This window comes from Osmerus mordax, chromosome 3, assembly GCF_038355195.1.
Source record: "Osmerus mordax isolate fOsmMor3 chromosome 3, fOsmMor3.pri, whole genome shotgun sequence".
Classification (NCBI taxonomy): Eukaryota; Metazoa; Chordata; class Actinopteri; order Osmeriformes; family Osmeridae; genus Osmerus; species Osmerus mordax.
Window position 1 is genome coordinate 16,324,350 of NC_090052.1, and position 60,699 is coordinate 16,385,048.

General features: G+C 43.2%; 6 protein-coding genes across 9 annotated transcripts; all 6 read right to left on the minus strand.

Annotated features, from left to right (window-relative positions):
* Positions 1-5,233: 5,233 nt before the first annotated feature.
* raver1 (ribonucleoprotein, PTB-binding 1) lies at positions 5,234-15,452 on the minus strand. Of its 2 annotated transcripts, XM_067233638.1 has the most exons (15): positions 15,129-15,452; positions 13,869-13,935; positions 12,974-13,443; positions 11,721-11,912; positions 11,491-11,611; positions 10,833-10,933; positions 10,649-10,720; positions 10,295-10,373; positions 9,971-10,173; positions 8,851-8,935; positions 8,569-8,711; positions 8,122-8,193; positions 7,894-8,028; positions 7,468-7,530; positions 5,234-7,347 (listed from the first exon to the last, which is right to left on the minus strand). In XM_067233638.1, the coding sequence occupies exons 1-15, from the start codon at positions 15,450-15,452 to the stop codon at positions 7,201-7,203; spliced, it is 2,274 nt and encodes a 757-aa protein (XP_067089739.1). In that variant the 3' UTR covers positions 5,234-7,200. The 2 variants fall into 2 exon arrangements, with proteins under 2 accessions (XP_067089739.1, XP_067089740.1); XM_067233639.1 differs by lacking the exons at positions 5,234-7,347; positions 7,468-7,530; positions 7,894-8,028; positions 8,122-8,193 and adding an exon at positions 8,403-8,440.
* A 2,648-nt stretch (positions 15,453-18,100) lies between these two features.
* On the minus strand, positions 18,101-26,893 carry tyk2 (tyrosine kinase 2). Its single transcript, XM_067232324.1, has 24 exons — positions 26,768-26,893; positions 25,954-26,153; positions 25,456-25,579; positions 25,228-25,357; positions 24,770-24,933; positions 24,260-24,638; positions 23,977-24,162; positions 23,565-23,722; positions 23,372-23,489; positions 23,078-23,261; positions 22,829-22,947; positions 22,490-22,666; positions 22,207-22,294; positions 21,879-22,006; positions 21,585-21,720; positions 21,149-21,300; positions 20,876-21,026; positions 20,679-20,770; positions 20,202-20,394; positions 19,924-20,042; positions 19,236-19,408; positions 19,022-19,139; positions 18,793-18,903; positions 18,101-18,712 (listed from the first exon to the last, which is right to left on the minus strand). Exons 2-24 carry the CDS (start codon positions 26,135-26,137, stop codon positions 18,572-18,574), a joined length of 3,525 nt encoding a protein of 1,174 aa, XP_067088425.1. The 5' UTR covers positions 26,138-26,153; positions 26,768-26,893; the 3' UTR covers positions 18,101-18,571.
* Positions 26,894-27,195: 302 nt separating this feature from the next.
* Positions 27,196-30,207, minus strand: cdc37 (cell division cycle 37 homolog (S. cerevisiae)). Its single transcript, XM_067231776.1, has 8 exons — positions 29,863-30,207; positions 29,234-29,515; positions 29,006-29,111; positions 28,805-28,920; positions 28,545-28,667; positions 28,245-28,427; positions 28,063-28,134; positions 27,196-27,877 (listed from the first exon to the last, which is right to left on the minus strand). The coding sequence occupies exons 1-8, from the start codon at positions 29,968-29,970 to the stop codon at positions 27,737-27,739; spliced, it is 1,131 nt and encodes a 376-aa protein (XP_067087877.1). The 5' UTR covers positions 29,971-30,207; the 3' UTR covers positions 27,196-27,736.
* A 157-nt stretch (positions 30,208-30,364) lies between these two features.
* LOC136938895 (vascular cell adhesion protein 1-like) lies at positions 30,365-33,476 on the minus strand. The gene is made up of 6 exons (XM_067231814.1): positions 32,423-33,476; positions 31,766-32,032; positions 31,306-31,638; positions 30,959-31,210; positions 30,809-30,867; positions 30,365-30,709 (listed from the first exon to the last, which is right to left on the minus strand). Exons 1-5 carry the CDS (start codon positions 32,472-32,474, stop codon positions 30,860-30,862), a joined length of 912 nt encoding a protein of 303 aa, XP_067087915.1. The 5' UTR covers positions 32,475-33,476; the 3' UTR covers positions 30,365-30,709; positions 30,809-30,859.
* A 72-nt stretch (positions 33,477-33,548) lies between these two features.
* LOC136938872 (intercellular adhesion molecule 2-like) lies at positions 33,549-38,132 on the minus strand. Of its 3 annotated transcripts, none has more exons than XM_067231796.1 (5): positions 38,047-38,132; positions 37,190-37,465; positions 36,634-36,963; positions 36,110-36,355; positions 33,549-35,790 (listed from the first exon to the last, which is right to left on the minus strand). In XM_067231796.1, exons 1-5 carry the CDS (start codon positions 38,093-38,095, stop codon positions 35,678-35,680), a joined length of 1,014 nt encoding a protein of 337 aa, XP_067087897.1. In that variant the 5' UTR covers positions 38,096-38,132; the 3' UTR covers positions 33,549-35,677. The 3 variants fall into 3 exon arrangements, with proteins under 3 accessions (XP_067087897.1, XP_067087890.1, XP_067087904.1); XM_067231789.1 differs by having other exon boundaries at positions 35,677-35,985; XM_067231803.1 differs by lacking the exon at positions 38,047-38,132 and having other exon boundaries at positions 35,677-35,985; positions 37,190-37,755.
* Positions 38,133-44,622: 6,490 nt separating this feature from the next.
* On the minus strand, positions 44,623-57,553 carry LOC136940534 (intercellular adhesion molecule 1-like). The gene is made up of 9 exons (XM_067232723.1): positions 57,409-57,553; positions 50,308-50,583; positions 49,763-50,086; positions 49,178-49,399; positions 48,787-49,014; positions 48,413-48,679; positions 46,969-47,286; positions 46,619-46,867; positions 44,623-46,044 (listed from the first exon to the last, which is right to left on the minus strand). The coding sequence occupies exons 1-9, from the start codon at positions 57,551-57,553 to the stop codon at positions 45,839-45,841; spliced, it is 2,235 nt and encodes a 744-aa protein (XP_067088824.1). The 3' UTR covers positions 44,623-45,838.
* Between the last annotated feature and the right edge of the window lie 3,146 nt (positions 57,554-60,699).

The window sequence follows — 60,699 nt, forward strand, 5'->3', positions numbered from 1 at the left end:
ATGGATCACTTATTTACATTACAATTTGTTTGCTTTTATTAGCCTCTTATTGCAGAACCACGGACCGCTGGCGCTGGCTCCAGTGCGATGCGGGGTAGGCTGTTATTGCTGCTCCCGACTGCACATGTCTGTCAATGCACGCTCATAAGCGCTCCCGTCTCCGGCTGGAGCCATAATAAAGTATCACATTGAAGACGGCTGTGCACCTGAACTACAGCGACTTGCGCGCGCGGAGCCCAGAGTCTCTTGCCCCTCCATAAAAACGTTTGATCCAGTGGCCTCAGTTAGTAAATAAATAGTACTTCAAGCCATAAAATATCGACACGAATTAAATCATGTTGGTAGCCTATAGAGTTCCGTTGGTATAGATATCCAAAGCCCATGTGATTATCCTCTCTTTGCTCTTTGCTTCTTGATTTTACGCCACAAAGCATCATAAAAAGGCAAACAAAATCATTAACTGTCGAGGTAGAGAATTTCTGTCGGCATTATACCCATTCTCCCTTCCGTTTCCTCTGTACGAATACAAGTGTTACAATAACCATAACGCACGTCTCTCTCTCTCTTTCTCTTTCTTTCTCTCTCTCTCTCTCTCTCTCTCTCTCTCTCTCTCTCTCTCTCTCTCTCTCTCTCTCTCTCTCTTTCTCCCTCTCTCTCTGTCTCTGTCACATGCACACAAACATACACTGGGACACACACACCGCAAGTCAAGCACATCTTCAGCGGTACCATGGTGTAAAATGTAACATAACGTAGAGCAGCGGTATGTATTTGCCCAGAAGTCCCCGACAGATTATCAACATAACTGACACCTTCTATCATATCCTATAAAATAATACCACTGTTCCACAGGCAACGGGTATGGTCAAAAGTGTAAGCCACAAAAAATTGATTACAATTTGACTCTAAACCCATATTTATAGTCCTCATTTTAGCTACTTATCGCAGTATTTCCACTGAAGTGAGCTGTCACTCTTGATTTCCTTGACCGTTTTCAGTGTAATTGGATTATATGGATGGGTTTGGAGTTGAAACCGATAGGCTACTCCTGATAGCATTGCGGCACTAAACCAACATCCTTCCAGTAAACACATTAAACGTTGGCCATCATTATCAGTTTAAGTCTCACGAAAAATAGGATCAGATTAACGGTCAATGACAACAGTCAGTTATTATATGGGAGTCAGGTGGCTGAGCGGTTAGGGAAGCGGGCTTGTAATCAGAAGGTTGCCAGTTCGATTCCCGGCCGTGCAAGATGACGTTGTGTCCTTGGGCAAGGCACTTCACCCTACTTGCCTCGGGGAGAATGTCCCTGTACTTACTGTAAGTCGCTCTGGATAAGAGCGTCTGCTAAATGACTAAATGTAAATGTAAATGTATTCTGATAACATATTTATTCTGCCTAAAATTATCCTAACCAACTATGTTACGTTTCAAACAGGTCAAAATTGTAACCTTTATGAAGCTTGGGATCCATGCCCTAATTGGCTACAGTGTGCATAGTAGGACAGCGAGATCCAATGGCATGCCCAAATCACATCAAAGTAACTCAAACATTCTGAAGCATTAGCGGTATACCTCCTGCAGAAATTGAATATGCAGATTCACTTAGCCTAATTTCTAGATTTCCTCCGGAGGTGAAAGGGGCCCCTAGTTCAGAGGGGCTTTTGGCAGGAATTAGAATAGCTGGCTGTGATGATGCTTCCAATCTAAAACAAAACCTCCAATGCTATCTTTCTGCTTTCCTCATCCCCTTACAGTGTGCATCCATGAAACATCTGTACATGGTGAATCACTGGATGAAAAGATCCCTGCAAAAGCACACCAGCCAGTGCACTTGTATTCCTCTATATTTTCTAGAATATGATTAACTCATGCTTGGGAAAAATAAGATGCCCATCTTGCTTGAGTCAGCTGCTCAGTTAATTTAGTGGGTGACTGAGTTATAATGACCAACTCAGACAAATGGCTCTCCAGGTTCATATTGTCTGGTTTAATCTAAATATCAGAAGAATCCCAATGCATTCTTCTCATGAAATATCGCTGACAGTTATGCACATTCATCCTGCTTACAGGGTTTCTCATTAGTGAAATATTTTTGGTGTTGGATGGATGGATGCTTTGGTGTACATGGGTTACTTGCACAAGCATGTCAGGAATATGTATGCTTGATGTTTTGTAATGGGCCATCCGATATTTCGATTATTTCAGTCAAAGATGCTACATCTTTCTCTTTGATACACATCACGACAGACAATCCGCTTGATTTGAGTCATGCCAAGAAATCTGGCCTCAAACTGATGAGTAAACACAAGAGAATGCTAGGAATTGGAGCTCCCTTCTCGTCCATGGGAAGGCCATGAAATATTAATCCACACCTCTTTCCTGACAGTGAGGAATACTCTAGCCTCTATTAATGTGTGAGGCTGGTGGAGGGAGGGGCTGTAGGAATTAAGTGTTTATGTGCACATGTTGGACAAAAAGAGTGGAAATTAACATCAAAGATTTTCAGAGCATCTGCCTATCTTAGCAGACGACTTCCAGCTAAGGACATATCTGATGTCATTTGTTATGTGAGGAAACAAAGATGCCGAAATTACCTCTCGTGAAGTGTACGCATTTTCAGTTCCTCGGTCTGCAGTGCTGCAGTGGGGGTGGAGCAGTGTGTTGGTTAGTCCATTTCACACCTGCTTCCTACTCTAAACTCCATGTGAACCTACAATACACTGCAGCATGTATGCTCTGTGTGTAAGGCATGGGGACAGACAAAGGGATGATGTCATGAAGTAAGAAATGTGAGACCTTGAGACCGTGGTGTACTTTAGGGACATCCTGAGTACTACTGAGGCCTTAAATGGCTCGATAACTAAATTTTGAAGCTTCTCAAAACCAATATAATTGAGGCAGAGGAGCTAAAGTGGATATTCAAGATTGTGATCAAGTATCGGGCCAACCACAAGGCAGATCAATTCTCATATAGCCTGCACTCCAATGCACTTCCATGACTTGTTTTAAATCGAATTAGCACTGAAGCTCATGCAACATGGTAGCACCCCTATTCTGTTGTTGGGCATGACACTATCAGAATGTCTCTTTCCTTTATTTTTTAAATATTTGCATCAAATTTAGCTCGACCATGTGGCTTTGGCACTTACGCTTAAACAGCAGTAATGGCCCATAGCCCATTATTTTGATCCAAAGTCATGTGTGTGCATGATTTGTGGAAGTCTTTGATTTGCCACTACGTTCAGTAGTCTGTTCGGCATACCTACATACATGAGTCAGAAATGGTGTCTAGGATTGTTTCCCGAGAACACCTAATGTCTGTGGGTGTACAGTAGCACGGATGTGTTAACATTCTTCATGCGTCTGCTTCTGTTGATGCTGCAGTGCTTTTGCTTTTGGAGATCGTATTCTTCCCTTACTCGTGTATTTGGGAAAATCACAGGTTTCTGTAGCATTCAACAGCCACTGTGCAGGGTGACTGTGTGGGTGGAAATATGAAAGGCAGAAATCTAAATGTGTCTGACAGCGTCCACTGAGCTACAGTGGTTCCCCAAGAGCTCTCTGAGTAGACAGCCAGCAGAGCTGATATTAAGGCAGTTAAAAGTAGTACACTAAAAACCAGGAAATACATTAATTAAGGTCCATCTTTTTTTCTTCTCAATTCGACCAGTCAAACAACACCATGTTGCAGAAGAGCACCTTTAAAATCTTGTTTTACATATCCCAATCTAATCATTACATTTAATAATCTCCTGAACACTCAATCGCCTTAGCTGTTTTCCTAGTCGGCCAATGTGACCAGGAGAATAACAGCTAATCAGAATCCTTTTAGTCTGATTACAGTGGCAGAGGAGCTCTTCAGGGGCCCTTGTCCTCCTGCCACTGTCTGTTGGGTGAAGGGCAACAACACAGGGCACGTGCCCTCTCCACAGACGTCTCCAAGATGTTGTCTTCAGACTGTGGCATAAATAAGCCATCGCTTCGTCTCCTATCATCCTAAGAGGGAGAACTGGAGAATACCAAGCAAAGGAGGAACAGTTGACATTTCAGCTTTTTCACAAACTAATGTCATGAGTCTCACTGTCATTGTTAAATTCCTTTTTTAATGGACTTTAAAAAAAAATCCCTGGCCCCCTTCACTCGGAGTGTTGTATTGACATTTTGTTTACTTCCCACTGAGATATAAATCACTGTTGGGGTGTGTTCATTGACAAGAGAAGCGATCTTTAATCTCAACCTTTAGGAACTGACAAATAACACAGCCCATTCGTCTGCTGGCTTTCGAACTGGACTGTGGTACCTGGTTTCAGTGGCCAGACAGTTCACAGCATTTCCAGTGACATATTATCCTTCTCTGCCTGTGTTGATCTGTGGGTCTGTGTGCACTGTGCATGTGGGAGAGCTGCACTGTGCCTTGAGGCACAACAACAAACCAACAAAAAAGGCAAACAAACTTCTCCCTCCCCTCCCTGATGGCACAGAATGTATACTTGCAACAGGGTTGCCTATATTAAATTCTACAGCATCTCTATTGTATCAATAAAAAACAGTTAAACAATTGTATCATTAACAGTTATTCTCACACACTCTAGCACATTCTTGAAAAAACTGAGAAAAGTTGTTATTATTGTGCAATTCGTGATGTCTTTGGTCCGGCGACAGAACCAATATTTTAAAGAAATATTGTATCAATGCCTTCAAGACCCTATTTAAATTCTCAGCATTAACTTTAACTATTGTTGTATAGTTGGTATGGTATTGCTGGCATTTGATACATTTGGATGTCTAGTTTTGCCACTGTTTTCGATCTTGCAGTTGTTCAAAACAGTTAGCTAGCTAGCTGCATGACACTTTCATACTTCTGGTAATTTAAGAGTAAGAACAAAAAGCATATAATCAATTTGACTTTTATAATTCAATTCTGAAATAAGGCTGTCCATTTAAACCTAGTGCAGTTGTCTGTCCTACAGGAGTGGTATACATTGTAAAAGGATATCAATTCTATAGTGTAAAACCAAATGTGTAACGTGAAGATGTGGTCATACCAGATAAGGGCCTCAAGGACACCTCAGGAGCAAGGAACTGACTTATTCAGATCAATGTTTATAGCTTTAAGTGGACAGGGCCTCAGGTGCGGTTTCAGCCTTGAAGACATTCCGTCTACCAAATGTCTTGATCCAGGATTACGTTACAAGGACAGTTAACAGTGTTATTTTACCATTACTATGACCATGTTTATTTTCCCTGACACAATTTTCAAATGTCTGTCTTTAGTTATCATTTCTAACAGAACTAGAAGGCTGGTCCAAAGTAAATGGCAAAAACAGTGCAGATGTCAGGTGAGTGGATGATGGCATAGTGTATATGGAAGAAACATCCAACAGATGAATTTAAATAACATTTACTTGCTCAAAAACAGCACATCACACACACAGACAAGTATGGCAATAGATGACTAATGACATGGCAGTTGTGAATATTCCAACAGACAATCTGAATTGAAAGATTATGCAGCAGCAGCAACTCTTGGGCCAGACAGAACATAAGTAAATTTACCATGATGCTGCATTTGGTCATATACAAAATCCCTCAAACATACAAACAAACAAACTATGAGCAGCAGTATCAATCTCAGAAACACCAGACCAAAAGGCAGATATATTTGAGAAACAAGAGATTGAGACTCCGAAGAAATCACTCTTATGTACACAGCAAATAACAGAAAGAAAATGAGTAAATTTAGGCAAAATGAGATTACAGAATACTTTTTAAGGCTCAAGTGTAATTGCAGTTCCCATAAATCAGAGGTAATGGGTTTTCACAATCAAAATGTCAACCAGATTATTCTTCACACACACACACACACACACTCACAGACTAAGAACTTCATCACAGACCAATCAGATGCTGCTAGCTTCACAAACACCTCCCACTGATTGGGTGGCTGGAAGGTCATCATTCAGTGGAGGAAAGAAAAAGAGATAAAATATTCATAATGTTTTAACACAGGCCCTGTCTGTCATCCATACTGTCATCTACTTGGCTAGAAAAGCCAAACTGCTATTTATCATTTTATCTGAGCCCACCCCCAACCGTCATGAACTACTCCCTCTACTGGTATGCAGGAGGGAGTTGTCATGGGAGGTTGACCCTGGCAGTTGTAACAGTGAAATTAAGGTCAAGGCTGCAACCAAGTGAATCGAGGGAATTATTATTATATTTATATATATAGTAGCAGAACAGTGCACCCTTAACTCCTTGCTTTACTAGAGCAAATCAAGTGCAGTGGTGATGAAACCAAAACAATGGAACGACAGTTTCAGCTGGCAAGAACTTCTGCTGACACAAAACCCTCTGCATATAACTTCTGCACAAAACGACAAGTGAGAACAGCTTTGAAAAAAAGACACGCCATGAAAGGTGAGAACTGAGCACACGTCACACGCCCTCCAAGTGCAACACAAACTCAGGTGGTGCAGATTACCAACAAACAAGATGGAGGGGCAGGACTCAGGGACAGAACAAGTGAAAAGTAAAAAGGCTGAAAGTATGAGGCAAGCTTTGGTTTCCAGGGACTGGAGGAAAAAAAAGACAGCAGTACAGCTGCAAAACAGTTCTATACAAAGCCATGGAGAGAGGCCTGAATCCTGTCCAGAGTATACACCCATACCACTGTAGAAGTAGAAAGAAAATCACCATCCCATCAAACAAACTAATTAACTATATCCACAAACATGGGAGGATCGATTTAAAAAATATATATATGAAGGAAACCCGTTGACACACCACACAACAGGAAAAAAAAATGGTTGAAAAAGGTTCAATTGACCAAAGGGAATATTTTGACTCAATTCAAATTAGCTCATATACGATGATTACACAAGATCATGCTAGTATTCAACATGAGGGTTTCCATAAAATAAAAAGAAATAAAAAATAAAAAGTTAAAATTAGTTTACAAACACACTGAAATCATATGTACAGAAACACATCAAAACTCCCATTGACTGGTGCGCAATTGTCCCAATAGCGATAGGCAGCAGCACCACACAGCACCCTCCAGGGGTTGCTAGCATGAGCTCACAGCTGAAAGCTGACTTGACCGCCAAGCTAACCATACTGATTGGTTTAGCTCAAGGGATTGCCTGGGAAATGATTGGCTACTTGGTACAGGAAGCGGGGGTTTGGCTTGGGTTAGAAGATGCGCTTGCGTTTCAGGTAGGAGTCAGCATAGTGACCCCCCAGGCCTTGGGAGTGCTGGCCCACGTAGGCGCCCTCAGGGCTTGGCTCTGGCGAGGGGATGAGATGGGAAAACAGGCGCTTGTGGCCACCGATTGGAGTCTGCAATTGACAAAGGAAATTCATTCGGTCAGAAAAGCTTTAAAAAAAAAAAATGAAAAAAGAAAAAGATTAAGTATGAATGGTGTAAAAAGTCATGCAATTGACTGAGGTTAAAATTACCTTCATCCGATTTTCTAGACCAGGAGGGTAACTGTTGTGGCAAACAGGAGGCATTCCAACCGCCTTCAGAGTCGGGAGGGCGAAAAGATAAAATAAATACAAAATCTTTTTTTATAAAGCATTGAGCGTGAAAACGTGCGGAAAAAGCCCAAAAGAGAACCCACATGCTGAGGTCGATAAGAGTCTCACAGCATTACCATTAAAAGCAGTGGTTGAAATGCATTTACAGTTTTGAATCATCTTCCTGAATACAGCCTTGTGGCTCTGGCACAGGGCATCTCTAAGCCAATTAATAATCAAAGTAAAAACACCAAGGTGAGAGATATCGAGTTAGTGCAGTAACGGCTTTTGGTGCGGGCAAACAACACGTTCATCAATAGTCCATTAGTACGGGCCGACTTTCTAGAAGAAGAAGGTGAGGCCTACCTTGTTGAGATGACTGGAGGGGAGGCCGTCGGGGCCGGGGCCTCCAGGCCCAGAGCTGAAGTAGGAGGACAGGGGCGGGCTGGGGGGGAAGCTGTAGGGGGAGGAGAGCTCACTGAACCCAGCCTGGTAGGAACGCTGCAGGGAAATAAGACAGGAAGAGTCAGGTTGTAGGTGTAGGGCAGAAGACCTCCACACTGAAACGAGAACAGGAACACGTGTGCATCTTACCTGCTGTCCAAACCCTATCAGAGCCCCGGTCTCCAGAACCTCCTGCTGCTCGTACAGGTGTGCCAGAGGGTCCTTGGGAGGAAGGGACAGATGGGCATCACATAGCAGAACCCAAACAGGCCGAGTGGAAAATGTCCCCCCTGATATTTTAAGCCTCTGTGAATATTCATAACTCGACATGATTTGGTGGTTTAAAAAACCGCTCGCAAAAGATACTCGCCACGGCTCAGCACTATCATAACAGACTTGGCAGTGACCAGCTATTGACTCGAGATGGACGTCGGTAGGGGAATCATCCCTAGTGGTCTCGGTGACCTTACTGACACAACAGGGTTCCCCCAGCATCAAAGCACACATCAATGACCCTGCATTCTGTCACAAGTCTCAGAAGGCCAGCCGTGCACAGATGGTCCATTGTGGCCAGGGCACCAGAAGGGAGGTGTTTACCTGGTGCAGCGGATGGTAGTCTGGGGTGTAGGACTCCTGGTAACGCAAGCTGTAGTTGGAGTGGATGCTGTGAGTTGCGCGTTGGTTGGACGCGTTGCCTAGCGTCGGTCTCTTCCTGTAGGGATGGGGCCGACAGCTCGCGCCTGCATTAGTGGTAACAGAAGCATGAAAGCATGAAAAGGTCAAGCCTAAATAAACCCTTGGCGGAAAACCGAAGACCGCAGAGAGATTACAGAGCAAGGAGGCACAGACATGGAGGGTTCCATCTGAAGGCTGACTCACCAGAGGAGGGGAACAGGCTGTGGGCATTGAGAAAGAGGTTCTGGGAGAGATTGACATCTTTAAGTGGATCTCCCAATATAGATAGCTGCAAGGAGAAAAGATTGTTTACTACATGTCCACAGGCCCATACCAGAGGGTAGAGAGTAGGGCTGGGTGGTATGGCCTAAAATGTTAATCACGGTATAAGTCGTAAGCAATGACTAACGTTATATATAACAATATTTTAGTTATTATTAAAACGTCATGACAATGCAATCCACACCCTAGGGGCTAATCTACCGCACTCGGACGGATTTAGATGGGTAACTCCGGTGTGTCGCATGAGTTGAATTTTCCAACTTTTGCAGTGCTTTGCCACGGAGGAGCGACTTTAGCGTTCAACAGAAGCCTACGTTTATGGGATTGCAAGAAAACAAATATTTGTAGTGAGTTAGCTATAAACAATTATTACATGGCTGAATACTCGATTCTGTTGGCCTACAATAAACATTTCACAATTCAAACCAACCTGGCATTGGATTTGTTAAACGCAGTCTGGTAGATTGTTCATATTCGCACACATGCATGGCTTTCAGGTGGTGAAATATATTTGCTAGCGTTTCCACATTTGGCTAGCACAATTCAACGACAACTTAAAGTAGGCTACCGTTTGTTGGTTGATTCCAGATAATTTGAAACCAAACCATTTCCAAACAGAAGAGGCCCCATTTTCTTTGCAATTCTTCTTTGTCCACTGGCGTTAATATTTTCAGACATCATTAACGCTTGCCAACAAAAGCAGTTTACTCCAATGAACGTTTGCTTCCTTTGGAGTTGAACTAGCTCGTTTGTTGACTTTCATTGGCTGGCACAATGCAAGCAGCGTCCATGTTTAAATGTGTTTTTTTTGTAAAAGATACAAATTTGGACTAGCCCACTAGCCTGCATCACTTGACTTGTATGTGATACCAAACAGAAACACTTTACTTACATTAATACATTTATTAATATATTGTGATATGGCAAAATCCATATCATGGAACAGCGTCACACCGGTATTCGCGCTCATACCGGTATACCGCCCACCCCTAGTAGAGAGGTGGTGTTAGAAGCAGTGTGGTTCATCCCCCCCCCATCTCACCGTGGGTGCTGTGAGGCCCTCTGCCCCCAACATGCCCCCCAGGAGGGGCATGGAGAGGCCATGCAGGGTGGGGGAGGGGGTTTGAGAAAAGCTGCATGGTGCTGTGGGGGAGTCCTGCTCCCTGCCCAGCGTTCTTCCCAGAGAAGAGGGCTTGATGGGGCCAAGAGGGTCAGTCTGCAGGTTGAGACCTGGAACTACACCTCCTGGGGGGAGAGGAAAAGAACATAAGATCGCCCTGCCATCAGAGTAACATAAGGCAACCAGGATCATGTGGCTTAGGCAAAGACACTAGTTAGGATAGACAGAGTAGAGAGGATGTCCAACCTTGAGCCAAGTCTCCTAGCAGATGGAGTCCCTGCTGGAGAGGCAAAGCAGCCAGAGGGTTGTCCCCCATCAGTCCTGCCTGCAGGGGGGAAAGAGGGGCCAAGGAGAACAGGAGGTCACAGATGGGTCTCATACACACAGCAACCTGGCTCATGAATTTTCTCCCAAGACATTTACTTACCAAAATGAGATTTTCCCTCAAAAAACAAAAACAGGTGACAAGAAGCCACGACATTCGAGTCCCAGAAAACACAAGGAAGAGCACTTACCAACCCAGGGTAACTCACAGAACCAACCACAAACCTACACATCTACCACCGCAACACAAATCAAACCCACTCCATGTTCACTCACACAAGGTAGTAGGCGGTTCTCTTTATTGTGCAGCACCTGAGCCCAGAGAAGATGATTCCCTAAAAAGGCTTGCTGATAGGAAAGGATTAGAAAGAAGATGGCGCCAATAAAAAAAAATAGAAAGGAATAAAAGATTGGAAAGGGAAGGTGGAACACAGACAAGCAGGATGGGAGTGATGGTTACCTGCTGGACTTGGGCCTGGTTCTGGAGGAGGAGTTGGAGGAGAGCTGCAGAAAGGGCAGGGTTGGCCAGGAGGGGCATTGTGGGAGCTGCACCGAGGAGACCTGGAGAACGAGACACCATCAGGCATGCAAACAGGTCAGGGGTAAAAAAAAAAAGGTGAGAAGGATACGGCGAACCCCCGACCCTAGGGGGTTTATTTATTAAATGTTAAAGTTAAACGGATCAATCTGGTGCACTTTCAGAGCAAAATTAAGAGGCTAGATCAATGTAGAATCTGTGCTCTTGTTAACAATCTCATGTTTTTAAACATTAAAACTAATGGGATTACCTGTGTTGAACTACTTTATTTTCTATAAGTCAAAACCATCACTTACTGTAAAGCTAACACATCCAATAGACATCATTTTTAATATTGTATTCAAATTCTTTCTACGAGATGATGTAAAATGGGTCTGTAAACCTCTCCCTTCTCTGCCTCTGATTGGCTGTGAGGTTTAGGCATTAGGAGTGAAGCACGGGTAAAATGCTGTGTTCATTGGATCATTGGATCTGCACGAATCACATAGGTTACCCATTTTGGTTTCAAAAAGGTGATTGAGGGGTACCATTAGCCCTCCTCACAGCACAACCCAGTGTCGGGGGGGGTTCAGGCTCTCACCTTGTTTCCTACCCTGGGTCATGGGGTTGAGCAGCATCTTGAGGGTGGCAGGGTTACTCAGCCCCGTGAGGATCTGCATGGCTGTGGGCTCTGGGAGAAGCCCTTTCCCTCGGTTCAGAGCCTAGCGGGGGAGAGGGCGGAGTCAGACAGGGATGGATGTAGTGGATCATTGGGGGAGTGGATTATTGGGGGGGGAGGGGGGGGGGCATCACTGTGGTAAAAGGCTGTACCATAGTCTGGGCAGCAATGAGAGCGGCTAACATGCTCCTCCCAGGGGGTCCAGGGGCACAGAAGGAGACCCTGATGGGGGTGCCGCCCAAGACCCTCGAGTCCGTCGTTCTCTGCACCTCCTCGGCCATGTCCGCCGTGGCAAACTCCAACACCGCGAAACGCTTGAAACTTCCGTCCTGTCCCTGAGCCAACTGAAGAGGAGAAGGCAACGGGTTATCCAAGTGAAGCCGCATCATGTCTTACTAGTGTTCTTTAAAAAAAAAAATCTGACATCTACCATAAATGATTAGCTATCGATGACTGATCCTTTCCGCAATGGTAAAGAGGCACCATCTTCACCACTTATCCTTAAAATCACTAGATGCCTTCAAGCCGTTCCCAAAATGCATCTAGTCAGAAAAACCCATAATATGGTGAAGGACATCTGATGTAGGCCCTCTTGTACTTGCTCTGGCAGCTTAAATGATGTGAATACTTCATGACTTTTCAAACCAGAGGATCATCGCTCAACAGGCTAACACGTCGAACTTCTGACCTGCCGATTAGCAAACAAGTGCTGAAATGCCTAAAACTTCCCCGGAGCCATTCCAGTGGATGGCATGCCCTCGCACTACGGCGTCCTAAAGTAGCTGAGTGGAGGGGTCACGGCGAGAGGGCGCTACTTTTCTCTCATTCCAGAAAGGCCTGCCGGGGCCAAAGGCATACTGAATGACACCACCTGGGAGAGTCAGGTGGTTATCGCTATAGAAACGACTAATTCTCATTGCTATAGAAACTGAGTGGCCACAGGGAAAGCAGGGCAAAGGTGAGGACCACAAAGATCTAAAAACAAAAGCTACATAGAATTTCTTTTAGAATGTTATGCCTCTAATGCGCTAAAGAACTTAGAATGTAGCCCTCAGACGAGCCACTTGAGTCTTACACCAACACAATTCAAACTGAACAGGCTCCATCACCAACACACGTTTCAGAAGGACACTCAATGATGGAAACATCCTCCTGCTGACATAACTAGCAGCAGTTAAGTACTTAACTTTTAATGAGCTACAAAAATAAGTGTGCCAAAAGCAATTACACTGTCAAGTATGTACCAGGCATATTGTGTTTGCTACTCAAAAGCAGAGACAGGGTACAACAACATGTAGTATTCATGAGCCCCTGACACCAATATTTGCAGCGCTTTCACCCTGCACAAGAAAACGTCTGACTAAGAGTGACGATGTGTGTGTGTGCGCACGCTCATTCATTTGACCTGGCAGAACATGGGCGCGTGCGTGTCGGCCAGGGCGTTGCGGAGGTCCTGCGCCGTCAGCAGGCTTGGAGGCAGGCGGTCCACACACAAGCATCTGGAGTGCAGCAGGGGGTAGGTGAGCGAGCCCACCTCGGTCCAGTGGACGTACAACATACGAGAGCCCAGCTGCTTCCCCAGTAGCTCCGACTTGGCCTTGGCAGCCGAGTCCTTCTTCATGTACTCCACAAAGCCGTAGCCCTTGGAGTGGCCAGTAGAGGCACTGTGGACCAGGAAGCAGCGCTCCAGGTTGCCAAACGGTCGGACCAGCTCCTCAAACTGCTGCTGACTGAAGGCGTGAGGCAGGTTGGCGATGCACAGCAGAGCATCTGTGGGCTGCAGCTGCACAGAAATCTCCCGGTCCCGCAGCAAGTGTTGGTGGAACTCTTTGATGGCACACTGCGCCTGCTCCCCATTGAGCAGTGTGACGAAGGCTGAGGGAACAGAGAGAAGAGAACATACCCTAAGATGTTGCCAAGGAGTGAGGGGGAGGTTACATTAGCCACATGCAGAGCGAGTGAGGGTGACAAGCTCAAAGGCGGTGAGTAAAGCCTGCTTGCCTAGATCTCACAGAAACCATGCCTCCGTTCTGACACCAGTCAGTTTTATGGTGGTGTTGATGAAAGGCAAGGTTGGTGATTTAAAAGTGATATTGTAATCAATCCGGCAAGTGGCTTCTAGTACTTCAAATGGTTGTCTAGGATAACATTATTTACATTGAAAGTGAAGCTATTCAACTTCACATCAGCCTGGTATGAAAATCGACCACCAGTGCAATAATGTCTATAATGAAATACAATAGAAATCATAAACTTTAAATACCTACTTAAGTTTCAAAATGTTAAATGGTCAGACTTGCCTGTTCCCTTGTATTTGTCCACGAAGCAGTATTTGAGATCATAATTGCTCAACATTTCATGCACCTCCTGTAATAGACAAGTGTGGCAATTACAGTACATCCAAGTATACAATTTACATGCTGTTTAGAAAGACAACTGAAAAGACAATTTTGTGGTGTCCATCAAGTTTCCCATCAAAATACATAAACTACTTTTGACAAAAGATACATTGTGATGTGCAAATCTTTACTTAAGCTCTAACAATACAAAAAAGTTACTTCATAATTTACAGTATATATAAATAATGACATTAACAAAACATGACTTGTTAACGTTAACTGATAACAGGCCTTTAGCATTTCAAGAAACAATAAAAGTCATAGCTACAGCGCCTGTGGGGAAAAAACTAGCTTATTGTTGTAGGAGATATAGTAACAAGCTGCCACAATGCTTTCCCTGTTCCACAAACGAACTGCAATGCTGTCTAGCATTTTCTGAAACGTTTTGTCTTTACGCCTTCAACCTTTTGTCACTGCAACTCCCGTTCCCATCTCGAACTCCCAATATACACCCATCCAAACAATGCCATGCGCACAGGCCACCATTCCCCACGAGTCAGGCATGTTCCGAAATTTGTGTCTATGATGACCTAACTACAGTTTATATTAACGTCGTTCAAACTTGGAAGGTTTCTACTTAGGTTAAACAATCCCCTAATCAACTTGTCAACTAAAATCTGACAATGTAACAAAATCAGCCCTTCATTCACAAATGCAAACCACAATTGAAGGTTGTATAACCAACAGATATTTATGTTTACGTTCAAATGTTATGTTAACGTATATTCACTTTCAGCACATTAAACAGCCATAAGTACGGATAAGTGGTTGCTAGTCATACACATTTCACCACGCGTGATTACCGAGGCACCATCATTCACACACGGCACAGGCCGTGGACCAGTTGACCACTCCAATCCTTGCCTGCTACTAGCCATCTAGTACTACTAGCTTCTATTCTTGGGCAACTTTGCCGTGACTTGTCAACTTTGTGGACACGTACGCTGGCTAACTAAGCAACATTCTGCCTGGTCCGTAATAATAATGCTGGCCTAAAAAAGGCATGTGCACTTGTTACACACGATATGGTAGTGCAGGTTTGTCCTCGGTCAAACATGTCATGGCCTGGACCAGCTAGCATCATCCTACTGTGTACTGTCCTGACATTGGACACGAGTAATTCAGTCTATAAAAATGAGGAGCATCTTAAATCAAACTTACCTGATTACTGACGTCGGATGGCAGGTTTTTTATGATTATTTTTCTACGATTATAAAATTCTCTACGTGTTCTCTCCAAACGACTCTCAATCTCTTCAGGGCTAAGTGCTGTCAACTCTTCGTCGACCCTTCGTGGACACTCATACCCCGTGGCTGAATCATCGTCATTCGCTTCGAGTTCAGAATCCCCGCGGTCATCAAAACTGAAGTTTTTGTGCTCAACGGCGGGGTCGAAGCTTTCGTGAAGTGGACGGGTTGTAAAATTGAGTTCTGCTGGGGTTTCTTTTCTGGCAGCTGAGCTAACGGACACTGCGGCCGCCATCATTCAGCTCGGAAGTTTACTCACTCTAACAACACCGTACCGGATAGATTTGAGCAGTTTAAACAATACACACATGGGCGAGACTCGGCTTCTCATTGGACGAGAGAAAGATGCTTTTTTTCTGCAACGCAACGTAACTGGAGTGTGCTGGTTTTGTATCTAAATTCTGGCCGGCTAATCAAGTCGTGGGCGGAATTTGCACTGGATAGTCCCCAATTGTGACTTTCGTGGTGTGACATCGAGATACAAAATGGGATCAACGCAAACGAGTAATTGCATACACATGCAGATAACAAAGTTGGACAAAGCTGAATGGCATAATATAGCTAGCCCTACGTAGGTGGACTCCGGCTTATAAATCGTGAGAAAGCAGGCAGAGGCGGGTAAATGGACGGGCTTGCTGGATAGCCTGTCTGCCATCAGTACATTTCCAGTCATTTCATGGTTCAAAACATGACTGCAATGCATATTATTTGTTCCTCACAGTTAGTGTCTTATGATGCGCCTAATATTACATTTCAGAGATAGAAAACGTCGACAAATAAAGTATTCGTGATTTCCAGAAAATCACGGATACAAATTTGGCTGTTAACCAAAATATATTCAGGTTACATTTAAATAATTAATAAAGTGCAGTCTCTCAGCTTCAATTTGAGGGTATTCACATCCAAATTGATGGGAGGGTTCAGGAATTACAACTCTATAATATGTAGTCCCCTTTTTTTCAAGGGACCAAAAGTTAATTGTACAATTGACAAAAAAGGTGTTTCATGGACAGGTGTGGGTTAGTCTTTGTTATTTCTTAATCAATTAAGCAAGTAAAAGGTCAGGAGTTAATTCCAGGTGTGGTATTTGCATTGTGAATCTGTTGCTGTGAACCAACATGTGGTCAAAGGAGCTTTCAATGCAAGTGTATTAGCCATCATTAGGCTCGCTCAGTCCGCATAGTTGACAAGTCACGTCAAGAAAATCCAACACAAATAGCAGGAACATCAGTGGCCAAATTAAAAGTTTGGTACATTCTGAGAAAATGCACTGGTGAGCTTGGCAACACAAAAGGCCTGGACGTCCAAGGAAGACAACAGTGATAGATGATTGCAGGATCCTGTCCATTGTGAAGATAAAACCTTTCACAACATCCAGCCAAGTGAAGAACACTCCAGGAGGTAGGCATATCATTATCCAAGTCCACCATAAAGAGAAGACCACGAGCAAATAGAGGGTTTACCACAAGTCGCAAACCATTCATAAGTCTCAAGAATACGGGCCAGATTAGACTTTGCCAAAAAAAAAAGCCAGCCAGTTCTGGAACAGCATTATTTGGACAGATGAAACTAAGATCTCCCTGTACCAGAAGGATGGGAAGAAAAAAGTATGGAGAAGACTTAGAACAGCTCATGATCTGAAGCATACCACATCATCTATAAAACACGGTGTAGGCAGTGTGATGGCATGGCTTCCAATGGTACTGGGACATTAGTGTTTATTGATAAGACAGAAGCAGCTGGATGGAACGTGTATAGAGAGAAATTGTCTGCACAGATTCTATCAAATTCAGCACAGTTTATTGGGTGGACACAGATGGACCCAAAACATACTGCGAAAGCAGTATTAAACATACTGCAAAATGAGTTTTAAGGCAACGAAGTGGAATATTCTGCAATGGTCATTCACCTGATCTCAATCCGATCGAGCATGCATTTCATTTGCTGAAGACAACTTAAGGGCAGGAAGTCCCACGAACAAACAACTGAAGACAGCTGCAGTAAAGGCCTGGCAAAGCATCACAAATGTGTAAACCCAACGTTTGGTGATGTCCATGTGTTCCAGACTTCAAGTAGTCATTGCCTGCCAAGGTTTCTCGACCAAAGTATTAAACATTTTATTTATGATTGTTAATTTGTCTAATTACTCTAAGCCTGTAATGGTGGGTGTCAACCTGCCTCCACCTCTCATATGCTAAAGTCTGGAGTTTCTGGACGGACTCTCCTTGATGGCTCTCACACCCCATTGTGTAACTTTCTTAGCACTGCTAGTCATATGTTGATAAGTAAGAGTCAAGATTTGGTCTGATTGGTTGTCCTTGTGTATCAAGGGAAATGTGAATCATTGTTCTGTGGATTCTCCATCTCCTGAGACCTTTGCCTCAGTTCTGTCTTGTCCTACCGTCCTACTCCTTGCTAACCTCTTGCTTTCTCTCTGATTTCCAATCATCATTGTAGAGTAGGTAAGATTTAAAGCCTTCATTTTATAACAAGTTTGCCTTTTAATTGATTTCAATGTTATTAAATGTTTATTTCATTTAACCTTACAATTTAACCCATAGTCAAATAACTGTAATTCTATTTGTATTGGCATTATTTGGTTCATGCTAATACACTTCAGTTTCCCATCTTCCTTTAAACCATAGGGAAATTAGTTTTGGTTGTTTGGCCAATATATACCCCCACAAGCCCATGAAATAAGGGAACTGTGTTCAAATGGTTGCAATTCCTAAAAGTTTTTTACAATATTTTTGTTGAACCCCTTGAATTAAAGCGGAAAGGCTGGACTTGAAATAAAATAACCGATATGCAGTTAAAGTCCATTGTGGTGGCATACAGAGCAACAATTATGAAAACTGTCACTGTCCAAATATTTATGGACTAACTATCAACTAAAATAAAGCAGTGTTGTGGAGTGTTAACTTGACATTTTGCAGTGGAAAATGTGATCAAGTTTATTTAAGATGACTATTTTGTACATTACAAGATCAAGCAATCATAACGGACATACAGACTATGGCAAATATATAAAGCTAAAACTGTAAACACCAACAGTGCAATTTACTGAATAAAAGTGGTATTGTTTATTGTAGGCCTAGTCTATGCATTCATGAATGGCAATATTCATTATCTTTGGCAATAGTAGAGACAGATTATCATTGTATAAACTAATATTTGTTTAATCCAAGTATTCCTGTATCAGTAATTTATTGAAATTTCATAAATCTATTTAAACCTATTAAACAGCCCCGACCACAGAAGACACTGAAGAATACAAAAGTTCAAGAAATTACTTAAAGTCTTAGATAGCAAATGTCTGAGGTATAGAGAGAGTTTAAGTCCCAAGTGGTTTAGTCATTACTGACTTATTTGGGCCAAACGAACATTGGGCTGAAATTCATATGTCCGCCGAATGGCTTCAATACTCTCAATGAGAGATTGAAAAGATGGACGTCGGGAGGGGTCAACATCCCAACAGCGCTCCATCAACATGTAAACCTGAGGAAAGAGAGGCATTAGGGCTGCATAAAGTACATGAGACCAACAGAAACAATGGGAGTTCAAAATGGTCGTTTTACCTCATGAGGACAGTCACGTGGGGCGGGCAACCTCCTGTTTCTCTCGAGAAGTTTTATCAACACCATTGGTGTCATTGGTCCGTCTTCATTTCCCATCATTTTTGAGAACTTCTACAGAAAGGATATAAAAATATACATTCATAACTTGAACACACACCCTACATAGGTAGATTGTCTCTCTACATCAAAGATTAAGACAGTCAATGACAAAAGGCTGAGGATGTCATACTGTTGGGGGATTCTGATGATATTCACAGCGGGTCAGTATCTCATAGAGCGTCACACCAAAAGACCAAATGTCAGAGGAGAAGGAAAACTTGCTCTCCTTGAGACACTCAAGTGCATACCTGCAAAAAACAGAAGACAAAAATGTCAAATCCCACAGGTAACAGAGCCTTGGATCAGCTCCCACTCTAGACCGTCCCAAATCCTACAGAACTCACCAGAACACCGGACTGTCCCCATCCTCCCGTACACGGTAGTAAACCTCTCCCTCAGGGATGTACTTGGTCAAGCCAAAGTCCCCTATCTTCACCAAACCCTCATTCTCCACCAGAACATTCCGTGCAGCCAAATCTCGGTGTATGTACCTCTTAGAGTGTAAGTAATCCATCCCCTTGATAGGAGAGGACAAAGGGATGTTCAGGAGAGAGAAAGAAGATATAAGTTAGGCTGGGTACACACTAAAAGATTTTTTTAATCTTTTCAGATTTTCAAAATGTGAGAGAGCGCAAACATGAGGACAAAAAAATCCTAGATTCAACCGTCTTGCTCCTAAAGTGTGTGGTGTTTGTCAACGGGGTTCCCCCCACACATCAGGATTTTCTGATCGTAAATATTCAACATTCGCGTTCGAGGCGGCTCCGACAATCTTCTGAGCAAGTTCGGTCACCCTTAACACACCTCACACCAAGGGAAAATCTGATAAAATAATCTGTAGATAATCGGGACATTACCTAGGTTTGTCGGAAGGGGTAAATCGGCCCAAAATAAGCCCGATTATCTTGTGGTGTGTACCCAGCATTAGAGGTTAAGATGCGGGGCATTAGGATCATCCTTCATTGACAAATTATTTCACGCACGTATGTATCCATATTCAACTTCTATAGTGTCCGATGGGGCAGAACTAACCTGGCAGATCTGCTGGGCGAAGAGAAGGCTGTGTGCCACACCCAAGCGCTGTTTCGGAAGGTACTCTTTGAGACTGCCAAGGGGGAGGTACTCCATGATCAGCTGCAATACCTGCCCTCCTGCAGGGAGCCAAAACATTCCTTTACACACACCGAACCCCACTATAATGCCACTCCTATTATTCTTTCACATGAAAACAAAACATCTGGGTGTTGACAGCATATTGCATGATGGTTGCTGGTGGATGAAACGCAGGGCCACATCTAGACAGCTCTTACCGAGTTCCGAACAACAGCCCTTGTACTTTACTATGTTGTTGTGGTAGAGGGACCTCAGGATCTTGATCTCCTTTATCCAGCTTTCATGGAGATGTCCACCTCCTTCATGCTTCAAAGTCTTCACTGCCACCCACTCTCCTGTCCCGTCATTGGCAGGGTCGTACACATACAGCATCACCTTCCCAAAGTGACCCTGGAGACAAAGCATAGATACAAAGCATTTGTCAAGAGAGATGTGTGAAATATAGTTTCTCCCTCTATTGACTCCAGGGGGAGACATTGAGCTTACATCACTTTGTAATTATTATTTTTTACTATTCTTGTATGACTATAAGTCAGAAAGTGTTCCTCTGGACTTGGATTCCAGTGTACATTGACATAATTCTGTGATCTGATAAGGTATATCAGAAGATCACACAAGTGAGTAGTACACTTGCAATAACTGGGGCAAACGGACACGTTGGGGCACGTACTGACCTCTCCTAGGTCCCGCATCTTTCTCAGGTGGCGTTTGTGGAAAACACTGGGGTCGGCATCTGGCAGAGACTCACTGGGGGATATGTCTGGATCTGGACAGACAAGGTCGTCAACTCACTGACACTACGGACATAACCATCCATTGGAAGAGATAGAAAAAGGGAGGAGAGGAGTCCGAGGGCGAGGAGACGACCTACTTTTGTTCTGTAACTCCGTGAGCTCACGGAGCACGATGCGGAAGGATGGCCTCTCCACGGGTACATATGTCAAACACATGCTGATGAAGCTGGCCAGCTCCTGAGAGGAAGGCTCGGTGAGGCGCTTCTGTGTTTCGTAGAAACGCTCTTTCTGTCAAGGTGAGAGATCGGGGGGGGGGGGGGGGGGGGGGGGGGTCAAAAGGAGTGACATTGAAAATGAGAGGCCAGGAACAGTGGGTGCAAGCCAAGAGGAGGCGACAGACCAGGCCCCACCTCAGACAGTGTGCTGCGACTCATGGGCAGGTCACCGTTGTTGCAGATCTCCAGCAGTGTGGCCCCAAAGCTCCACTGGTCTGCAGCGATACCAAGGGGGGCCCCGTTCGGCACACACTCTGGGGCAATCCATGGGATCCGCTCCAGGCGCTCTGTATTGAAGACAGTCAAACCAGTCATTACATGTAGAACATAAAAAATGTAGGGCATGTTATAACACCTTTAAACTGTTCAATTTGTGCTGATATGGTGTTATGAGACAACAGGAAGTAAGATAGAGAACATAAGGAAGTCAAATAAGATAAATAAGGCAGTGTAACAAGGAAACTGTGTTAATGTGTAAAATGAACAAATTTACACAATTACATTTAATCATTACATTCATGTACAGTCCTACGATAAGAAGTAATGAGGGTAGGTTATTGGCAGTACCAACCTTCTCGGGAAAGGGCAGTGACAGAAATCCCAGGATCACTCAGTTTGATAAAAGGAGAGGTGCCATCCTCAAGACCACGACGAGCCACCAGAATGTTCTTGGCACAGACATTTCCATGAACCAGGCGTTTGGACTCCTGCGAAAGGAATAGGTGTTCATCATAGGATACACAGCACATGCAACTCAACAGCTACAGAACTGAGGGTTCAAATAGGTAAAAGAATAGGTTTTGAAAGCATTGGTGGCAATGGGACGGTCTCTGTTGCCACATGATGAGGTCAGGGGTCAACTTACAATGTAGCTGAGGGCACTGGCCAGCTGTTTGGCAACAGTGAATTTCCACTGAGGAGTAACCAGTGCTTTCTCCCTACGTAGGAACACATCCAGAGGCCCAAACTCCACAAACTCCTCCACCATGATGTCTGTGAAGAGGTCAATTATCAACAATCACTGACATGACACAAGACACATGTATTCTGTCACATATAGAGGTTTTAGATCAACCAGCAGTTCCTTTTATCATAGTTTACCTATAAACTGACAATGTGAAAGGGAAGTGAAAATGCTAGAAGAGAAGTTAGACAGAACGAGGAAGTGAGATAAAAAGTGACGTTCCACTTACTCTCTGATCCTTTCACAGAAACTCCATGAACAAAGACAAGATGACTGTGGGACACCTGACTCATGAAGCTTGCTGTCTCAAAGAATGCCTAGGAAAGACAAATAGGAAAAGTTACAGGAACATTTAGAATATGTGTGTACATTTTACCAGCTTCACATTACTATACACTTCATTTGTACCTCTCAAGATCTGAACACTCAGAAAGGCTAGCAAACCAGAGACATTGGCCGAGAACTACAAATCCGATAAGTGTTTGGGTATGCCTAGGATCATGGGAACTCACTAATGCTTTGTCTTTGTGGCTTTGATCCAGGATCTTGAGAACCACACTGATCCCTTTGCGATCATTGTTGATGTTGTTGTTGTTCCACTCCTCCTCCTCTTCATCCTCCCCTCCGTCCCTGACCAGCAGACGTCCAGAATAGATATTGGTTCTTGTGCCCCGTCCCAAATGGTGCTCCTGTTCAAGGCCGAAACATTACAGAGAAACGTTACAGAACCAAACTCAACATTAAGAGCAATAACCCCTAAGGTAGAATCTAGTCAGAGGGATATTTGTAGTGACACAGATGCTCAGATGAGGGTGGTGAGAAAGGTGTAAAAGTAAAAGCGGTTCTGTCACCCGTGTGATCTCCTTGTCTTTGATTGGATAAAAGCGCAGCTGGGTCAGGTCGAGGGTCACAGAGTCTGGCTGGACCGAGAAATCTGCCCCTGGCCTCTTCACTAACAGATTGGACAAGTCTACAACACACACACACACATACACCTTCATTTCGACACAGGCAAACCAGAAAACAGCAACAACACTGACATTAAGAGGAACAACTATCACACAAAGTACACAAGCATTTCAGCCACACATAAAACCAACCTCCAGGCCGGGGTGGACAGCCCTTCTTGACCGAGAAATTGTCTGTGCCTGACTTCAGTACGAATGTCTTCAAGCTGTCTGTAAGCTCCTTTACACAGGAGAACTCCTTGTCCCAGCCCTCCAGAGAAAACACACTGCCCTTCTGGTGAATCCGGAACTGTTTGTGGATGGAACCTTCGCCGTTCTGTGTGATGCCAGGGAAAAAAGACACAAATACAGTCTCATCCAAATCATGTGAGTTTTCCCCACACTTAAATCACGGCCCTGACAGTACGAGTGCACTTTAAAACTTACCTGACTCCTGTTGAGAACAACCAGTATAATGCAATGGTAGTCAATAACACTCCAGCGCACCAGGAAGGGTCCCTCTTCCACTGCCTCCTTCCTTAGCCTCATCAGCACAAAGTCATCACTGAAAAAGCACAGTGAGTGAGGGAAAAACAGACAATACGAACCGAGGAAAAGAAAGGCCAAGAGTAAGACTCACTGCATAGGTCCATGGATGCCATTCGTGGCATTCAGCACCACTCTGGGTGGAGCCACCTCATGACATAGGTAGTGGTGGGCGTCTGCCGTCAGGCGGAAGTACCCATCCAGGAGGGAGACGAGGGAGCGAGCCTCCAGGCTAGACTTCATCTGCACCTCCTACATCGTCATATACAAACACGCATACCACCATTAGAACCTACACGCCTCTCCCACTTCCCTACAGTACCACGTGTCACAGGAAGATCTCTTCCATTCACAAAACGTACAGGATGTCACTGCTATGTCACACACACGTGCACAGACACACACCATGGAAATAGGAATACCGTCAGTCTAAGTCTAAAGTGACGTAGAGAGTAAAGGGAGTGGATTGCAAGGTACTTGACAAACGATGTAGCAGGTGCTCTGACCATGGAGTGGTTGTCTTGTTTGCTGATGCAGATGCAGTCTCCAGTGATGGCAACATGGGAGATTTCAGGGAAGTCACAGAAAAGGGTCCATTTATCGGGAGAGCTGACATCCTGTTGGCATGGCTGCGGCTTAATTTTCTTTCTGTTCTCCAAGTAGTCATTCCCAAGGTAACTGTTGGCCTGTGCCTATTAGAGAAACACGAGGTAGAACACGCATGAAAAAAAAAACACAAAAAGCCAAGACAGTCTCAAGACACATTCTCACTCTCACACAGACACAAACCTTTTGCACTGAAGCCTTCCTCCACTGAATTCCCTTACAACCAGACACCATGATCTCATGCGTGACCTCAGCACGAAAGCTGTCTGGAGTGGCACCCTGAGCATGGGTGGAGTTGAGGTAGGAGCCACTCCCATCATCGTACTCACGCAGCTCCAGGTGGGACACAGCAAAGGTCTCTGTGCCAAAGCGAGGGGCCAGATACTCCAGTGTGGAGATGTACTTATACATGACCTCCTGAGAGCCTAGCCGGCCAATACCAACAGTGTGCTTCTGGAAGGTTCTCACAAAGTCAGAGAACACATGCTGGATACGGATCTTGGTCAGGAAGTTGTCCTTGGCAATATGCCTGGAGAAGGATCTTGGAATGCACTGCAGGAAGCTGTGGAAAATGAGTTCAAATGAAGGCTACAATATTTCCAATGAATTGTACTCAATAATGTAAAGCTTGCCACCAGTAACAGGACCTGCTTCAAGCCACACTGATATTTCCACATACAAGTATGTCATTACCTGATAGACTTGGTCACCTCTTGTAAGGTTGAGTCTGTTTGCAGAGCCTGATGAGAGAGTTGAAGCACAGCCATCCCCAAACTCTCATTCTTAAAACGACTCAGTTCCTCCTCTCCCTGGGCTTCCTCCATTGGAGCTACATCATTCACAAAATCATACTTTGCCTGCAGCAAATGAAACAGATGGCAGATCGTAAGTCTGTGCAACAAGTAAGAATTGGAGTTAAGTGGGTCTATGTCATAGGGTTGCAACTAATGTGAACCACACAAAAACCACAACCCAAGAGTTCTGGAGATCAAGAACCAGCTCGTCATGAGATTGACAATACCAACAACCCAACATCCTGAGTCCCAATCTCTCTCCAGAAAGGTTTCTCAAGTCACTCAGTATCGGAGTTTGCAGTCCTGAGACCGTCACAACACAACAGTAAGGCTCTGTACGAAATCAAATGAACACACCTGAGCGAACAGATATTCCAGGGAGGTCATTTCAAGCAGAGATGTGCGGCCCTGTTCACCTGACCGTGGAGCATAGCGCTGTACCGTAGGTTCCTGCTCACTAAGTCCATGCCAGTTCCTAAAATAAAATCTACGGAAGAGAATTTCCTTTCAAGCATTGTTATGGGCACCATGGGATAAATGATTGTACAGAGTCTTAATACAGTTTGGACTCTTACAAACACTAACCTCATACGATAGTGAAGCACAAGGCCTGAGGTTTCCTCTGGGTTAAAGATGTGGTTTGGGCTAAACCAGCAGAGGGATGTGGGATCATACAGGGCAAACAGAGCATGACACAATGGAGTGATCCCTATTGGGCAGGAGGACAGTTTGGTTTAAGGTTACACAGCTGTGAAAGAGGCTCACAACACACATTACCAGCAACACCCATTGGAGAATATAACACAAATAAATTAAGATTTTTCATGCAGCCAAAATCCTCTTTGGTTACATTCAGAGTGCGAATTATAAAATGAAAATCGGGGGGGGGGTCAACTTTTTCTCCAGGGCGTAAATTAATATTTACGATTACAGGTAAGAACGATATATAATGTATCGACCCCCCCAGTCCACCGTCCCAGTCTTAATTAGGGGGGGTCAAACCCCCCCCAATCGCCCTGTAATTCGAACCCTGGTAACATTTTTACATACAGCACAAATCTGTTTTTCAACAACAATTCTCACCAACAGCCTGGGCTGCAGAGATGCACAGATCCTCAGCTGTGACCTCGCAGTCTGTGTGGGACATATAACGCGCGCCTTCCTTGGTCCAGAAGAGGTAGACATGGATACCGCGACTCTGAGGGGGCTCACAATGGCCAGTGGAGTCTGCTGCCTTGATACTCTTGAAGCGCCCACGCCGATACATTATTGGCAATTTATCACTATGACAGCAGAAGGACACAAGACTGGAAGCGTTAGATTCATTAGTACTTGTGATCATAGACATATATACATGTCTATGCTTGTGATCATAGACATGTCTATGCTTGTGATCCTAAAGTTGGAAGGTGGAATTTTGAAGTAAAGAAGGAAGTTCGCTTTGTATATTTTCCTTACTGATGGCAACACACAGAAATTCTGATGTAGACCATTTTATTTGTTTGTATTCAATTAATGAAAGGAATGATACTTTCGACAACACCTGATAAATTACATTGAACACTCAATTATTGTCTTCCCCGTTAGGCTATGCCTTTATATACAGTTGTTCTATGCACATGCTTCCCGATACATATTCTAACAAGGCCTTCCGGGTATTAAGCTTTTAGGTAAACACAGCTGTAGAACCAGTGCTGTAGAACAAGTGATAGTAAACAATATTTCAACGTTTAGCGGATCATTTTGGATACAAGTTTACTCAATTAGGATCTTAGGAGTATTACTTACATTAAATATAATAAGTACTGTATTTCCTATGAGTTTAGTTCTCGTTTCCTGATTAAATCCTGCTAAAGATAGCGTATTTCTTTCAAATGTGTATTCTTAAGTGTCTTACCATTTAGATGTTTAAATTCGGATATGAAATACCAAACAAAGCTGTAACAAGAAACGATATCCACTGTCTTAATAATAGTGATGCGTATTTCTACCACGCTTACGCATTCCAGTGGCGTAGCCTACTGTATGAGGAAAAGCTGGGGCCACTCCCCCTGAACCATATGGTAGGTAGGCTATTTAAAGGCCAAGTGCGAACTGCAATAAAAATCCACAATATATGTGCATGACTTCCTATGCAACTTACAATTCTTATTAAACAAAATACACATACTTACAAATATGAATTAAGAAGACTTATCAATATGGTGAAAGTTGATACCTAGTGGTCCAATAAAAGGCAGAATAGACGTTTAACCTTCACATTTACCACTGATAAACTTTAACCCATTCCTGAAAAAGTTCAGAATTGAATTTATGAAACATAAGACAGTTTTCAAGATACTGTTTATTAGGTATTGTGATATCTGGACAAGTAGCTCACACATTTCCTTGTTCTACACATGCATAACCCGGGTTAAAGTATCAGAACAGTAGAAATCATTACATATCTCTGATAACTACAACCAAAACATAAACATGATAGACTCACACACAGAATGAGGGTTTTGGGTAGGCTTAGGTACAGCTCTATGAGCATATGTAAAACCCTCTGCAACATTGATTGTAAAAAGGGCTATACAAATAAAATACAAATTGTGTGTGTTGAGACAACCATATAAATGTGTATTTACTCAAGCCAAAACAAGAATAAAGCAAAGAAAGAAAGCAAGTGATAAATGACTGCAATATCGTAGAACTATTTTTAATCATTTAGCTTGAGGAGGGTAAACAGGAAAAAGTTGCATTGTTTCAAAGCTAGAACCACAAATGAGAAACATTGGGTGTAGCGTTAGCAATAGTTTGGGTGAGTACATACGATGTTACATTGAAAATATTCAATGTAACAATATCATTAAGTCACGGTTGGTCATTCAGTCTTGTTTTCTTCCACATCTTGTTTCAACTCCTCATAAGTACCCTCTTCTTCCTTGTCATCTCCATCGTCTGTCCTCGAGTTGGGGACCCAGAGCCCAGAGTCTATGCATCTCTTCATGTGGGCCTTTGCCTCCTTTACGTTGGGAATCACATAATGAATGCCACTTTGAATGTTGTTTGTTAAGAATGACAACCATCTTTGAATGCTTCTATTCTTTTAAAAATGGTATAAGCACATTTTATATGCTTTTAATTGGCCATTCTAAAAATGAACTCAGGATTATAAATACTGCATTCATCCTCCCCTTTGTATCTTACCGTTGGGTCCATTTTGCTGATAACAGTCTGCAACATCTGAATGTCCTTGTCGTCAAAGCATTTCTTCATCTCCTGCAAGTAGAGTGGAGTCTCTTGTATGTACCCTTTGCTCAGAACCGAATGCAGTGTGAATGAATGGGGCAGAATGGTTCTGGTAAACTCAAGGGCAGCGGTGCACTTACCTCGGGCAGGGACTCATACACCTCTACAGGGTCTATTCCTCCAGGCCCAAGGCGTTTCTGCCTCTCCTCCTCCTCATACTCCTTCAAAGCCTTCTCAATGCGAATCTTTGCTCTAGTACGAACCCTCTCCTTAAATGATTCCAACTCATCATTGAAAGCATCCTGATACTGTTGGTCTGCGGTCTGAAACATTGCAATTTTGTTATACTTTGGTTATACCAAGTGTACAAAAACATCTCATATGCACTTTAGTCAGATATAATTGAGAATGCATAAAGAGAGAACTTTTCTGACACACACCTTTATTTTGGCAAAGAACTGGCGGAAGCAACCACGGGGGTCCACCTTAAGACTTTTTGCAAGTTCCAGGATAAACTGCATGACTATGGTCTGGTGGGCCACTTGCTCCATCAAGGCATGTTTCTGCAGGTGGAAAATAGACAACAGAGAACCTTGCCTAAGGAAACATACAAATCACTCAGGCCAAATAAACAGACAGAAATAGTTTGATTGTGGATTTAACTCCATCACTAAGGAGCATTGTACAGTGTAGTCCTTACCTCTTCAACCTCCAGGTCAATGCACCTGATGACCAGGTAGTTTGCAGTTTCCTCACACACCAAGTGAGAGTTGTCTGATAGGTACTTCTGGCTGTCATCCCAGCGTCGCAACATACCTGGAAAAGAAAAAAAAACATTGACACCCATCCAACACCCAAAAAAAAACAAAAAAAAACAGGGACATGGGGTAGGGATTCTCACCAAAGTGTTTAATCTCTTTTTCATACTTCTCCACAAATGTCTTGTGCTTCTGCTCTTTCTGCTCCTCTGTCTCCTCTGATACGTCAGGTTTAGAATTGACAAAGCTCTGAGGGTACACATAGGGAGTGAGCAAAATACAGTTAAATTGTGGGGAAAAGGGGTATCACAAATGATAATTGATCACCAGAATTGTACAGAATGAGCTCAGGAATCAGAATCAAGCCTCGCCTTGCTAAAGCCCTCCGTGCTAAGTGTGTCCACGTTCCATGGCATTTTCTTCTCTTCTTGCCGATACTCCTCCACTTTCTTTTCCCAGTCCCTCTCTTCCTTCTTCAGCTTCTTCTCCTCTGCCTGTGCCTTGCTCAGATCAGCTTTGGCATCATCTGTAGCCGAGATGGACATATCCCTCATCTTCTTCTGTGCTTCTGCCAGCTTGCGTTTGCACTCTGTCAGACCTTTCTGCATCTCCTCACCCTTCGCCTGAAACTGATCCATTCTTTCAACACGCGCCTGTAGCAAAAGGAAGAAATAACATCTCACATGAATATAGCCTTATAATTTGGTAGTGGAATCAAGCTATCGCCAAATGTATAATTATGTAGCTAGTGCTGGATTTTGTTTTTTTTAGCAAGCCGTATTAATTAGTGAAAACATATCATAAGCAAGTTAATAGTACAATCGGTAAAGTAGCTAGCTCGCTCGTCGGCTAGCTAGATGGTTCTAGAACGCTAGTAACGAGCTAATCTAAGAGCCGTAATCTCATTTAAAGCTAGCTAGCTAGGTCGCTATGGTCTGGAGGAGGTATGATTTTTAACTTTACAGTAATCTCTATAGTCAATATTACTACCTAACGTTACCTGATGTCGCCATCTGAAAAGGCTGGGCGTATCGATGTTGGGATGAGTATCGTCTTCATCATCGGAGACCTCAATGTGGTCCCATGCGCTGTAGTCAATTCTCGACATGGTGGCTAAAATACCTAGCTCCTTTTCACCAGTCTAAAAGTCACACTTTACAGATAGTTAAAGATTAAGATACCAAATGGTATCGACCTATCGACAGTAATATCGTATGCAAGCCTAAATGAATAGGTTACAGTACTTTCCTTCTCACGGACAAAACTGAGCAGTAAACTGGTGTGCAGATAACCATTTAGCTCTAACGCAAACACAACACAGGAAACGTTTCAAGTTTTCCCATTTACGTCACTACGTAAAATCACGGCGTACGTATTACTCGACGTTTCTTCTTCTTTTAATTTGATTGGCTTATCGCATTCAACTTAAAGTTGCATTACACGCAGTAAACATTGGTCAGAATAAAAGATGCCAAAGGAAAGTAAAATCCGTCTCCTGACACTCTCGACGTGCCATATTTACCAGATAGCAACAGGGAAATTTCTTTTCAAATCAAGAGTTGAATTGGTCATTACAGTGTAACAATAAATAATTATAGCCGCCATTTTTATTAGTATTATTCAGTAAGCAAAATAGGTTATGATATTATTTGACAAGTGCCTAAAATGACTATGCACTACTACTTGAGTCGAACACTGAGGTGAGAGGGACCACACACTACATATAACATTGTAATAACAGCAATATTCAACTATCATACATTACGACAAACTATTGAATGAGCCCTTTAAATGTGAAGTTTATCTCTGTCTCCATGAGATGGTCTGGCAGATGGACGTTTTCACAGCTGTAAGGGGACAGTAAGCAGGAAAAATTAAATCTGTTTACACTCAAATCCCTAAAGTTATTCAGGCAAAGTTCCATGGACCTACCCAACCTAACTTACATTGATGATGCCGTCAATCTGTGTTTTTGCACCCTTCAGAGATCACTTGCATTAAATACCTAAGCAGATCAAAACAAGACCAAGGCTTTAATAAATCTGCTGAATGTGTTCAGAATTAAAATCCTGTTGCACTTTACTGTGTTGTCCTACCGTTAGACTTTGTCGTCACGATGAACTGCTTACTCCTCTTGCCCAGTTTATTAGAGGCAGTGCAAGTGTAGGTCCCTGGGAGTACTGAGGAGGAGGTAAAAAGAGATTGATCCCCCATATTTTCCTGGGGTTGTGAGGTCTGCCAGCTGTACACAGGGGCAGGGTTTCCTGTGGCAGTGCAGTTAAAAGTGACCTCATTGCCCTCTCCAAGGACAAAGGTCTCAGGCTTGGGACTGATGAAGGCTGGGGTGTCTACGGAGAAAGTATGGGTGCACATGAAACGCTATCTACGTGGGAAATCTGAATGGTGACAACAACAAAATATAAAATGTCACCAACAGACTCACAAAGCACAGAAATGTTGAGAGGTTCTGATGTCACAGTCGGGGGAGTTTGTGGCCCCTCTGGTCCCAGGTCCAGTTCTGCCACACACCTGTACTGAGTTCCATCATCAATTACACTGGGTGTAACCAAGAGAATAGATGATACTTGAACAGGTGAGGTAGGAGTGAGGTCCGAAAATGAGTGGGTATAAACTTCAGTCTGCCCTCTGTACCACCGTAGGGTGAGGTACTGAACAGGAGCAATGTTCTGGACTTCGCAGAGCAGCTGGTACTCTTTCCCCTCTAACATAGGCCCAGTGTGGTTCACAGAGCTGATGGAGACACTGTCTGGGGTCTCTGAGGAAGATAGATCCTGTGTCAAGCTTTATACACATGCCTGTGCGTAGCACTGAATACATTTGCTACTTTTGGAAATTACAGTCCCAACTACATTCCAACATTTGTTAAGGCATTGTTGACTCACTGTAGAGGATGAGGTTGAGCTTTTCCTCACACTGTCTGGGAGCAGTGAAGAAGACTCCATAGCAAATCGGCTCTTCAATCCAATCAATCAGACTGTCTACCCGCCAATGGACAGCAAGGTCTTGCTGGGTATGTGCTGCACCGATAGCTGACTCCCAGCCCAGAACACGTACTGGACGAGAGGCTTCACAGGTTACTGATACAGGCTCTCCAAACCTCACCACCACCCTTGATGGCTTTATCTCCAGAGAGCACCCCTCACCAGACACTGAGACATGAATAGAAGTATTATGATCAACATACTCATCATACATATCAAAACCTGATTCCTTCGATGAGTTGTGTTGTATTTACAAACTATAAACAAATGATGGATACTGTTCAAATTAGGCAACAGGTGTAGGTGTTTCGTCTGGACATCACTAGCCTGTTGGAATCGCTTGCACTACAAGCATGGTGCTGGTAGTAGTGCAAGTCACACCGAATGAAAATAAAATATTAGGCAGCGCATCCTTTTTCAGTTTTATAGGTTATGCAGGCTTATAATTACGCTAACATTAGCTTTGACACACACAAATGTTTTTGCGTTTGTGATCGAGGAATACATCTATTACGTAATTTCACTAGCCAATCGGTAGTACAACTAGAAACATCTTACCCGCATAGAACATGCAAAATGTTAGGATCGATTTCAGAAAGTTGTTTTCCATCGTTAGACTTTATTTTTTAGGTCCACAATGGTCCAAGTTGAAAAGCCAGTGGAATTCCTTGTGTCCTGCTAGGCAACCCTAAAGTGGTCCAACAAAAGCCCTCCCTCACCGATTGAATCCTCATTCCTTCTTTCGGCTTAAGGGCCCCGAGGGGGAGTTAACAGGAGGGGGCTGGATATTGACAGTATTCATATGCCACTCTGAAGGTAACCAACTGCCACCTTTACACAATCAAGTCAGTTAAGTTATTTTAACAACTAAATTCATATTTAATTGACCTCATAACAATTGAACCGCCAAAGGTTTTTTTTTGCAAGACTAAGAATCAGAATTCGGTTTATTCGCCATGTATGTTATACAAACACGGAATTTACTGTGGCAGGGAGGTGCAAAACACCAAACATATACAGATCTTAAATTAAGTAAAAGTACAAAAGTTTAACTATTTCTAAGAACTAAACAATCTAAGAATACAACAATTTAAATAAAAATATATATAAAAATAAGAATAATGAGCAGCGTGAATGGTCAACATAGTGCAATCGGATACTGAGAAAGGGGCATTTAATTTACCAGGGATGCCACATGGCCCTAATTTTCACATTAATTAGATTGTTCTGTTCACAATGATCTATTGTGGAATGCTGTTGCAATGAGAACTCTCTAACTTTTTGGCTTGCAGGCTTTTGTTTTTGTAAAAACTAGATTATGTTTGTCCGGCGTTAATCTGCGGGCCTCATACTGTTAGAAGAATGTAAGCCTATAGCAGCCACAGCGAAACATGTCTTGGTCCTATTATGCTCATTCCAGTACATAGGAAACACAGCTGTAGATCCGTTGTACAGTGTCAGTTCACTCCACCATCTTTTTCCCAGTTTGTTCCTCTGTGGCTAAAATGACTGTCTATTAGACATTTTTCAGCACTATGCTGGCAAGCTGCCCTGAATATTTTTACTGCCAGGTTGTTATAGCAACACAGTCAGCCCATACCGTTTTTATGATAACCCCCCCCCCCCCCCCCCCCAAAAGTCTCCCATTTGGAAGGAAATGAACACAGACAACAAATTACAAAACAAGTTTTGAAAAGGAGGTCATTATAGGGGCCACCATAGACAGGAAAACAAAGGGACTTTCATGGTTTACTTTACATTCACTTTGTTCTGTACTGATTAGTATGGCAGTGTTGGGGCTGGGGTGATGTAAGCTGGATAGACAATGAGAGAAAGGTCCAACAAGGCCTACAAAAGACAGCAGAACATGGCACACTAAAACGTACTTACTTAATTAGCATTCTCCCTCTAAACATACATGGCTGGCTTGATAGTTGAATGAAATTGAACAGAAAATGCTGTCTGATGTACATAGAAAAAATACATTTATATTTGCACCAGTTGTTTTTAAGAACTTGAAACTTTGAACATAAAAATACATAATTTATTTAGTAAAGAAAAACAAGGATTAAAACCACGTAATTACATGAGACAACTGATTACGTTAAAAAGACAGTTTTAAATGATAATGCACGTCATGGGTTAGAACAACAGACAAGCACCTAGTGTTTAGTATAGTGCATCCCTAATGATCCTTGAGCATCAATATAGCATTTTCACACATTTAAATCATATTAAAAAAATCACACTCATAAAGCTTCCCTACCCATGTCCAGTACATATAGTGGATAGCGTTAGAGGCCAACATTTGCAAGAAGATGGACTTAAAGTTTGAAATATTCATTTAAGTATGGGCACTGGGCAGTATACCACCACACTCTTTTATTAATAATATTCCTATGCCCTCTAAAAATCTATGGATTTAGTAGAGGGTTCAGGGTGAAATGTAAATAAAGGCCCTTTTGGGTTTTGGTACCGGCTAAACTTGATTTGCTTTTGGTACCAGGTACTTGGTTTTCCACTGCAGATAGTACCCCCCAATGTAGCTGGTCATGAAACTGCTGTGAAGTTGTCTTAAATGTTCTGGATCTCACTGGATCATTTTTGTTGGCAACCAAACAGAGCAGTACCTGCACCTCCTCAATTGACTATGGCATTGTTTTGTTGGTTGCCATTTAATTGGGTAGTCCAATTACATTACATTTACATTTAGTCATTTAGCAGACGCTCTTATCCAGAGCGACTTACAGTAAGTACAGCGACATTCCCCCGAGGCAAGTAGGGTGAAGTGCCTTGCCCAAGGACACAACGTCATTTGGCTATGCCGGGAATCGAACTGGCAACCTTCAGATTACTAGCCCGATTTCCCAACTGCTCAGCCACCTGACTCCCAATGAATAAAAAAAAAAAATGCAGCAATAGTAGCTTAGCCATTTTTAAACAGCAGGTTTGTGCAGAATGGCCCATGTTGCAATTTCTATGACCAACCAGCAGTCTGCAGTATTTTCACATCACTGTTCGGTATTGCCTTAGCCCGCTCCTCTATAGGAGGTAGTCCAGAAGAATACACAAAAACAAAACAAGTAACAGATCTGCCTGATGGAAAACCAAAAAAGGCAAGTAGTCAGGTCCTGTCATGGAAAAGCACCCTCAGTGTTTGAGATTAGTTGGTTTGAGATTAGAGAAATTGAACACTAAAAACATTGCCAGGGAAAAAGCAATTGAACTGTCTCTTGGAAGTCGCTTTGGATAAAAGCGTCTAATAAAATGCATAAATGTTACTGTCAACTCACTTATCTGGCACAAACAACACTGATTTAAAAGGTAGGATTGGTATGTTTAGCAAATGTAGCAATTTTGACTTGAATTTGACATAATTCAAACTACTAAAATATCCCACCCCCTCCCTTTAAAGCCACTCCCCAAAAACACTTGAACATGCTGGCTGATACTGCTGGGAGGTAGGTACAATCATTGCATTTGGCCCAAAACCCTTCAATCATTAAGTTCGGTCCAAGCTAAACGATTGGTCGTGTTTATTACAGTCTTGCGACGCCCACAGATATCGGGTTTATTTCAATTTTACTCTCAAACCTTTAGATTTATTAGTTGCTATCAGGATGTGAACTTTTTTTCAGCACACAAATATCACAAAAAGAGTGTCTCAACAACACTACCGGCCCTACCTTTAACAATAAATGTTCAATTTCAAAGATGTGCAGGGTTAAAGCTAGCATCATATAAAAAAATACTTGCATTATTTTGATTCCGAGTGTTTGATGAGGCATTCCTCAACTCTCCAGACAGAGCTGTTCATATGATAGAATCTGGACCCGCTTTGCGTTTGAAGATTGCATATGTAATGGTGATCACCAGTGCCAGGCCCAACATTGATCCAATAATAGCCCAGAATGTTGTGCGATCCTCTGTAGGGAAAAGGGGTGTGGTTAATGAGGGTTATGTACCAGTCTGCCTAAGCCTTGGATAAGGTTGTGGCCCTGCAATACCAGTGCCAGTAACCAGAGTGCTTCTCTGTTTTTGATACACCATGCACACAGACACTAGAGCAACAAGAGCCAGCAAAGCCATCACAATTCCAGCAGTGGTCCCAGAGCTACTACCTGATAAAACAAACAAAAACAGGAGCCACGTGTGATTAGAATAGTACTGTTAGTAATACTACTGAGGAGGAGGGGGACTAAGGCAGACTATCTTGTAAAGTGAATAAAACTGTCCCTTCCTTACCTTTGCGCTTCATGATGAACAGCTTGGTTTGTTTGCCTATATCATTAGAGGCAGTGCAATTGTAGGTTCCTGGGAGCAGTGAGGATGAGGTAAAAAGAGGTTGATCCCCCATATTTTCCTGGGGTTGTGAGGTCTGCCAGCTGTACACAGGGGCAGGGTTTCCTGTGGCAGTGCAGTTAAAAGTGACTTCATCCCCGTTTCTAAGTTCAAAGGTCTTGGTGCTGGAACTGAGGAAGACTGGTGGGTCTAGGGGGGAAAGTGTCAATATTTTGTTTTACTCAGATGACGACAAAGTTAACATGGAAGAAGCCATTTTCAACATTAACTGAAACATCAGGGGGGTATTCCAGAAAGCAGGTTATGCAACATAACCGGGTAAATTAACCCACCAGTTGATTCACAATGTTGCAGCAACCTACTGGCAATCCTGCTACAACGCTGGGTGTCTGCTGGGGAGTTAACTTACCCGGGTATGTCACATAAACTGCTTTCTGGAATACCCCCCAGGATTATGAAATACTCACAGTGCACTAAGATATTATGATGTTCTGATGTATTAACAGGAGAAGGATGTGGTCCCTCTGGTCCCAGGTTCAGCTGAGCTTCACATCTGTACAGTGCTCCGTCATCTTCTCTACTTGGGGTGATGGTGAGGATAGATGACTTATTCACCGGTGTCTTACTCTGGTCACCATAAGAGTCTGTCTTTATGGTTTCATTTCCTTTGTACCAGGTCACAGTGAGGTTCCGGACAGGAGCAACATTGAGGACGTCACACTGCAGCTGGTACTCTGTCCCTTCCACCATTGGTCCAGTGTGGTTCAGAGGAGAGATGGACACGATGTCTGGAAGATCTGTAAATACATTTGAGTCACAAAGAAACATTTGTCAACCTCATTACTAGACCAAAAATGGGCATGTAACATTGGGTGCACAATACAAATGTTGTATTACACCAATCAAACCCCTCTCCAGTGAAATTGGACAATTACCTTACTACAGATAGAGTATGCACATCAGGGCACATTTGTTCCCTTTCTGTTACACAAGGGACTGTGGTTCTTGCCAGAAAATACTCACGGTATAGAGTGACCCCAAGTGTCTCTTTATGCTGATCTCCATTCTTGAGATTGATGAAGCACTTTGGACTTCCATCCCAGTCTTCCAAGCTCTCTACTGTCCACATGACCCATGTGACGTCTTCAATCAAGCCTGTGGCTCCATCAGATGCTTCCCAGCCCATGCCGTCAGGGTCTGCTACTGATGTGCTGCAGTTGACTGAAACTGAGTCTCCATACCTCACCACCAATCTGGAAGGGTTCATCTCCAGATGAGAGACAGTCTGTGTAAGTCCACCTGTAGATCAAAGTTGAAAATACATGTTAGAAAAAATGGTCTGCACGACATTCTGTATATTTTCTGTATTAAGTGTTCTGTTCTCTCTCTTTTTAATAAACAGATAAGACCTTTAATCAAGTCTGCTCCTTTGGATTACATTTTACAAGCAATTTTAAGGAAGCGTAACATACACTTTCGCTTTCCCATTGGACCACACATTACTCTAACATTAACCTACGGAAAATCACATAAAATTGCTTCAAAGCAGGATCATCTCGAGACGAACGGCGTAACGGACGGATACATTAGTTTTCGAACATACATAATTTGAGCATGTTTTCCTGACCATAAACCAAAATTAACGAAACAACCTGGTGGAAATCAGGAATAAATGAATTCCCTCATGAATAAATTCGGCCTGTTTGCATTGTGTTACTCGTGCTCAATGGGTCTGGGAAAACCCCACCCTCTTACATTTCTGTTAAACTGTAGGTCTACATATTTGGTCGGTATGAGTCGATTTTAAAGTACGATCAATTTGCTTTTCTTGGTAGCCTACTTTCAATTTCGAGTCCAACACGAGATAATCCCATTCCTACCTGTTACCACAATTATCCAACTGAACACTCCTACTATCCCGTTAATCATAATACTAGTTTACGCAATCCAGTCAACGCAGAAGTAACTAGGCTACTTTTCTAAAGTGAAAACGAAATCAGGGAACACATGGGAGCTATAGAGGCCCTTATTTGGATATGGGAGGATATGACGGTCCAGCGAATCAGTCCAAAATGGGGGTGGCCGGGTGGCAACCCTACTTATATGGATGTTAATAGGTGCTTTCGACATGGACTGACTTCATGCAGCGCTACAGCCGGCTGCAGGCGGCTGACTTGAAACAGTGAATTCTGGTTAGACTTTTTGTCCGACTTGAGACCAAGCCCCCACCCCTCGCCCCTCGGCTTGAAGCAACGGCCCCGCTGGATGTAGGTGGTATTGCATTTTGTGTTTGACTTCCGACTCTTCCGGTCGTTTTTATTCTATTAACTCCAGTCAACATTTGCAAAGCTATCTCCCCCAATAATTTTTGTTCGATTCTCGAACCTGGCTCATACTACTAGATTTTTCATAGAATAATTTTTCCTGATTTTTGCTAAGTTTGAAACCAATCCGAAATGGGTAAACTAGCACCCCATTTATTTGTTTACGTCAATAAAAGTTGCCTGCAAATGTGCTCGCGGATACTAACAGGGCACGAGCACAAAAGTTCACATTGGCCGATAGCCGATTTACCTGGAGCTGAAAGAAATGGCTTGAGTGGCCTGCCCTGTTGTAGCAAGTTCGTTTAGCAAATGGTTGTCACACATACATGAAATGTTCTTAATATAGTTTATTCCTGTTATTTTAAAATAGATTTGTGCACGTTTCACGTCAAGCCGTGCAAAATGACGTTGTGTCCTTGGGCAAGGCACTTCACCCTACTTGCCTCTGGGGAATGTCCCTGTTATTACTGTAAGTCGCTCTGGATAAGAGCGTCTGCTAAATACTAAATGTAAATGTAATTTCAGAAGTCACATGTTTGAATAGTATGTAAACTGTAGATTACAGAACAGATGTCATCTAGTCTATGCCAGTTTAATCTCAGGTTGACAACTGTGTAACAACCCAACCTCACACACTTTCTGAATTTTCCTAACTACAACCGATGGCCTAAATACTAAGCAGCAATTTATTTCCCACATTTCATAGCGCCAAACTGTTTCAACCAGTTAGGAGGTCCATCCAGAGTCATCTGTGGTAGGTAGGGGTGGAACGGTACACTGAAGTCACGGTTCGGTTCATACCGCGGTTCAGACATCACGGTTCGGTACGAGTTCGGTACAACGGAGGAAAAAGCAAAACAAACCAGGTTCCTCTACGAGTGAATACGGCGCATTGAAGATGACATGTAAATTCCGATTGCGTCAGTACTTTATTTGACCCTATTTGTATGTGTATCTAATGGCTGGTTAAGCACTGTAGTGAGAAGTTGAAAATGTTTTTGTCTCGTTCCAGTGGCACACCTGGGTGATGGCGTCGGATATTTTTAGTCATTTAGTACACGCCAGATGTGTTAGCATGTTAGATGTATTTCCAGTCACATACCCCACAACCAGTGATGTGTTGTGATGTCAGTAAGAGGCTAGGCACTGTGAAGGAATGATAACTATACTGCTAATCAATGCTGCTATACCAATCACTACCTCAAGTACATCAAATGTGTAATGCTTAATACTAAAACATATATCCAATTGTGATCAATTGATTTATTAAAAAACAGATAGGATCAGGCATCAAGATGTTTCTGAGTAAGTGAGGTCCTGCTGAAATGTTTCTTTCTAAGTAACACTGGTGTGCGTGCAGGAATGCCGAGGTCAAGCAGGCCAACATGGGAGTCGAGTTTGTGGCACTCAGGGACTGGTGTGAGCACAATGGGCTACTCAGCTCTTGGGAGCAGTGTCTCAAAATGAGAGATAAGGTGATGCTGGGACTCTAATCTTCTGCTTAAGGACAAGTCTCACCAGCTGGTCTGACTACCTTTGGATATACCACCTCTGTTCTGAGGTCACATTCCCTTGGAGACCCTGTCCCCCCCTTTCTCACTGGATGATCTACCCCTTCCCCTTGGAGACCCTGCCCCATCTGCATTCCCTTGGAGACCCTGCCCCACCTGCCCCTATACATCATCGACCCTGGCCTGGTCTGCCTCACCCCTTCTCCTGGAGACACAACCCCCCCCTTCCTTCCCTGGAGGCGCAGCTCCCATCTCCCTGTACGTCATCAGGACCTTGGGGTGATCTACTCCCTTCCCTGGAGAACCCCCCCCCCCCATGGATTACCTCAGACCTGTGGGTCTTGTCTGCCCCCCTCCCTGAGCAGACCTGTGGGTCTTCTTCGCCCCTCCCTCTCCGAACATCATCAGGCCCTTGGACTGCCCACATGTGCCACCATGAACACCCTGGACATTTAATTGGAGAGCCACATTCCCACCCCATGGTCTTCTGACAGGGTTCTTGCTTGCAACCAACAGCGGAAATCGCTGTGATCTAGCCATGTCTCGTTGAAAGTACACTTTCCCATTTTCCACACGTAGCCGAACTTTAACAAACTCTGAGGAAGCGCAGACGTATTTCGCAGGCAGGTATTGCATTTATAACAGGATTTGTAGTTTTATCACCGTGTAGCTACATACTGTAATAAACCTTGCCTCCGCTATGGAGCGTAGATAGTCAATGGCTAGTGCGAGTACACCGCTGGACATAGGAGAGGGAACACTCAAGATACAAGGTTACTTTATTTGAATTCATAGAAGAGGGCATTGAGCCAGGCACACAGATCTTCGGGCAGTAGTCAGAGCCCCGCACATAGAAACCCCCCACCGGGCCAACCAAGGTGTCTGTCACTTGGACAGCCCCTCTAATTTAAACACCCCCACGGGGCACGGCAAACGCGTCTCACCCTACACACCCACGCTACAATCCCCTTAGGGCAAGGCAAGCAATGGCCACACGGTGCTATCACACCCGCACTTCACCGCAACGTAACGCGTGTCTCAGGACCGCTGGTGGGGTCTCTACTGTACGGGAGCGCCGTTGCCCTATGACTTTAAAATGCGACATCCCTAAAACTGGTCCTAAGCGGTTACATACAAAACAAACAAGGGATGGAGTTTGACAAAACCTCCGGGGGTTCGAGACCCTCCCCTGTGGTCTGCGCTTTGTGAGGCCGCTCCAAAGACAGCAGGAGAGCCTCCTCCACAGGCTGGGAGCGGACAAGGCCCCGCTATCTAGGTCACCCTAACCCGCCAGGAACCTCGCCCTGTCCCCCCTCGCTGTCTTCACGCCGGCAGCCCTAAATGGTCTGCGAACGCCGCCACCCCCCGATTGCGTACTGTGTATTTCTATTTCCGTGATATCCACCACAACGGCTCCCAGACCAACACTCCACCCTACCGATCTTCTCCCTTTTATATCCCTCTCGACACTCCCTTCAACAGGTGCAGCCACTTGCCTAATTGTCAGCGCAGCGCTTGACCGCTCCCCTGACTACCCCCGTCATTCACTACAATACCAACACCAATATCCCCCAGAAAGAACTACAACACCGTATCCGGTATGTAGTACTACATACCGAACCAACGTTCTGAGGGCAGCGTTCTGCTGGTTTCGTTTGTAGAGCTCCGCTTTGTAGGCAATACTTTTTTGCTACTTTGTCATAACTTTCTGCGGTCAGCGGTTCTGGAAATGAACGAGGGTAAAACCTTTATTAGACCTGACTAAATCAAATTTAAGACCTCGGATGAAAATCTGGCAGTTTTTAAGACGTTTTAATGCCTTAAATTTAAAGTTCCGAATTTTAGACTTTTTAAGACCCCGCGGGAACCCTGTTTGACCAATCACCTATCAGAGTTCTCCCTGTCTGGGACCCCCCCCCCAGACAAGACTTGTCTCCCAAGGACAGGGAGACAGAACTTGGACTGGGCAGTAGTGAAGGGAAGTTCGGATAATTTTACTGATTCGGTTCTTTGAATCTCGTTCAGTAAAATGAACGAGTGTTTCGAGTCATTCGTTCATTTCAACGGGGGGAGGGGGGGCTATCCGTCCACTGCAAACACGTATCATATTCTCATAATTATCACGGCAAACAATTACACTGCACTAAACTGTAAGTCTAAATGTTAAGTGAAAATAACAAAACCAGTCAGTATGATGACTTGAGCGAATATCATTCACGTCTTACTAAAACAGCGGCCACGCGAAAGGGAATGACGAAACTGTTTCCTCTACTAAAAAATACAATGTGGGTCACGTGAAAAAAGGATCGATCCGGCTCTAAGAGCCGGCTCTTGAAGGTGAACGTCGGGAGCTGGCTCGCATATCTGAAGAGCCGACTCTATTTATAATAGATTAATACAGCCTATAAAAACTAAATGATTATGAAATAATGAATTTTAATTGTATTTAAAATAATTGACTAATTCAAAGAACAACAAAAAAATACTTGTAGGCTTAAAAGCGCACACGGTCATCCTCACATTCTGTTCCTGTCAATCCTGCATGAGGGAGGGCCGAGCCAACTCACACAGTCAGAGAGTAGTCAAAACTCGGAGGAGAGCCATGACAAATCAATGCATTTTTAAAGATATGTGGTTACGGTCGAGTATGATTTCATAATTTAATTCAAATTGTTTTCACACCTATCATAGTCAAATTCATAGTTAAAACATGTATTTTTTAAAGAGCCGTTCGGGAGCCAAAAGAGCCGGCTCTTTTTAGTGAGCTGAGCCATACGAGCCGGCTCACGAAAAAGAGCCGGAATGCCCATCACTAATCCAAAGACTCGTAGAAAGACCGATTCGGGAAATGAACGAATCGTTCGTTTCCTCTAGCTACCAGTACAGAGCCTATGCAAGTCACGTGAAAAATGATCCAAAGACTCGTAAAAAGACAGAGTCGGGAAATGAACGAATCGTTCGTTTCCTCTAGCTACCACTACAGAGCCTATGCAGGTCACGTGAAAATGATCCAAAGACTCGTAGAAAGACCGACTCGGGAAATGAACGAATTGTCCGTTTCCTCTAGGTACCACTACAGAGCCTATGCAGGTCACGTGAAAAATTATCCAAAGACTCGCACCTGAAGACCAAGTCGGGAAATTAACGAATCATTTTTGTTTACTTGGACGAGCCTATGCAACAGTCCCGATGCGCGGCCACGAGAAAATTAACAAATCACTCTTTGAGAGGACTCGTTACTCCCGAGTCCTTGTAAGGATTCGTTCAAAATATACGAATCGTTCACGAACGACACATCACTACTGGGCAGAACTCTCTGATCTCTGTCACGACCACTTTCTCAACGAAGGCCTTCGTTTGATCTATTCTGAGACTCTGTGAAGCTGCATTGGCATCATCGACTGATTCACTGTATTAGACTAAGAACATCATGTGTGTTGTTTTCATTGTGTATTCTTGTGATTGCATCATTTCTTATTATTAAACTACAAATTACTTGGTCCGGTGTTTAACCTTGTATCATTCTCCACTACCCAGTTTGACACGCCTTAACAGCACTTAAATGGGAAAATGTGTCCAAACTTTTGACTGGTACTGTACATGTTGAAGAATACAGGATCGTCACTGCCCATAACTGCTGAACCACGCCGACACACAGTGCTCGTCTTATCCACCACTCTCTAGCCTGTACTACTACTGTAACTGAATGGGAAACCGACGTTTTCCCAAACTTGCAATCTTAAAACGGCCGGCGGGTCCTCTATCTCTCGTGGGTCGCCACCACTCGCCATACTCGTCCTTAGTAGTGATGGGTCGTTCGCAAACGATCCGGCTCTAAGAGCCGGCTCTTGAAGGTGAACGTCGGGAGCTGGCTCGCATATCTGAAGAGCCGACTCTATTTTTAATAGATTAATACAGCCTATAAAAACTAAATGATTATGAAATAATGAATTTTAATTGTATTTAAAATAATTGACTAATTCAAAGAACAACAAAAAAATACTTGTAGGCTTAAAGGCGCACACGATCATCCTCACATTCTGTTGCTGTCAATCCTGCATGAGGGAGGGCCGAGCCAACTCACACAGTCAGAGAGTAGTCAAAACTCGGAGGAGAGCCATGACAAATAAATGCATTTTTAAAGATATGTGGTTACGATCGAGTATGATTTCATTTCATAATTTAATTCAAATAGTTTTCACACCCATCATAGTCAAATTCATAGTTAAAACATGTATTTTTTAAAGAGCCGTTCGGGAGCCAAAAGAGCCGGCTCTTTTTGGTGAGCTGAGCCATACGAGCCGGCTCACGAAAAAGAGCCGGAATGCCCATCACTAGTCCTTAGTGCTGCTAGCTAGCCTATCTCTGACTAACGGCGGCGCCAGAGCTACAGATTAGATGTCCCGACAGAACACGAGTATCTAACAGTAGTTCCGCATTACATTAATTAATTTGAACGCGAGTTTTATTTATTTTATTCTAGTGGTAGGCTTATTGGGCCTCATTCACCAAATGTTCTTAAGAACAAATTTAAGAAATAACTTAGGAAGATATTGGTGAATGAGGACCAATGTTCTTTGTGTAAGTATGCATGTTCTTCCAAATAATACTGCATATGCACTTATAAACAACATACAAGGATTTTAATACACATAATTTAGCAAAAATTCAGATCCAGGCACAGGACCGTTTCCCCTATTCTCATCAATCTTGCAACTGTCCCCATGCAGTCCAAGTGCCATTACGCTAAAACTATTAGAACTAAATATCTATATTTAAATAAATAAACAATGTTATACTACCTGTACATTAAAATAAACAATTATAACATCTTGTTTCACTGGGCTTGCAGTTGTGAGACACCTTCTTAGACACATACACCACAATCATACTTGCAGTCAAGCATAACAGTGGTAATCTACATATACATCACTGGTATCCAATAAACAGTGTGTCAGTAGTAGTAGTAGTAGTGTAAACTGGTGGTCAGTCCACAGAGAAGAAGCAAGCAATGGATATGTAGATGGGGTGGGTGGGTTTGGGGCGTCAAGTCTATGCATCATTAACAAGGTTATGTGGACATCAGACATCAAGAAATCAGGAGCGCTTCTTGGCCACTGAGAGCTAACATTGACTCCAAATACCTCTAAAGACAATAGATCTTGACAGTGTGATGATCACCTTTTAAAGTAATTTGCATAACATGAAGTCCAGTACATGACTTAAAGATCATGATGCCTAGCTAATTAAGGTTAATGATGACATACAATTCCCTTTGTATTATGCAACCATAATGATCCTGTCTCTCAATACCATCAAGAGAAAATACATTTTAAAGCAATTGTTTTAAAGAGATTTGTTGTTTCTGATTCTTCTTCAGTGATAGTATACTCTTCAGTAGTAATTTGGGAGTAGTAATTTGGGAGTCAGGTGGCTGAGCGGTGAGGGAATTGGGCTAGTAATCCGAAGGTTGCCAGTTCGATTCCTGGTCATGCCAACTGATGTTGTGTCCTTGGGCAAGGCACTTCACCCTACTTGCCTCAGGGGAATGTCCCTGTACTTACTGTAAGTCGCTCTGGATAAGAGCGTCTGCTAAATGACTAAATGTAATTTATTGATGTCATTAGCAGGCGTCATTGGCCGTCCTCAAATTCTTCTATAATGCAAATAGAAGGTGAACATGGTGCTGGAGGGCAAAAGAGTTCATTCTTAAGGGCAAGTAAGTCCTTCCCCATCGACGAGAATCAAGCCCTGAGTCAGTCCTTTGGTCACTTTAGTTAATGGTGACAAGGAAAAAATCGCATCCCATTGTCTTCCCCCTAGAAACAGTTATTTGGCTAAGAGAGTTTGGTCATGGGGAGAGGTGTCCCCCGGCCATTTTGTGCCACATTTCCTTTCAGGGTGTTGTCGATCTTGGCATCCTTCAGGCTGTAGCGCCCCATCTTGGTGTTCTTATAGTAGATGGAGTAGATGAAGACGAAGATGACAGAGATAACCACCACCGTGATGGCTACAAAGCCAGCTATGAGGGGAAGGTAGTCCTCTGTGATGAGAGAGACAAATCACGGCCATCAACCACACTGTGCTCATTCTCAGGTCAGACATGACAAAGCTCAAGACCAGAGTATTTGACTCCTTCACAAACAAAATAGTGCAATGACAAAATCCCAAATTATACAGTATATGTGACTTGAGAGGGCAATGTCTGACACACAGTAAATCCATTAATTATTATCTTTTCTAAAGAGTGCTAGGTTACTCGACAACTAGGATGCAACGCTGATCATTACCCAAAACTCATCTTGAACTGGCAATATGATGGTAAATAATTGAGCTGCACCATCAGCCTATTCTAACCAGCAGTTCATAGAGGTAGAGAAGGCAAGATCAGAGACACCTAAAGCCTACTACTAGCGACTACTAGAGACTAACTAAACTAGCTTATAGGGGACCAGCCTACTACTAGACTGGTGAGGCTAGCCTATTACTAGCTTACAAGCAGAGACTTAGCAGCAGTTTGAACGCAGAGACAATGGCCAAAAGACGGCAGAGGGTTGTACTAGCATTGGATGGGTTCCATTCCAACATTGTCAGAGTTCTGCAATGTTAAATCTTACCTTTTAAAACCACCTGGACCACAATGAAGGTGGTTTGAACATCGTTGGTGGCTGTGCAGTTGTAGAGTCCACCCTCTGTGACTGTAAGGTTGCCTCCAGCCTCGATGGCGTCATGAATCTCCATAGTATTGTACAACCACTTGATCTTTGGCTGTGGGTAACCTTCTGCTTCACACACTAGTTTCTCAGGATAACCCCGGAAAACTGGTATTTTTCCAGGAAGTTTTGTGGTATTAATGCGTGGCTCATCTAGGGAAAGAGATGGGAATATGTGACAGCGTATATGACTACTGTTGAATGAAATGTAAAAATGAATGTATTGTTTAATATATATACTGTTGAATAATTACAATAGACAGTGATGTTGAGGGGATTTGACGTCACACTGGGAGGCCCCTCTGGTCCCAGGTTCAGCTGAGCCTCACATCTGTACAGTGCTCCATCATCTTCTCTACTTGGGATGATGGTGAGGATAGATGACTTATTCACTGGTGTCTTACTCTGGTCACTATAGGAGTCGTTCTTTATGCTTTCATTTCCTTTGTACCAGCTCACAATGAGTTTCTGGACAGGAGCAACATTTTGGACGTCACACTGCATCTGGTACTTCTTTCCCTCCACCATTGGACCAGTGTGGCTCAGAAGAGAGATGGACACGCCTGGAGGCTCTGTGGGACACAGTATAGGATACTAGAATATTCAGAGAAACTAATCTAATATCTTCAACTCACAAAAAACAAACTGTAAAATGCTGATTTTCATTACGGAAGGATGTCCCCACCCCCTACATTTTCTCCCATTCTTTGGTGGATTGTACACCTCCAACCCCACCAATGTAAACGTCGAACCGTTACAAAAAGGCTCACATTATTGTACTACCTGTTTGCGGGTGTTAGTAACTAACTGTGAGTAATTGGAATAACAAATACAGTGACATTAACGAAATCATTGCCCATGTCTATTAATAGCGCAACTTTTCTTCTCTCAATCCTTTCAACTCTGTCTACGGTGTGGAGCATGTATGTAAAAGTAACATTTTCAATTATATTTCTCAACGATAAGTGTGTTTACATAGGTCTACTGGGACAATGCTGATTCGACCGTGATGTCGCTTGCGTCTATGATATGCGAAATATGACACGAACAAACTTACTTAAATCTGAACTATTCAACAGCGATAGTAATTCCAAAGTAAAAAATATGTAAATAATCCGACTCCAGTATTGGTATCTCATAGTCATTCCCTTAAATCTGGCTTTATAGCCTGTCTGATAAATAAAAAGCCGTTGTTTGCCAAATTTGAGCTCTTTCCTTAAGTACCGTAGTTTAAAAAGCGGCACTGAGCTGTTGTCTTTACGTCAAGCTTTCCTGCTAAATAGCCTCCCTAGCTAAACCCTCCCCCAATAAGCCAGGAGCGCGTTAAAGGATCTTTCTAAAATTGATAGACTAGGGCCAGCTTAATATAGCCAACAGTCTTATCTGTATTTGGCCACTTTGGTCATATTAAAAAGCCTCACATCTACAAACTGAAATGAAAGACTATTTTTGTTTGTGGTGGATACCATTAGACAACATACTAAAATCAGAAAGAGAGAGTGAAGCTTACCTGACACTAAAATCACTATCCCTAATAGTCCACTACATGTTTAAATGTATTCCTACAGCATTCCTATAAAAAGATCAGCGGGCAGTTGCTCACATGGACTTGAGGATTGATGGTTCAACACAACCAAAGATGAGCAAAAAACTAAATAAAACATTTTCATTGAGTTGTTCATGCAGAAGTTATGTTACCGTTTAGAGTAATCCTGACGGTTTTCTGAACAGATCCCTGGCTGTTTGTGGCATTACACGTGTAATTGCCCATGTTTTCCATGGTGGCATCTGAGATTTTGAGCAGAGACACCCCATCTACATGTTCTGCTTTTATATTGGTGGTTGAGAAGTCATAAATCCATGTGTAGAGAGAAGGAGGGTTCCCTCTGGAGAAGCACTTAAGTCCCAAAGTAGAACCAATGTTACCTTCTGTGTCCTCCAGTTCCAATATCTCTGATGGTGGATCTGAAGACACAGGAGAAGAAACCAAATGGTAAACCAGTTACTTATCCCTTCTCCTTGGAGCATCAGCCATGTCAACTTGGAGATCATTTGTATTCATAGTAACTTACATTGTATATCAATATCTAGAGTGTGGGTGACACTTGATGAATTGATCGTGGCTTTTATGATATACCGTCCTGTATCCCTCCTACTGAGACTCTCAAGAGGGGTCACCTCCTCTTCGTCCTTAAACCAGGTGATCTCGGGTGGAGGATGGCCTACTACGATACAGGTCAAGTTGTGAGGTGCATTCTCAGCAGCAACGTATGCTTCTGGACACTGTATTTCCGGGCCATCTGCGAGAAAAAGCAGAAATATTAGTGGTGTCATCAGAAATAATCTTCATTTTAAGCAATGTACTGTATGTATTCATACCAAGGTATTTGGTGCATTTTCCGATCTTAACTTAAAGGATAGACCGCTGTAGAAGGAAGGATAGAAAATGAAAGTGACACTCACACAACACAGACACCCGTACTTCTTGCCTGGTCACTGTACGACCTTCAACTTCTAAAGTATACACTCCTGCCTGTCCCCTACTGAGAGAATCTAGGGCATTCATGGACTGTCCGTCCTTGAACCAGCGGATATTTGGAATGGGATTTCCTGTTGTGGAGCAGAAGCCTTCCAAACGACTCCCTTCTTTAATGCCCAAATCAGAACAGAATATGTCCGGTCCATCTAGAAAGAGGAGAGGTCATTGTTATAATCCTTCCAAAGCTTTCTTTCTTAAAATACGACTGAACCGTAGGTAAACAATGGAATTACAATTCTGGGATCTCACTTCAGAATCAGAATCAGAAATCAGAAAGGGATTTATTCGCCATGAAAGTTTGCACAGACAAGGAATTTGCTTTGGCAGGAAGGTGCATACAATAAACATATACCTAAAATTTAAATATGTGGACTAACTATACTAAGGGTACATAAACTAGCAGTACTAAGTGGGATAAATATAAGTTGCCGTAAATTACAATATAAAAATACAAAAATACAAATATTACAAAAAATACAAATGTACAAGAAAAAAAAATGTACACTTACAATGAACTTCAATAGAATACGTTGATGATGTGTTGGAATATTGTGGTCCCTCTGGTCCCAGGTTCAGCTGAGCCTCACATCTGTACAGTGCTCCATCATCTTCTCTACTTGGGGTGATGGTGAGGATAGATGACTTATTCACCGGTGTCTTATGCTGGTCACTATAAGAGTCTGTCTTTATGGTTTCATTTCCTTTGTACCAGGTCACAGTGAGGTTCTGGACAGGAGCAACATTGAGGACGTCACACTGCAGCTGGTACTCTGTCCCTTCCACCATTGGTCCAGTGTGGTTCAGAGGAGAGATGGACACAACATCTGGAAAATCTGTAAATGCATTTTTTGTCACAAAGAAACATTTGTCAACCTCATTACTAGACCAGAATTGGGCATGTAACATTGGGTGCACAATACAAATGTTGTATTACACCAATCAAACCCCTCTCCTATGAAATTGGACAATTACCTTACTACAGATAGAGTATGCACATCAGGGCACATTTGTTCCCTTTCTGTTACACAAGTGGTTCTTGCCAGAAAATACTCACGGTATAGAGTGACCCCAAGTGTCTCTTTATGCTGATCTCCATTCTTGAGATTGATGAAGCACTTTGGACTTCCATCCCAGTCTTCCAAGCTCTCTACTGTCCACATGACCCATGTGACGTCTTCAATCAAGCCTGTGGCTCCATCAGATGTTTCCCAGCCCATGCCTTCAGGGTCTGCTACCGATGTGCTGCAGTTGACTGAAACTGAGTCTCCATACCTCACCACCAATCTGGAAGGGTTCATCTCCAGATGAGGGACAGTCTGTGTAAGTCCACCTGTAGATCAAAGTTGAAAATACATGTTAGAAAAAATGGTCTGCACAATCTGGAAGGATTCATCTCCAGAGGATATAGGCTAGTTGTACCTACTGTGGTCGTAGAAGAGGATAGTGTATTAGTCTATTTGTTGTTAACGTGAATATTTAAGTTGCAGAAAAGCTAAAACGCATGAGGTTCGTGTCCTGTGTTTTAGCAGAAAAGCTAAAACGAACACAGGACACGAACCTCATGTGTTGTTCAAAAGACAATATTGCCCTCCTCTGGCATTAACAAAAGTTTGTTCAAAGTGTCGATCTACTTCTGCCTCACGACGCGAACAAAGAGCGTAGCCTAATCCTCACGCAATTAATTCACATAAATGCCTTTTTACTAGTTCTAGGCTACTTGTAAACTTTTTCCTAACAACATCGTGGCACTAAAAATTCGTAGGACCCATTCTTCATGCAATCCTACTATTCATATTATAGTAATGTCGTATGCAGTGCAATAAGTAAAGATAATTTAGAACAATATAAGAATATGAAGATTTGCAGATTGCTTAAGCGTAAACTATAAAACATCTTACCTGTAACACCGAACTGGATCATCAAAACCAAAAAATATGTTTTACGCATTTTATTTTTATGTCTAGAGCACGTGAAATATATTCTGATGTTGTATTTCCAATGTCCAGTCCCACTCATATACCAGCTATTCGGTTGGTGCAAAGCTCTCGTTGTCTATTTCGGCTCTGTATAGAATTACACTGAGAAGAATGAAAACACGTGTTGTACGGGAACATCCCCTTCGAGTAACTATACTGGCCAAGACCAACACATCTTAAATATGAAGGTACATTTTTGGAATTTCCCAAATGTGTGTGTGTGTGTGTGTGTGTGTGAGAGAGAGAGAGAGAGAGAGAGAGAGAGAGAGAGAGAGAGAGAGAGAGAGAGAGAGAAAGAGAGAGAGCGCATATGCACAAATGTGAATTCGGATTCATTCTAGATCATTTGAAACCATCTTTAAGGCTACTTAAACATTGGTCCTAAGTATTTTATAAAGACATGATGCTATTTACAGTTGGATATCTAAGGCTGGTCGCCTACATGCCCACACTTCACGTGTTCACCAGTTACAGATTGATTCCTACGAAACGGTATTCTGATGAAGTTAGTAGTGAGATAGTGAGAAAATGTGTGACGCTATAGATACTTTACCAACAGGGCTCCTGTGCCACATCACGTTATAATATATTTAACTATAGCATATCTGCCTCAGATGTAATTGATTTCATTTTAATTCAGTGACAAAAATTATAGTTTTTTTTGTTATGTTATCAATGGGAATGTCCCATCTGGAAATAACCTAGAATCTGTGGTGTCTTTTCTACAACACACTTTCTATTTAAATATGTGACTCATAATGGTGACTACAACTTGACCCTCTGGCAGTGCCCGTAGTGCCGATGTGATGATGTAATCTGTAATAGCAGCTCTGAAGTACAAGGATAAAAGAACACTGTGACAACGAAAGCGATACTTGGCACAAGGCTGGCACAAGAGGCTGGCACAAATAAAGTAGTACAAAAGCTGAATTTTAACTAACACAAATGCCTCTGAAGCCCAAATAACACATTGTCACATGTTAGTATATGGTTGTTCGGTCACATCTCTAATGGTCTTAAGGTAAGTCTTCAATCATTAACAATGGATATGTAAAATAAGAGTGAAGTATGTAAAACAGCTGCAATCCCTTAGTAGTTCCTAAAGGTTAAAGGCTAGTTTGACATGCTCATAGAAAAAAGAGTGTTGAAGAACATAACAAACAAGCGATGTGTGGAGGAGGACACACAGGGGTTGCTGGACAGTGGATTGGTATTGAGAAAACAAACATCTGTATTCCAGTCATGTCTCTAAAACTCTCCCCTTTCTCATAAATTGGTTGAGTGATTCTATTACTGGATTTACAAATGGTCACTCACACAACACATACACAATGACGCAATTTAACGTCCTATTCTCCAACCTGGCAGAAGAAAACAATGGTTGTATTACGATAAGGGGTATGTAGCAACAAGGTCAAAGGCACAAACTAACCAAACAACCAGCTGCCAAATAAGACAGAACTATGCAGCGCTCATGCTGTGAGTGTCCAAACTCTGAGCACTCCCCCAGTCACATTAACATGAGTGCTGAGTTAAAAGTCTCTATTCTTTCAACGGTTCAGTCCTCTTTCAATAAAGCATTAGGCCTGACGGACACAGATACATTTGTGGCTAACTGGGTCAACCTCAAATATTTTCTGTTCCCTCTGCAACACAGATTTATGTAACAGTCTGTTCAGTAAACTGCACATGGCTCACAGTGCTGAGCTCCCATTTTACCCTACAAAGTTAGCTTTCTGTCATTGTTTCAGAATCAGAATCATTAGTTCATCATTCCATCATTAGTTGGATATTTGTTTAGATTTATATATCCAATCAAATGGAGGAGAATTAAATTCGAACACAACCTACAAGCCTCATACCTGTGTGTGAATGTGTGGACGTGTGTCTTTCACAATGGCCATTTCCCTGTCCTCCTTGGTCCTTCCTCAAGGGGTCTTTGGAGCAGACTGGTTCAAGTTGAATGTCTGGGATACTCTACTAGATATTAGCCACAACAGGTGGTTGTGTTTGAATTTAATTCTCCTCCACCTATTTAAAAAATGATCCATCCTTATCTGTGCTTCATCACGGAACACAGACTTTCTAGAACACATGTAAGCACTTTGTGTTAACGACTTTCTCTGTGGATTAACATTTCAAATGTTGGTACCTTAATTCATGCCCAATATTTATCTTTCAATCGTTAATTTGCTTGAAATACCTCTGATCGGTAACAGGAATAACAATAGTTAAATACTGAAAAGTACAGTATGTGCTACTAGAGACAGGACCAAGGGTGAAAGGGAAATGACCATTGTGAAAGACCCACATCCACACACACACACATTATGGAGAGCTTGTAGAGTGCAAGGAAAAGAGAAAGCTTTCAGATGGATGTGGACAGATTGACTCTGGATATTTGAAGTAATACTATGTTGGAGTAAGAGAGGGTGAGTGTGTACATACCAGTCAGAATGTGGTGGATAATTAACCTAATACTTGGATCCTGAACATAGACTTACCCTGTGTTTACCACCAAAGCCCACGTCATCCGTGGTGACCAGATGCTAACTTCTCACATCTGAGTGCAGATACCCGCTCAACAGCAACTGTGTATATAACATTTTGCCAAGTCGTTTAGGCATACAGAACGTAGAGTTGTAACTGTTGAGAATCATACAGTGTCCGTCTTTTACAAACAATGTAGCTGTTGTTAAGTTATTCAGTGAGGCAGACCACTATGTAATATGATCACTGAGAATACATGAGCTCAACAGAGGTGCCTCTGTGTCCACAGATGAGGCTACTGACATTTTAGAGACTGTCTTGGCCATTACGAATATGCATAGCAAATCAGAAGTTTGGCTAATATCTAGTAGAGTATCCCAGAGACGGGCCAGTAAATAACCCTCAGGATAATTGTATCTTCAACATGCAATGATTAAACAGAACTATCACACTTATGAACTATACTAAATGAGCTGTTTCAGAGATCAGGCAGTTCAAAACCCCTCTGTGATCATATTGTGATCATTTTTGAGAAAGAGGACCACAAAAGAAGAAAAGTAAGAAGCTGGAGATAGTTAAATCTGTTATTTTAACTGTTTGAGTAATAAAGTGTTAATCTGTACACATCATCAAAAAGAAAAGAACAAATATTTATTAGTATTACCCAATTATTGTTGGATTGTTTGTACATTGTTTAATATTGTGGGTGAGTCATGTTGTTTCACAATCACTGGATTTCCTGTTGGAAATCCAAGATATTATCATCACCTTTTAGAAACTCTATATTCTTTTCCATTGGTGGGCTGTAGGCTCAGGATGGAGGAAGGGGTTTCAGTACATGAAGGAAACTAGATAACTGAAAGGAAATGTTCACTTATATAATTGATATTGTTTTGAGACACAAGAAGATTTGTCAGTGTGACACTTCCACACTGTCACACAAAGGAAGTCCCTTTAAAGCAATCAGTGGAAAATTGGTGTCACTTTGTCCCTCTCCCATCTCGCTCTCCCCTCCATGTCCAAATAAGATCTTTCTTATTGTAATGATCGTCCAAATAAGATCTTTCTTCTTGTAATGATCGTCTTTGTTTTGTAATGGTTAGGTATCTGTTCTTCTCTTTCAAGATCCTATCGGAGTGAAACTTAATTTGAACTGAGTTGCTCACAAATCCCATCTTTCAAGTAAATGTACCCATCTGAATAGGTTCTGAATGGATGGCATTAGATCCAATCCCTCTGCTGAAACATCAATCCCCATTTTTGGTTTTTCTCTATTACCCGGGAGTCAGGTGGCTGAGCAGTGAGGGAGTCGGGCTTGTAATCAATCACCCTACTTGCCTCGGGGGAATGTCCCTGTACTTACTGTAAGTCGCTCTGGATAAGAGCGTCTGCTAAATGACGTAATGTAAATGTATTACCCCCCTCTCATTCCATAATCATTTTCTTCTAAATCTGTAAATAACTATCTAAGTTCCCCTTTCTTGAAAAACAGTTTCTCCATTTCAGGAAATGGAGTTATACTTTGTCACTGTGAACAAAAAGCTATGCTCTCCCTTGGAGTGATCACAAGCTTCCAGAGAAGAGGGCCTCTTTACTTTAGTCACTCTGAGTCATGGGAGAATGCTTTTGCTTGAACAATCTGCTCTCTCTCCCGCGTAGGAGGGCTGCTATCCTCCCTCCCAGGCTAAGAGGAGCTGATTCAGCTAGTGTGTCCCAGGTGGGAAAGAAGGAGGAGGAGGATTATGCAGTACTGTGGCAACAGAACAAGACAAGTTGTCCACTCTGAATCATACATCCTATTGACATCATAGTCATCTGGTACTGGTTAGAATCAATCCTGACACAACTCTTTTGAACCTTCCCCAGGTAATAAACTGCTTCTTATTCAACAATTAACTCTTATTCTGAAGAAAGCCTGTACTTCGCCCAATTAAAGAGGATTTTATGTTCTGTTAATTAAGGAGGAATGTTTTTTAGAGTTGTGTGAGATGCATTAGGCTCTAATAAATAAGAAATATTTTTCACTTGAGTGAAGAGACCCTCCCACAGCATCTGGAGACACTTTCCCAACTCTGACTTTACATGGAGTTCAAGGGGTACATTCCCTCAGTGTTTACAGTTAATGATGTCATGATGACCTCGATATTCACATTGTTGATGGTATCTGGCTCCCTCTTGTGTAAATCAAACTCACATCTCAGTCACAATCTTCCCCAAGGAACTCCACAACATTTTTCAGTGATTGATCAAACAAATGTAACATTATAGAATTGTGATACATCCATGTGCTACATAAATAATTGTCCCTTCTGCATATATTACTGGATATATTACTGGCTGAGTAAGTAAGGATTTAGTTTTCTAGTCATATCTTATACGAACATATGGGATAAGGATATACACATGTTCACTTTACCAGCCCTACAGGTTTAAACATTCTGTTTATGTGAAAATAAGCGCCTTTAATAGAGCTTTTTATAAATAATGATCAGTACTCACCAGTACAATACCAGTGCTAAAAAGACGACCACAATAGCTCTGGTATTGTACACCATTAACATTCATGTATCTATAGATACATTTACTTCAGACTTTCAGAAAACTGTTCAATTAAGTTTGATATGTAATTTCTCCTCTGTGTGTATTCTACAAGCTACCCTTACTGTTTTCTTACTTAACTTTGTACCTTGGCTTATTATACTGAAACTGTGGTTATGTACCTTTAATATTTCTTCGAAGTCAACTAATTCAATTAAATTCAATAAATGTGCAGTGGCCACTAGATGGCAGGCTAATGCATACCAAATTTACAGACAACATGAAAACCACCCTTCTCTATATCTGTGTGTGTGTGTGTCTCTCTCTCTCTGTGTCTCTCTCTGTCTCCCCCTTTCTCGATCCCTTCTCTTGTTGGGTTCAACTAGAAGCAGGGAGATTTCTACAACAACACCTTCTATATCATCTGGATTTGAAAAACCACAACAGTGGCGACCCCTACAACCACAGACAAACAATCACACCGAGGTCATGTTAGTAACGAAGCTCATGGGAACACAATTAGTGAGGCCAGGGCCTACTTGTTCCCAGCATGAGTTCCTGTTTCTTACATTCACCTTGAATTAATCACTGTCCGCGAGAAAAAGAATGTGTGGTTTGCCCTCCCCCACCAAGTCTAATCCAAGCCATGAGGAAACAGCAAATGATTCTCCTTCTCAACAAACACATCAGAAGTACGGAGTACACAGAAAGTGATCTAAAAAGACATTTCCTGTTACATTATTTATCTGATGAGTAAAGATGCACACAGCATGCGGCAAAAAATATATTCAGGGCCGTCATTTCTGGATTGACCAATCTAAATGCACACAGTGCAGACATCACAATTCTACAGTATGTGTACATTCAGCCCATACGTCCATACTCTCACGTCAATGATATGTCGTTCACTGATCATCAATAGTGTACTAACAATATCTGTGCATTAGTTCTGTAGGGAGGCCATTGGCCGCAGTGTGATTGAATTAACCTTGGAATTGGTCATATCTTCATGCTTTAGAGATGGTAACATTGTAATCCTCTGTTTGTGAGTACTTTAAACATGAAGATTGGCTTGGTCTTGCTGCGGTTTAATTTTAGCATGTTTGTTTTGGGCGGTCTCCAGCCTGCGCTTCAGATGGACACATTCTCACAGAGCTGCTCAACCGGGGGCTTGTTCCTAGCCTCCAGCCCAACCCAGCCCGCTCTCCCCTGGTCTGGGGTCCTAGCCTGCAGCCCAACCCAGCCCTGGTATGAGGTCCTGGCCACACTCTTGCCCCCTGGTCTCACTGGACCCATCGGCCTGCCAAGATGTTTTCTGTGTCAGTGTCCCTGTCGGTGTCCCTGTACCCCAATCGCACAAGTATTTGTGACTCTTCTCCTGTTTCCACACAGTGAAAACATACTCCTTGACTGGGCTTCTTCTGTGTTTGCCCTCCCATTCTCTAAGCCGTTCTGAATCATTCATGTTCATGTTTTACCTTCCAACCACCCTGAGGCTGTCTGGCAAAACAACATTAATAAACCAGTAGTGGGAGTCTGGTGGCTAAATGAGTTTCTCCGGGGGTAATTGGTACATGGGATTAGCATGATAAAGCAGGCCTGGAGGAGCTATGGATGTCCCTGCTCCCCCTGGTTCCACACTAAGGAGTGGATAGAGGCTGACGATCAGGCTTTTCACCCATTAGTGGACGACAGCATGTGACCCGACGTGAGTCTGTGTGACACAGGGTCGTTTAGCAGGGGTCAGGGTGAACGATTTAGGAAGGGGAGGAGGGGCGACAGTCAGATAAGCTGGCCCTTGCGACTGCTCTTTGATTCTCTACAGTGGGTGTCCGTTGCTAGAGATAGGGAAGCACAGTATGGAAGGAACTAGAAGCGTCGAGGGCTGTGGGTGATTTGATACAGCCCGTGGATGCACCCGACACCAGACACCCAGCCATGGAACGTCCACCATGACCCAAGCCGATACATGAAACCCAACCATGTCTTCACTACCCATCTGGCAGGAGAATGGGGGGAGGGGAAGCGGGTGGTGTTTAGGTGTGTGCCTCTGCCTATGCTCCCCCCCCCCCCGGGATATCCGTGAAACCACACCCATGTTTTGCATGTAGCTCTATACCCTTGCAGAGGAGGGCAGAGAGGGGCAGATCAAGGAGGGTTTTGGGGAAAGGAAAGCAGAGAAGGGGCCCTTTTCCACACTCTGTAGGAGCTTGAAAGGCCTGCTGACCCCTTCCCCCCTCAAAGGCCTCCTGGGCACCATTAACGCCCTGAGAGGGGGGCAATTTCAAGTTGGGTAAGGGTGGAGAATACAGCATCTGGAAGGCATTATGCTTACTGCCCAAGGGTGAGACAGAGTGGGGGTTTGTGTGTGTGTGTGTGTGTACGTGTTTGTTCCAGAGAGTCATTTAATGAGTTATTGTGTGAGTCAGTAAAAAAAGAAAAGTGTTTGTTTTTGAGGGAGAATGAGAGATACGGTAAGAATGGGGGAGGAATGGCAATGTGGACAGATAGGGAGAGAGCATGGATGGTGAACCAGAGTACGCACAGAGGAGAGTGTGAGCATGTGCCATGGCTCCAGCGTACTGTAGCGCTCTTTGTTCCTGGGACTTGTTTGAAGACTGGGTCATTCACTCGCTAGTGGCAGGATGTAGAGATTGAGATCCTTGGCAACAGAGCAGTTCCATCTGGGCCTGGCCTAAAACAAGATGGCTTTGTGTGCGGGAGTCACCCTGGCCCCACCCTCACCCCGACCAAGACCCTGCAGCCCCGGGCACAGTGCACCAGGTGCTCCCCCGTCATCAACGCCACAGCAGCCCAGCTGCCAGGGTCGTGATGGGCAGCCCAGAGCAGCTCTCAGCACTCATCTGACCTTCACTGAGACGCAAAGCAGGTCCCTCTCTCATAAATGGGCTTAGATCATCCAAACTTTCAGGAAGAGTCTGGCCAAGAGGAAGCAGGATAAAAACCTGGCACGTTACACAAAACATTTCATAAAAGGCACTCTTTAAGCACTCTCCTAACCAGAAATCAGTGTAGGAGCTCTTGGATTGTCTGTGCAGAAGACAATTGTTTGTTTGTCAATGGACTTACTTTGTCTGACATATCATTAGCAAAGCCCCAGGGAGCAGCAGAGCATGTTGGCAAATGGAGTTCTGATCGTAATCTTTACCCACGGGTCAGGAAGAAGATTGGAGGCCAGACTGAGCACTCCTGTGGACTAGCTCACAACCCTCCAAAAGCCATCTGGAGATCAATTAGAGAGAGTTTCTTGGCCAACTCTGGAACTCTCTCTCTACAATTTTCCTGGCTGTGTGTACTTTTTCACACTCACACCCCCGTCGCCTATTTTTTAAGAGAAAACAGAGAGCTCTCCATAACGTGAGCACATGCTGTGCGGGGCCAGGAGCCTGGGGGAGACTGAAGACAGGCACAGTAACACCACCCCCCCACCCCCTTCAGACGATCTCCTTCAGCCTCCCTCTGGTCCTCTTCTGTTCTCGCCCCTTCTACTCCTCGTCCTTCTCCTCCCCCTCTCCTGCTCTCTCTCTCCTCCTCGCCCCTGCCATCACTCGACTGTTATTGAGCAGGCATTTCACAGACACTCCCTCAGAGACTGGTGACCTCATCAGTGGGCAGGAAGTCAGGGGGTTCGTGTTCCTCTTGTGAGAGTAATCCCACACTTCCCTGAATATGCGATCCAGCGGGGAGGCTGGCAGGGGTGGGCTGTGGGGGTGTGGAGGCCCCTAACTCTCTTGATTCTCAATAGTGGCTCACGCACACCACATCATCATCATCATCATTATCACATGACTGCATAGTGTAGGAGTGTGCTGGAAGCAGAGAGCAGAATGTGGAAAACCCAGCAGGATCCAGGTATCTTTAACTTCCAGACAGCAGAGTGCCACGTGGCAATGGAACAATGTGAAGGGAGAGGGGTCTGTCCAGTATGAAAAGTTGAGTTGGAGACCAATAGCTGAGCATTAGCTTTAGTTTGGAGAACGGTATGGGATCATTTCTATTGGTAGATGATCTATGGGCTCTTGGGCCTTTTTTTAAAGTCTAAGCTCAGGGAATCCTCCGTATAGTTGAGTCAGGGAGACTCAAAGACAGACTGAGAACTTTTCAATGTGATACATGTCAATGACCTTGACTGTTAGCCTGTTCCTGCCAGTCCAGATGCCTAAATAAATGACGTCAGAAGAACACTAGCAACTCAACTAGACCTCAGCAGGCATAAAAACACCCACCTGGCCCTGTCTTCTCGATAGATTTTGTGTCTGTGAGAGAAAGAGAGTATTGCAATTACAAAATACCGTTCCCTGTTTTATCATGTGGCTGGTGTGTTCACGCTAGCTCAAATATACAGTATAACTCACTGACTAATCCTCATTATCAGTGCCATTTCACAGACACACCTGCCTGTCTTTCCACGTCAAGGGGAA

Excerpts from the sequence above, each read along its gene's own strand:
- LOC136938872 (XM_067231789.1), bottom strand. The coding sequence starts at position 38,095 with ATGATTAACGGGATAGTAGGAGTGTTCAGTTGGATAATTGTGGTAACA. Across the intron at positions 37,466-38,046 it reads TTGGATAATTGTGGTAACAG|GTGGACTTACACAGACTGTC; the intron begins GTAGGAATGGGA and ends TTTGATCTACAG. Across the intron at positions 36,964-37,189 it reads ACTTGGGGTCACTCTATACC|ATCTTCCAGACATCGTGTCC; the intron begins GTGAGTATTTTC and ends ATGTATTTACAG.
- tyk2 (XM_067232324.1), bottom strand. The coding sequence starts at position 26,137 with ATGTATCGGCGTGGGCGCTTCAAGAGTATCAAGGCAGCAGACTCCACT. Across the intron at positions 24,934-25,227 it reads TGGAATATCTGTTCGCTCAG|GCAAAGTATGATTTTGTGAA; the intron begins GTGTGTTCATTT and ends CATTTGCTGCAG. Across the intron at positions 19,409-19,923 it reads TCGCCCAGCAGATCTGCCAG|GGGATGGATTACTTACACTC; the intron begins GTTAGTTCTGCC and ends TCTCCTATCAAG.
- cdc37 (XM_067231776.1), bottom strand. The coding sequence starts at position 29,970 with ATGTCGAGAATTGACTACAGCGCATGGGACCACATTGAGGTCTCCGAT. Across the intron at positions 28,668-28,804 it reads TTGACCTGGAGGTTGAAGAG|AAACATGCCTTGATGGAGCA; the intron begins GTAAGGACTACA and ends TTCCACCTGCAG. Across the intron at positions 27,878-28,062 it reads TCAGCAAAATGGACCCAACG|GAGGCAAAGGCCCACATGAA; the intron begins GTAAGATACAAA and ends CCCAACGTAAAG.
- LOC136940534 (XM_067232723.1), bottom strand. The coding sequence starts at position 57,553 with ATGGGTCCAGTGAGACCAGGGGGCAAGAGTGTGGCCAGGACCTCATAC. Across the intron at positions 49,400-49,762 it reads GTATTCTATTGAAGTTCATT|ATGGACCGGACATATTCTGT; the intron begins GTAAGTGTACAT and ends TCCTCTTTCTAG. Across the intron at positions 46,045-46,618 it reads GGTCCAGGTGGTTTTAAAAG|AGGACTACCTTCCCCTCATA; the intron begins GTAAGATTTAAC and ends CTCTCATCACAG.
- raver1 (XM_067233638.1), bottom strand. The coding sequence starts at position 15,452 with ATGATGGCGGCCGCAGTGTCCGTTAGCTCAGCTGCCAGAAAAGAAACC. Across the intron at positions 10,721-10,832 it reads ACCAGGCCCAAGTCCAGCAG|CAAGCCTTTTTAGGGAATCA; the intron begins GTAACCATCACT and ends CTTTCCTATCAG. Across the intron at positions 8,029-8,121 it reads TGATAGGGTTTGGACAGCAG|CGTTCCTACCAGGCTGGGTT; the intron begins GTAAGATGCACA and ends ATTTCCCTGCAG.
- LOC136938895 (XM_067231814.1), bottom strand. The coding sequence starts at position 32,474 with ATGGAAAACAACTTTCTGAAATCGATCCTAACATTTTGCATGTTCTAT. Across the intron at positions 32,033-32,422 it reads ATTTTGCATGTTCTATGCGG|TGTCTGGTGAGGGGTGCTCT; the intron begins GTAAGATGTTTC and ends TTCATGTCTCAG. Across the intron at positions 31,639-31,765 it reads GCTCAACCTCATCCTCTACA|AGACCCCAGACAGTGTCTCC; the intron begins GTGAGTCAACAA and ends TATCTTCCTCAG.